The sequence below is a fragment of the Lygodium microphyllum genome, chromosome 16 (assembly GCF_053477565.2).
Source record: "Lygodium microphyllum isolate KBCC chromosome 16, Lygodium_microphyllum_v1.1.10, whole genome shotgun sequence".
NCBI lineage: Eukaryota > Viridiplantae > Streptophyta > Polypodiopsida > Schizaeales > Lygodiaceae > Lygodium > Lygodium microphyllum.
Window position 1 is genome coordinate 61,308,877 of NC_141150.1, and position 72,089 is coordinate 61,380,965.

The 72,089-nt window shown below is 43.6% G+C and overlaps 2 protein-coding genes across 2 annotated transcripts in view; both read left to right on the plus strand.

Moving 5' to 3' along the window:
* The window catches only part of LOC148022900 (uncharacterized), a 5,599-nt gene extending 4,073 nt beyond the window's left edge, over positions 1-1,526 (plus strand). The window contains exon 2 of the mRNA XM_087695149.1: positions 745-1,526. Coding sequence (XP_087551275.1) covers positions 745-975 — 231 coding nt within the window. The 3' untranslated portion in view covers positions 976-1,526. The remainder of the gene's footprint in view (positions 1-744) is intronic.
* Positions 1,527-4,021: 2,495 nt separating this feature from the next.
* LOC148022901 (uncharacterized) lies at positions 4,022-43,678 on the plus strand. Its single transcript, XM_087695271.1, has 6 exons — positions 4,022-4,106; positions 4,215-4,276; positions 4,819-5,513; positions 5,919-6,086; positions 6,756-6,840; positions 43,439-43,678. The coding sequence occupies exons 1-6, from the start codon at positions 4,022-4,024 to the stop codon at positions 43,676-43,678; spliced, it is 1,335 nt and encodes a 444-aa protein (XP_087551397.1).
* Positions 43,679-72,089: the final 28,411 nt, after the last annotated feature.

A 72,089-nucleotide genomic window follows, 5' to 3' on the forward strand; every position in this document is an offset into this window, starting at 1 on the left:
TCAAATGCTTTACTCTCCTCTACTCACAACCCCTCTATCTCTCATCCCATTTACACCTCCCCCCTTTGTATCCATTATTGACATTAAATATAGATATAGAATATTAGATTAGATAGATATAGGTACAGATATAGATATAGATATAGATATAGGTACAACTATCCTTCAGAACTCATTGTGATTTGTGGGGTTGGTATGGATGTAGTAACCCTTCATGGCATTAAAAATCCGTTATTGATGTTTTTAAACTTAGGAGATTGTTTAGTGTGTGAATTATAGTTTTATTGGTAGGGGTGGGGAATGTTGCATTGTCCTGGGGCATCATTTTCTAAGAAAGGATATTGTGTGGTGTGTACCATGCAATGTTAAGTGCACCACCTAAAATACCAATTCACTGGTCATTGTGGCATTGGCTTTGATCCTTGATTGGATACATCCATTGTGACAAAAAGCCTAATCTCTCAACTAGGAGCCATGAGAATTTGCTTCAAATAATCCAAATGCATCTTGAAGACCCACTTGAGTCTTATGTGTGGGATAAACAAATTGAAACCTCACTCTGGATGTTACTTACTATAGCAAATTCTATTATAGTCAATCATATGATTTAATGCACGTATGTTTAAATTTAATGCATTGGAAGTTAATCCAATGTCATCTAGGATTTTTCACTGTTTCTAATTTTTAATATAAGATAAAAATAGTTGATGTGCACCTTGATGTTGACGCATGTGTTTTGTGCAGCATGGAGGAAAAAATGTGTCTGTAGCAAATGTTGTGCAGTGCGCTCCCAGTGTGCAAACGAATGTGTGCAAAGGGAAAGACGTTATAAGGAAGAAGGTAGTTCGTCGTGCACTCAGGCATGCTGGAGGATATGAAAGTTCTGTTAGTTTTTTGAGAGTCATTCATCGATCCGAAGAAACACAAAGGCTGCTTCAAGTTCTTTGGAGTTTAAACGCCTCGAGACCAAGATGAATGAGTTGATGGAATTGCAGACAAGTTTATCCACACGTGTCGATCATGCACTTGCTATTTACTTTGCAGAGTTGCATGAACAAGCTAAGGGTTTGTATAGTGTTGTGTGCGAGACAAAGCAGACCCAGAGTGTTCTTCAACAAGTCTCGAGTGGTTTGGGTGGTGAAGTGAGAGAACTTTCAGCAATTGTCTTTGAGACAAGTAGGTTGATGAATTTGTTGTTGAATGATATGTGGGCATCGTTTTGGAGGCTTGGAGATGACCACGAGCCTGTGATTTGCCAGAGGGGTTGTCGACTACCGTTTTTGCAGTTCCAAATGAACATTAATAGGTTCAATGCCTTGCTACAACAATTGAGTCGTCAGATGAACGGTCCCAATTGAGGAGGATTTGCTTGGCTGAGGCTTATGATCTATTATCGTCTCGCTTATATCTTATTTGAAAGTGCTTGGACCAAAGTTTTTTTTTGTGATGATGTGTGCTTCCTTTTTGTGAAGCTTATATTGGTTTTAATGTAACGATGTGATACCTCTTTCTTGAGGTTTGATCTCTCTCTGTCTCTCTTTTCAACATTTGGATGAACGTTATGATCTATTGTTGTCTCGCTTATGAAGATATTGAAATGCTTGGGCCACTGCTTTTTTTGTGATTATGTGTGCTATCTTTTTTTGTAACGAGACTAAATTGAGTAAACTTTATTGGGTATCTACAGTGTGGTGTGATGTCTCTTTCTTGACACTTGATATCATATCAAACAATGTGGAACCCTAAACTTTATTCATTTTTATGGTGTAATGCATGTGAGTAATATTTTCTAATTGTCTAATTGTAATATTCTCTCTGTCCATCTCTCTCTTTCTCTCTCTCTCTCTCTCTCTCTCTCTCTCTTTCTCCAGTGTTTGGTTCAATTAATTGGGGGTGATGCATTCTTCTCTCTTTTAAAGGGTTTGTAAACATTGATCTATAGTTTATTTATAGATATAATTATTATTTCTTACAATGTAGTACATATCAAATAGTAATATTCTTTGTAAAATACGTTTCAATGTTTAGGTACTTGCTATGGATTGGAATAAGATTGTGTATTCTTTCTCTTTTTAAGAGTTTGTAAATATTAAATACATTTATATTTTTAAGTATATATATATTGCCTCTTTCTTGAGGTTTGATCTATAGAAATACTTATTATGACTTGCAATGTATAGAGAAAAGTTCATTGATTTAAGAATCCTAACGTTTTATAGTTTATTGCGCATTCATGTTGAAGAGTGATGTTTGGGTTTGAGTTATAGGGGTTGGGGGATCGCGCGCCGGTTGGATATAGTTTTTTTTTGAAATCTTTGGGTTAGATATATCTAATTGTATAGAATATATAAAAATATATGATGGTTCTAATTTTGACTGCTATTGTTCCTTGCACGTAGGAGGATTGTGCTGATTTAAATTGTCGTACTATTTTTCAATTATGTGATTTTAGATTGATTCTACTTCTAAGTCTTTTTAGAAATACTAATCCCAATCAAGTCTCTGCTTGAAAGAATGCATGTTTTCTCTTGATGTGTAGGCTTTGTGAGAATCCAAACAATATGGGATTAAATAATCAGAGAACTAGCAGGGATTATGTGTTGCGTATTCATAGGCATAGACTCAACTCTACACGATATAGACAATGACAGATTGCTAGGCTTAGGGCTCAAATGGCAAGACATGACCGGAGGGGGTATCAAGAGATGTGTTCTACTATAGTTGAGTGCCAGAACGTTTTGCAAGGAGGGGCTCTAAATCATGATAGCTTGATTCGTGAGGGACTTCACAGTTTGATTGAGCAGCAGTTTGCTAATTATTATAATTGTGATGCTGAAAATCACCAAAACCTAGGAGATGCTATGATTAATGAGTCACGTGTCAATAATGCTCCAACCTTTAGTGCTCGAAATGGGGTTTTTTGCTCCATTTTACATGCTTTGCCTGCAATGGATATTCATCCTGCAACTACAATATTGCTATTTCAAGACCCGATTATGCATTCCATGGGGAGTCTTTCTGAGATGTGTGAGCGATGTTCGGCTAAATTGTGGAGATGTGAGGCTCAAGTGCAGGGGTCAGTTTTGTTTGGTAAACATTGTTGTCAAAATGGAAAAGTAATGTTGCCACGGTTACAATATCCACCACAACTATTGCATGATTTGTTGCATGGTATGCATCCTCAAAGCATAGTATTTAAAAATAATATACGAGCATATAATAGTGCTCTTGCATTTGTGTCGCTTGGTGCTAATGTTGATGAGCTTTTGTCTGTTGTAGGAAATTCTTATACCTTTAGAGTGCATGGCTCCATTTATCATCGTATAGGCCCTTTGATTCCTAATGTGCAACGACAGGAAATGCCAAGATTTGCACAACTTTATGTTTATGATACTGAGCATGAGTTATCTAATCGCTTGGATGTTATGCCTAATTTATTGCCAAACTTGCTTGGGGAGCTTCAGTCTATGATGCATATGCACAAGCTTTTAGATCCGTGGGTATGCAATTGCAAAACAATCCCTTGCATGATTTGAGAATGACTATTTTTGGGGTTCAACATGCTAATAGACAATACTCAGCTCCAGTGGCAACTGAGGTTGCAGCTATCATGCCAAGACAAGGCGATGAGAATACTCTTGATCGTCGAGACATACATGTTTATAGTCGGGATGGACGATGTATTGCTATTTCAAACTTGCATAGGGCATATATGCCAATGCTATACGTTCTTCTTTTTCCTATGGGTGATGATGGTTAGCATGTAAAGGTACCTTATAGTGATGTTAATGTTCCAATTAATATACATGGATTGTCTAATAAGGATTGTGTTACTCAGATGCAATTTTATGCATTTCGACTACAAGTGCGTGAGGACACTGAGGTGTGCATGTTGCGCGGTGGCCGATTGTTGCAACAATTTATTATTGATGCTTATTGTAGTATAGAGCAATGTAGGTTAGCTTGATGTCATCAAAATCAATTAGTTTTACGCTCAAAAGTTTATAAGGGCTTAGCAGATATGGTGGGAGTGATGGATGATGGGCCCACAGGGATTGTTGGTGCCTCTATTGGAAAAAGGGTGGTTTTGCCATCTTCTTTTACTGGTGGGCCAAGACACATGTATCAGTTGTATCAGGATGCCATGGCTATAGTGCGAAGTAAGGGAAAACCTGATCTGTTTATAACGATGACATGCAATCCAAAGTGGTTAGAGATAACTCATGCTTTGTTGCCTGGACAGACTGCTTATAATCGTCCTGATTTGACTGCTCGGGTATTCCATAAAAAACATGCTGATATGATGCATACATTGTTGAAAAGGAATGTGTTTGGAAATGTTGCAGGCTATGTTAATGTGATTGAGTTTCAAAAGCGGGGGCTACCACATTCTCATACTTTGCTAATTTTGGAGCATCCTTTTAAACCCTATGAAGGATGCCATTATGATAGATTTATTTGTGCTGAGTTTTTTGATAGAGCAAGGTTTTCAGCTTTGTTTGAAACTATCTCAAAATGCAATGTCCATGGTCCTTGCGGTGTAATGAATCCCAAGAGCCCTTGCATGCGCAATGGTCAATGCACTAAAAAATTCCCTCGAAGGTTTGTGAATGTAAAAACTGTTGATAGCTCTGGCTATCCTGTTTATAGAAGACGAGATGATGGAAAGACAGTCACAATAAAGGGTAATACTATTGATAATCGATGGATTGTTCCATACAATCCGTACTTGAGTAAAAAATACAATGCACATATAAATGTTGAGGTGTGCTCAATAGTTTGGTAGCTGTTAAATATTTGTATAAGTATACATACAAGGGACATGATCGTGCAACGATCAAATTTTCTGTTGGAAACTCAGGGTTAAATGGTACGACCATTCGTGAAGTGGATGAGATCGAGAGTTATTTAGATGCATGGTATGTTTCTGCTTCGAAAGTGTGTTGGCGAATATATGACTATGCATTGCACAATGAGAAGCCTGATATACAGCGGTTGCAGGTGCACTTGCCTGATGAGAATTATATGGTGTTTCAAGATACAGACAATATATCAGATGTTATGCAGGATAAAGATATCAGGAAAACTACTTTTACGGAATGGTTTGTGTGCAATCCTATTCATCCAGAGGCTCGAGCTATTCGGTATCAAGACTTCCTAGTGTATTGGGTGTGGAATGCACAACGAAAGGTATGGATGAAGAGAAAGCATAGAAATATGTATGGTCGAATATACTTTGTGCCACCCACATCTGGTGAGCATTATTACTTGCGAATGCTCTTGACAGTGTCTCCAGGATGTATGTCTTTTGATGATTTGCGTACTGTTGGCAACGTGGTGTACAACGCCTTTAAGGAAGCCTACATTGCAAAGGGCATGTTAGAGGGTGATGATGAGTGTGTTGTGTGCTTGGAAGAGGCTGCATCTATACAGATTAGTGCCCAGTTGCATGCTTTGTTTGCTGCAATTTTGGTCTTCTATGAGCCTGCGCAGCCTGATCAGCTCTGGGATAGGTTTATGTCACCGATGGTGGAGGATATTTAATATAAGTTACAGCTAGAGCATGAGCATATATCTTTTGCAGTTCTACAACAAGAGGCATCAAAGAGGGCTTTATTGCATCTTCAGGATCTTTTGCAACAACATGGGCGAAGATTATTTGACTTTGATGGATTGCCAGAACCTCATCTAACAAATTCTCAGTTGTGTGCTAACCCTCTTTTAGAAGACGAATATGCATATGATATACTGGAGCAACGTAGAGTTTGTGTTTGTATGGAGGCATTGTTGAATGATGGACAGAGGGTTGCATATAATGCAGTTACAGGTGCCATTGGTGGAAACTTTGGGGATGTTTTTTTTTGGGATGGTCCTGGTGGGTCTGGAAAGACATTTCTTTACAAGTGTTTGCTTGCCAGGTTGTGCAGTGATGGTCATGTAGCATTGGCAACGGCATCATCTGGCATTGCTGCTTTGCTTCTGCAGGGCGGTCGTACTGCTAACTTGAGATTTAAAATTCCATTGGATCTATGTAATCAATCCACCTGTAATATTCTTGTTCAGAGCAATCTTGCTCAACTGTTCAGGCAATCGAGCCTTATTTTATGGGATGAGGCTCCCATGATGCACAGGTTTGCATTTGAAGCTATTGATAGAACTTTAAGAGATATTATGAGCTATAATAAACCATTTGGTGGAAAGGTTACTTTGCTTGGGGGTGATTTTAGGCAAATCCTGCCTGTCATGATGAAGGGCTCCCGTGAAAATATTGCTAATGCGGCACTATGTTGCTCTCCTTTATGGCAGTATGTTAAGGTGCTAAGGTTGTCTGGGAATATGAGGATGTCAACCGTTGGTGGTGTAATGGATAATGGATTTGTTGCTTGGATTCAAGGGATAGGGGATGGAGTGGGTATTACAGAGAATTGTGATAAGTTACATATTCCATCTAGCATGGTATTGAAAGGGTGCTCTATTGAAACCTTGGTTAATAGTGTATACGGTGAAGTGTCCGCGGTGATAGATGCTGAAATAATAACAGGGAAAAATGTAGGGGAACGAGTTTTTATTCCTAGGATTAGTTTTATTCCTAGCACCTTGCAATTTCCATTTGCTATGAGGCAGAGGCAATTTCCTATTCGATTGACGTTTGCTATGACGATCAATAAGTCGCAAGGCCAGACATTATCTGTTGTTGGTCTTTACTTAAAGACACCAGTATTTACACATGGACAGTTGTATGTTGCATTTTCAAGGGTGAAATCCTCATGTGGTGTGAGGGTGTTATTGGATGGGGATGAAAGCACTATGAATGTCACGACGAACATTGTGTACAAGGAGGTACTTCAGAAGATGCAATGAGGTGCATTGCTTTTTTGCAAAGATCCATACGGAGATGAATTTTTTTAGAGATGTATCTATTGAATTTTGATGGCTTTGTAGTCCTTGCTTCGTGTGTATGTGAGATAGTCTCAAAGCTGTATTCGGTTGGCATATACTCGATGGTAATTGAGTATATATTCCCTACACTGTATATAAGTGTTTGCTTAACTTTTGCATATGCCTACTCCAAGCTGGGGTTATTATCTAGCTTCTGAGTATCAGAAGGAACTGCAGTGTGACTTGCGCGCAGTGACAACAGATGATATTATAAGAAGAGCGCTTGCAAGGGTCATTGAGCGTTTGTATGATGATGTCAACATAGAGATTTTACTTCCAGTCTTTATTGAGGTGGTGCATTGTGGGTATACTCAGTGCTTTCGAGTGCATATGGGTGAAGTTGAGCAAGACAAGAGGTTTCGGCGATCTCACATGGTTCATGTTTACGTTGTGAGCTTTTAAAATTTTAGGTGCAAGAAAGAGAGGAAAGACTATCATGTCCCCTGTACCATCACTGGGACGAAGAGTGGCAATGGGACTTGCTTCTCCTGAGCATACTGTGTTGGAGAATGGGATTTTTCCCAGTGATTCCTCAAAGAAAAGAAAGCTTTATTTTGGTTAGGCCTGATGGAAAGTTTCAACATCTTTGTAGCGTTTGGATATAGATGTATCTATATCTATTTATCATAGGTATAATCAAGAAGTGGTACTTCGTGGTTTGTTGATACTTGGATTTATGGTACAAAGTTTTCGGCTCTGGAGCAAGATTTGGTTTTGGGCTTTGCTTCACCTATCTGTATTTGATGCTTGGATATGCTTACACTTTGTGGTTCATTTCAGCGTAGTAATGTTATTTCTGATTGTAACATCAAATGATCATGTAGAGCTACTTCTAGCTATTGCGCATAGCAGGTATTGTTGTTTTAATGTTAAGTCCCCTGTACCGTCAACAAGACGAAGAGTGGCGATCAGACTTGCTTCGCCCAGCCATGCTATATTGGAGAGTGGAAATACTATTATGTCCCCTGTACCATCAACAAGACGAAGAGTGGCAATCAGACTTGCTTCGCCTGGCCATGCTATATTGGAGAGTGGAAAATTTCCCAGTGATTTCTCAAAGAAAAGAAAGCTTGGTTTTGGTTAGACCCTACGAAAACTGTAATTTTTTTTGTGATATTTGGATGTAGATGCATAGGCACAATGAAGGAGTGACATTTTGTGGTTTGTTGATACTTGAAATTGTGGTGCAAGGTTATTGGTGAAGTCTCTAGAAGAAACTTTGGTTTCGGGCTTTGCTTCACCTATGTGGGTTATTAATTATTGAGAGTTTGCATGCAATGGTTGGACAAACTTAAATTTGTGGTGTGGCTCATATATCTTTTATTTGTGGTTCGTTTCACTGTAGGAATGTTATTTCTCATTGTAACATCCAAGGATACAAGTTGTTTCTAATTGTTTCTAATTGTTGTGGAGAGCAAGTATAGATACAAGTCTATAAGTTTGGTGCATGGTCATTGCATGTATATATGTGTCTATGTACTCTTTGATGCAAATGCATATATGGCCTTTTATACATGTGTAAGAGAGAGAGAGAGAGAGAGAGAGAGAGAGAGAGAGAGAGAGAGAGAAAGAGAGAGAGGTTGATATTCTGATCTATATGAGTGCTTTCATACAAATTACATGCAACACATCACAAGCATGAAGGTTGCATATAACTATACAAAAATCAAACAAAAAGAATTTGTTACTTTCTAGGGTGTTCATCTATACAGAGAGGCAACATAGATATACGAAGAGCTCGGCCGGAATCCCGAAAGGCAACATAGATATACAGTTAGCAAACAACTTGCACAAGCTAAATGACCTCTCTGCAAAGTCAAATCCGATAGAAGAGAACCTTCTTCTCGACAAGGACGTGGTAGAAAACTGTGCGTTGGCTTTAGGGATATGGTTATAATTATATGGTCGTGTGGTGATAAACGCAAGGCAAGTCGACTTACACCAGCGCTAATTAATGGTGGCTACATCGGTGATGACCAGGTCCCCTGCCGAGTTAGTGAAGGCTAATATTAGGCTCCGGCCCCGCTTACACCGTCACATCATCAGCACTGCCATAAGAAGTCTCGCCCTTCACGGGTGTTTGATACGACTCTGGGCTACATTATGATGCACACGCGCGCACAACCGACAAATGCGTCCTCATCGATCACGGTGACATTAAGAGCCGAGAGTCCTGCAGTATCTGGACTTAGGCAGGGTCGCAGAAGTCCGTGCCACCACGTGTGGTCACGGTGACATGACTGCAGCCCGGAGATTCTAGGACTTGGCACGGTCTTCCACGCCACTCCAAATATGTGGTGACCACTGAGAAATACATTTTTTACAGACAATACAAAAACCTTTGGATGTGTGGACTTGTAAATTTTTTCGATCCTTCAAGTTTATAAATTTATTGACTAAAATTTCAAGGTATTTTATATTAAGCTCATAATTTAATTGTCAAAAACCTTCTACCAAATAATTTTACATTTTGAAAATTTCGATGGGGGACAAAGGGCAACAGGTGTCGAAGGAAGATGGAGGAGGAGGAGGAGCCAAAGATGGAGATGGAGATGGAGTGGGAGGAGGAGGAGGAGCTGAAGAGGAAGTACCCCGCTGGAGTCGAAGATGAAGATGGAGGGTGAGGAGGATGAAGAGCTCAGCCATTAAGACACTGGGCCGTTGGAGGAGGATCGAGGAGGAGGAGCCGCAGATGAAGAAAGAGGGCGAGGAGGCTGCTAGGAGGGGCCAAAGATGAAGATGGAGGGCGAGGAGGCCGCTGGACACGACGAGCGACTAGAGGAGAATCGAGGAGGAGTAGCCGAAGACGAAGATGGAGGGCGAGTGAGGAGGTTGCTCGATGCTGGGCCGCTTGAGGTAGGGCAACAGGCAGTTGATGAAAAATGGAGGAGGAACCGAAGATGGATATGGAGGGGGAGGAGAAGCACATGAGGAGTTGAAGAAGAAGCAAGCCCGGTCACTGGAAGAGGAGCCAAAGATGAAGATGGAGGGTGATGAAGATGAGGGATAGGAGATGAAGATGGAGAGCCAAAGATGAAGATGGAGGGCGATGAAGATGAGAGAGAGTAGAGGAGAGGAGAGGAGATGAAGATGAAGATGAAGATAGAGAGTTGAAGATGAAGATGGAGGCGCCCGCAGCCATTGGAGGATCCAAAGATGAAGATGGAGGGCGATGAAGATGAGGGAGAGTAGAGGAGAGGAGATGAAGATGAACATGGAAATGGAGAGCCGAAGATGAAGATGGAGGGCGGTGAAGATGAAAATGCAAGCAACAGATGATAGAGGTGGAGAAGTTGGACTCAAGGAGTTGAATGAGCTAGAGCCTGGAAGATGAAAAATGCCAAGGACTCAAGGAGATGGGAGTGAAACAATAATTTAAAAAATTGGTCACAACTCACAACTCACTTTGGATGCTGCCCACCCTTCCCATTCTACTATCTAGAATCTACCTATTCTAATTTCCAATTTCCAAACTTCAATACACTGCCCAAACCACCCTAGACTATTAACGCCTAATAAATAATTTTTTGTTCATATTTTTAATAATTAATAATTAAACATGTCAAGTGTTAAGCCATGAGTTGTGCCTCATAACTCATGCATTCTTAATAATTTAAATTTATATATTTAATATTTAATAATTATATTTATCATACATACCATTTAAATATGTTTTATGAATATAATATCAATTCAAAAATCCATGTCCAATCAATATTTATATTTATTTACTGGTCTAGATATTATTTTACATGCAAATAATTTTTGTCTCCTTTTTTATAAAATTCACTAAACCTTTTATTTGTATTTTTAAAGGTGATTTTTGTAAAATTGAAATTCATTTTACTTTAAACCTCGTTTTTTGTGAACACTGGGGGTGACCTGGAATGCCTCGATTGCCACATGGTGGTTGAAAACACTGGTTTTTGGGGTCCCTTTTAGTGGCCCATTCCTTGTACTGTTGCTTGCAAGACGTATGAGAGAGAGAGAGAGAGAGAGAGAGAGAGAGAGAGAGAGAGAGAGAGAGAGAGAGAGAGAGAGAGATCTACCTTTCATGTTATAGAGTCTATGTGATGTTGGGTGATGCCGGTCGAGAGGTCCTATGAAGAGGGATACCACTCCACCTCTTGCATGATGCTTTCTTTCTCTTTGGATTAGAGTCGTCACCATGCATCCACCCACAAGAAACTCTAATCCACTTCCAATATAGCAAATCCATATCTTGGTCTGGCTTCCAGCATTTTGGGTGATCCCCAATCTAGCTAGCAACGAAGTTGCTAGAGCTGCTTTTGCTCTCCAGCACTATTATCTAGCAGTCACTTTGTGAGAAGCTTACTCAACATAAAATCAGCCTATAACGCTCTCTTCCTTTTGGCATTTCCAGGCTCAGTTCCTGCCTACGATGGCTAGAACTCATTAGACCTTGTTAAGCTCTATTTCTTAGTGTAGCCTCTGAGCACATTTCTCCTAGTTATATTTGGCTAAGCATTGCAGGGAAACTCTTCCTAGCCTCCTCTCCTCCTCGAGATTGGCTATGATTTCATTTGTGGATCTCTCATGGTGTGATATTTTTATTTGATAATTGTATCGATATGAGTTGCTATATGTGGACTTGAAAATCATGTAGGTCAAGATCTTGGCTGCCTGTCTCCATACTAGCAGCTGCCATGTTGGCAGTCTCTTGAACCACCAAGATGTCTATTACGGTAATTAGGTTAGCTAAGGGCACATCTTTAATCATGGTCTATTCCTTTCTTCACTCAGTTCTCAAGTGGTTTAAGGCTATTTACCTTTCATGTTGGGTTTCTTGGTTTGTCCTTGTGGTCCCAGGGATGTTGCAATTCCTACTAGTGGGTTTGTTTCTTAACTTAATTCCCCTTTAGTGTGTTCCTTGTTAATGAAATCACTTCGCTTGTTTATGCCACCTATTCATGCTCAGATGGTGCAATGCAAGGTGAGCTGTGCACAATCAGGCTTTTGACTTTTCTCATGCACCCAAGTGCCTACAATGCAATGTGCAATCTTCAATGAAATTATTCACTCACACACACACACACACACACACACACACACACACACACACACATACGATAGTCAATTAGTGTCTCTACTGGATAGTAAGCTGCAAGTGATCGACTGATTTTGTCAATTCTTAGTCATTTTGAATAAATTTTGATGTTGATCAATGTAGTGAGCTTAACTCAATGTCGAAATAAGTTGCCTTCTCCTTTACACATACCGGTAGCTCCACGATCCTAGTTGCTAGCTCAAGCATCCTCAAGCCTCCTCCATCAAGCTCCATCCACCATAGCTTTGTGCGTGCGAGAAAAGAGAAGAGAAGAGAAGAAGAGAAGGCGAGATGGTGAAGAGCTTTACCCTCTTGATCCCTCACTTCCACGCACTCACTCCCTCACACTCCCACTCTCCCTCTCTCAAGAGCACACACACAATCAAGGTGAACAGAAGAAGACAAGGAGAAAGGTCTCTTGTTAGCCACACATCAAAGAATGAGCTTCCATTCATTTTTTGAACTTTATATAAAAACCCCCAAAATCCCATGGGCACCCATCCCTTTTTACATGACCGACCGTTGTGGCAAGGTCCTTTTTCCTGTTTCCTTCTTCTTGCCTCATGCCTTAAGCCTACACTTGTCTATTCTTTTACAAATGTCACAGGAGGGAGCCTGACACTCTTTTACAAGAGTTTTTAGAGTTTTGTTGAGTCACCTTCCATTTAATATTGTGCTTTTTGCCTTAGCTTAGCTTTAGGGGCTGCCTATGTGCCTTTTCTCTTTTTTTGTCATTTTTCCGCTCCTTGTTTCATATTTTTGCCATTTCGAACTAAGGTTAACATTACCCCCCTCCGAGATGGGTGCCAGTCCCATGGCACTTTGAGCTCTTTGTTGTGGAAGGGTGGGGTCTAGGCAAGTGGTTGGTGGGGTGATGATAGGGCCACATGTGGACTCTTTTTGATTGGGAAGCTTTGGTAATGATTTGGATGGAGAACCCAAGGGGTGTCAAGTGGATGATGGGGGCCTCTGAAGTTGGTGGTTTGCAGCATCTTGTTGTACTTGAAAGGAGAAAGTGCTTGACCTAAGGGGAGTGTCTACCTCGTTGTGCAGTGCTCTATGCTCGTGCTAGTGGAATAGGGACTTGGGTCTAACCCTAGGTAAGCCTGGGTGATGTCCCACACTTGAGGACCCCGTTCGTGCAAAGGGAGATGCGGTGTGTATAGCTTAGGGTGACAGGTCTAACCATAGGTGAGTGTTATCTCCCTAGGTATGTCCTACCCTTGGGGTGCCCTAAGCATGAAGTGGGGAGGCAAAAAGGGTTAGGGGGTTAGGAACAGAGTCGGTCGACCGAGGCCACCAAACGTGCCTAACTTGAGGACCCCTAAGTACAGTGACTGTGAGCTATGTGCCGTGACTTGTGTTTGGACACGTCCCGTGCTCCTTTCATTATTATTTGTTTGCTCTTAAAAAAAAAACTTGCCGAGGTTTAATTCGGGCAGTAGCTAATTGCTGGTTATCATTATCAGAAGGTGGTGGTGAAGGGGATTTAATGGAGTAACTCAAAAATTTCCAACTCTGCATGAAACTTTTAAGGTTCAAGCGGAGATGAAGAGAGGTAGTGGAGAGGAATACGTGGTTACAGCGGGTGAATTGGCTATCACTCATATCCTCGAGAATAGCAAGGCAGAACGAAGGTAGAAGGCTGGCTCATATCATTAGGTGGGTCATCGTGCATCTATCTATGGCGTTAGGATAAAAAAAGGGTGGGGGGAGACCACGTTCTGTGGGGGTGGGATCTTGCCTAAGTAACATTTTTAATAGTCTAAGGTAGTTGCATGTGGTAATGAAGGCGTGATTGGGACAAGAGGAGAAGTTAGCAATAAAGCGAGTCATGGTAGCATCTAGGCTGTCCAAGGTGAAAGTGAGGGCTTGTGCTAAGGTGGTAGTACGGGGGTTATATATGATGGGGAAGTTGTAGCGGCCATGGATGTTTACATCAAAGTCTACTCCTACCCTATGAGGATACGCAATGAAGGTGGGGTTGTTTCTCTCTGAAGGGAGGGTATTACAAAAAGCCATCCATGAGAACACATTGTCATCGCAGATGTGTCTTTGCCATAGTGGCTGGCACTCGTATCCAGGCACAGATCGAGGCACTTCAAAAACCTTATTTTGCCAGTACTCTGCATCCTCGGTGCCCCAGAGGGTGGGATTCTTCTCTCTTTCTTCTAGCCATTATTGGCCCAGCCGGCTTCCGATGCCGATCACCTCGTCCACTATTTTAAGGGGAAGGACTCTACGCAGGCCATTGGGGAGAAGGAAGCTGAAGTTCAAAGGCTGTTTCTCTTTTTCTTTTCTCTCATAGACTAGGAGTTCTACATGGAAACTGGCCAGCAAGTCACTTGGGCATGGTGGAAGAGTTGCGGATGGATGTGCCATAGGGTCAGCATTTAATCTTTGTCTGGACTCTTCCACCATTTTCTTTCTCTTCTCCCTTAGGGCGGTTTTTCTTTCCATGGATGTGCTGTCGCTGTTCTTCAGAGTGGGGTGAAGGAGGTTGTGGGAACACTTCTTCTTCGAATTTGCCCATGTTAAATTGAAGCTCAGTTGCACTCCTTGGGAAATGTTTATGTTGTATCTCCTCTACAAACCCCAGGGCATCAATCTCCTGGGGGGTTAGGCCGGCCAACAACAAGTACTTGTGTTGTTCATCAAGGCTCAGCCCAACTGCAATGGGTTGTGGGGGTATGTGTAGCCTTGCTCGCAGAGCTTTGCATGCTATTCTCAGCTTCTTCTTTACCACCTCAAGGGACTCCCCTTCCTCCGCATGAGTGGCATCCATGAGAGTATTTAGGAAAACTTGTTGTTGAGTATTGAAGCCCACTTGGGCTGCCTCTGCTCTGCTTTCTACTAGGACTTTCTCTTTTTCCACAAGAGCCAGGCAACGCACCAAGGTCTTCACTCTTTGTTCATTTTGGCTTGCCCACTCTTCAGCTCTCTTTTTCATTTTCTCAATACTTTCTCCTTGTCTTTGTACTAGGGCCATGAGTCTCTACTCTTGGTCTTCCAATTCCCTGCTCATTTTCTCCTACTCCTCTCTTTCAAGACTCAATTTTTTAGTCATGGTTTCCATCTCTTTGTGGTGTTGCTCCTCTTCTTGCTTCCTTCCTTATTCCCTTGCGGAAAACTCTTTCATGCCCCATTCGATCTGACCTATTTTTGTTGCTAGATCCTCATGTTGCATGATTAAAAGCTTATATTCTCTCTGCATTTTCACTAGCTCTTGATTTTTATCTGCGAGCCATTGCCGCCAGCTTTCCTCCTTGTCATATTTGGCCTTTAGTTTTTGTTTTAGATCAAATATTTCCTTTTGTTGTGTAGCCATTTGCCTCATCTTTTCAAGCTGGAAGGCTGCCACTGGCTCCTTTTCTGCTTCCAACTTGGCCACTGCTATCTTTCTTTCCTCCTTTGCCTTCTCTAACTAAGAGAGCAATTGAGCAACATATTCATCATAGTTTGTTGGTGGCATCATAGTAGTAAGGATTGGGTGGTCGAAGCTTCCACCTTTTGGTATTTCAGATCCTGCCTAGACTCGGCATCTATGGCCTACCTTTTCTACCCAGTGGCCATAGTCTCCACACTCTTTTCCTTAGGCTAGTTCCTTATTGATGAAGTGCTGCATCCAAGCCACAAAACTGTTCACATCGGTGCTGGCCGAGATGCTTGGAGTGAAAGTGGTTGCTTCACTGGTGGGCACCGAGAGGGGCAGGATGGAATGGATGGGAGCCTTAACCTTGCCTTCGATGACCATAGGCGATATGACTTCGGGTACATGAGTGCTTGAGCCGGGTCTGTCATCCCTGGGCGGACTTAAAGCCCCTAGGTCATCAAGTCAACTTTGATGTTCTATGGACCGGCGAGTTGCTTCGGTCATGTCCTCATCCTTTTTTCTCAACTCTGCCTCCTTTTTCGTAGCTCTTCTCTCTTTGTTTTCCTTGATTCTTCTGCCAGCTTTTTAGCTTCTTCCTTCTCCTTCTTCTTCCTCTCTACGGCCTCTCTTAGGGATTCCCTTTTAGCTCTCTCTAGATCTTCTTTTTCCTTCTTCCTGTCCTCATTCTGTTTCTTCTTCTAAGCTGTCCTTTTAGTGGGCTTCTTTGTCTTTTTCCTTCCAGATTGAGTCTCCTGATCCTCCTTCTCTATCTCAATTTCTGTCATGTCACTCAATGGCTCTTTCCCCTAGTGGGTCAACGATCTATCTGGAGTCTCATCCGCTCCTTCATCTCCTTGTTGGGCTTCTTTTACAGCCCTCCAGTTCATGGCCGTCAACACACTTCCATACCTGATGAAGGAGGCTTTCGAGAGGAAGGTTTCTTCCTCTTGATGTTTTTAGAGGCTGGGGATTCACGTGGATTGCCACATTCTCTAGCATAGGCACACTGATTCAGTGCATGAGGAAGTTATAGCACTGGATGGAGAAGAGTGAGTTCACCAATTTTTCCTGCATGCGGGCCTTAGCATTGGGGATATCTTGTAGGTTGATGCCATCGCTTGTCAAAACATCCTCCCTCTTCATCTTTAGCATAGCATACACATCTCTCTTATGTTTCTTCCACCTTAGGTTCCAGCCCCAGTGCCTTCTCCACCAAGGCTTGGTTCAATGGCACCTACACATGTTTAGCATTCTCCCCTCTTTCCATAGTCATCGTTCTGCATTCTTGATTGGGGTTGTACATTCTCAGAAATTCCACACACTTTGTGTGGTCAAGCTCCTGCGAAAACTTCTCTAGGTACTTCAGAGGTTACACTGTTCTACTACTCTCCTTGTGGCCTCCTCCTTGGCTACCACCTTCTCGAGGTTGGGGATACTGCAGAATTTTAGCTGATTATAAGCACAGTTTTCTAAGCTGATGCCATATTGTGTCCTCTCCTCCTTTGTGAAAGGGAGTCGATGAGCGTGATCTTGCTGCGACATCTTTCGTTCCTGTCATGAACCATCATTCCCCCATTAGTGCTTTCGAAATAGTTATTTGCTAAAAAGAAAGGTTTTGTGTTTGTTGAATGAAAACATTTAAGCTCCAACATAAACTTTCCTTTCAGACTTTTCACCCTTTATTTCAAAAATTTTGTGACATTTTTCCTCGATCGCAAATTAACATGTTTCTTTCCTTTCTGCATTTAAGTGTCGACTGAGGTTTTCACAGCGGTGTGTTTTTTCTTATGTGTTTATGTGTTTGCTTGATTTTGTTTGGTTCTGACTTGACTCACCTTATCCCCTCTTGATTGGTTTTGATTTGACTCACCTTATCCTCTCCCCTTTCAGATTTGAGAAGAATCCTTCCTAGGATTGAAGGCTAGCGGCCCTAGGGCATTCAGCGTATGGGTTGAGTGTTTACTTTCGCACGAGCCAAGCATAGAAGTCTGGATTGTACTCCAACTGAGCTTCACGGTCCAGGTCGAAGGGTCGGCTACCTATATGTGTGATGTAAGTAAGGACATTTGTCAGGAAGTCACCGAAATCGATACGGCTAATAATATGTAACTCTTCCTCTGTCAGGAGAGGCGATTAAGATAAGGGTGTCCTTTGATGTGCTTTTCCATGGGTCGGCCACGAATAGTTGTTAACACCCTATATGAAGTTGTTGGAGCGACATAAGTCAGGTCATACTCCAATGTCTTGATTGCGCATCGCTGCTCAGCGTTGGTCATCATTTGGCATCCTTTGAGTTCCCATTGCAATCGAAGAGCGTACCAGTTCTGTAAGAACGGGGATTCGATTTCAGTAAGATGTTTCAACTTCTCAATTTCTTGGTCAGTGATAGCAGAAGTAACTCACTTATCGTATGATGTAATGAGATGTTGTTTGATGGATTGCTTTGTAGATATCTCAGTGGGGAGCAACTCTGCAGTTGAGTGGGGTGCTTTAACGAATGAAAATTCGAGTGTGTCCCATGAATAAGGCATTGTATGAACTTCTATCACAAAGGGCTCTTGCAATAGGTCCAAGTCCAAGCAGTCATAGCTCAGATCCCGCGACATAAATGTGGCATCTAAGCATCTGAGGCAAGCAATCATGTCATCCCTTGTGTCCTTTGGCTAGATTTGCGACCAGTGTCAAGAATGATTTTCGCTCATAGGAGGGTCTAAGGCCTGCGAATGGTTGAGGTTTGACAGAACTAGAGAGTTTGGCAACAGATGATTGCTAGCTCGGTTGTTCTTAAGATTGCGGTTGGGTTTCTTGCACAATGGACTGCTAATGGGACACCATTACTTGCGGATGCGGCTTCCTAAGTCTTGGTAGAGTTACGTGGTGATGGTTTGGGAGTAGCAGGCTGAGATTTGGGCTGGTAGACCTGGTCGGTCTTCATGGGCATAATCAGTTGTGAGTCGATGGGCTTGGTGTCTCGAGGTTTTTGCAGCTTTAGGCCTTGACATGTTGTATGGTTGGGTATGGTTACGTGTGAGGGTGGCATTTGATCAGTGCTCTTGGTTGTTTTAGCCTTACGGATCCATATCTAGGAATTACCCTCATAATAGCCTTGCACCTGCAATAGGGTCTTAGGAACCCATCGCGGCTTGACCATGTTAGCTACAACAATCAACGGCATGCTCTGATGTTTAGGTACCCACCATAACTGAGGTTCATGGGCATTGACTTTGACCTTAGCAGGTTGTTGGCATAGAGGCTTGGAGGGTTCTAACAAATCACAATCCCCCTCCTTGGACTTGGCTAAATGTGTTTCTACCGGTGGCATTGTGGGTCTCATAGGAGTCGCACAACCCTTGCTGAAAGTTGCCACTATGTGGACATTGCCAATGGCTAAGTGGATACGCTAAGACTCATAATCGACATTGCAATGAGCTTTCTTTTTAAAGGTTTGACCCAGTAGTGATTCTATGCCTGCATCTTTAGCGTTCGGCAACACATAAAATATCACTGGTATGCTTTCAGACTCGATAGAAACTACAGTCCTACATTTCCCTAGGAGTGCGTATGATCGGCCCCCATATGGGCTCAGTTTGGTAGTAGTGGGATGTACTTGTGGTTTTCCAATGATCATGAGTTAAGACATTGAAGTCTTCTCCCTCATCAATCAAGGCATAGGCAGTGCATGTCTGCTTGGCAGACTGTGATGCGGAGGTAAGTAGGTTCTACGGCTTTCTCATCTTCATCATCAATCTCCGTGATTGTGGCTACTCGTACTTTGACCGTGGGTTCTATCATTGGTGGTTCGTGCAAAGGATGTATGGCAGGGTAATACTTCTTGATGCAACTGTGTAACATTTTTCCCTCCCTCCTGCCGTATGATCTCCCCCCCTTTTTAATGAATTGAAAAAAAAAAGAATAATTCCCCCCACTCACGCCGCCAACTGGCAGACGGTGCCGAGGGGGGGCTGTCGTGATGTCAACGGGGGAGGGTGCCGCGTGGCGAAGAAGAGGCAAGGGGTTGGTACGTGCCTGGAGGGGGTAGGGAAGCTGCCACACTCCCTGGAGGTGGCAAGGGGGGCTGTCGCGTGTCGTGGGGGGAGGGCCTCCATACATTGCTAACCCCCCCCCAAAGACCCTATAAAAAGGGCTTAGGTGTGGAGAAGAAGGTTGGCGAGGATTAGAGTTGGTGGCCCTATGCGTTGGTTGTTGGCTGAAGGGAAAGGTGGTTCGTTGCTAGAGAGAGAGAGAGAGAGAGAGAGAGAGAGTAAGAGAGAAGAGAAAGAAAGAGAGAGAGAGAGAGAGAGGGAATTTCTCTCTCTTTGAAGAATTCTGAGCCTGCTGTCTTTGAAAAGATTCTCACGGACGAATTTCCACAACGTGGAGTCGTCTCTCTCATAACTTGTGTGTGTAGCCACGAAGGAAAAACCAAACTTATACGATGCCTCCCAAGCAAAATAAGGTCCAATCGAACATGAATCCTGCTTCAACCGATGGAGCTGGTCAAGGAACCGCATCACTTGGTAATCAGCTGTGTCCCATATGACCTACCCTGATGGGAGGCCTTAAGGACATAGGCCAACTTCATTTGGAAGAGAAAGGTATTCGACAAAAGTCTATAATAACTAACCACCATTTAGTTTACATCATTTTATCATATTGAAAATTGTGTTACTTGCACTTTGGCATGTTTTTGAATGTGTAAATTGCAAAAAGATTTTGCATTCATGCATGCAAAAAAAACAAAGCAAGGACCTTATTGATTGTGCTTGTAATGCTTTAGATTATGCACTAACATTAACATGCTTGAAGGTATTGAAAAATGGGTTGTTAGGACACTTATGTATATTCCTTGTTAAGCGGAAATCGTACTTTTTCTTTGCATCGTGAAATTTGTGAAATTGGAAAGGTAGAAGTAAAGGCTTGAATGAAGTACATGAAGTTCGTGAATTGCTACGATAACAGTTAAGTATATCTAGGCCCTTGCAATACTAAACTAGGTATTAGGCTCCTATAAACCTTCAAAGGGATGTGATTCACTTTTGCATTAGGCCTGATAACTTCACGTCCTCCACCCAAAAGAAAAATACAAGTCTCTATTTGTGTTTTGCATAAGCACCTCGAAATGAATTTCCAAAAGCAAAGGCCTGCATTGCAGCATTGTCTTAGGAAAGATATGCCTCTAGATTGCGTGGCATCATGATCAGTTTCAGTTGCGCTACTAGGGATTCATATTGAATATAACTATAAATCGCACATACAAAAAACTAATAATTTCTCAAGGGCCGTTCAATAAAAATGAACCCTATATACGCAAGGATAGGGCTCAACTCAGCTTATTTAGGTTTTAAAGAAATTAAGCCAATCTATTATTACTTCATAGGGGGACCATGAAACAAATAAAACACTCACTGGTCTCTATTCTAAATCTGGCCTCGATAAAGCTAAAACAACCTTGAAGATATAACCTTTAAGCATGACACAATCTGACGTTAATACAAGAGAGTTCGAGTGTCGTTTCTTCCAAGATAAGAACCTGGATTTAAAGGCTAGCAAGCTAAGACAGCTACCATCCGCAAACTATCAGATATAGATCCAATTGCATAATTGCTTGTTCCTTTCACATAGAGGGGATGGAATGAAGGTATTCCCTATCCCTTGAAGGATATTGGAAATTACCGCCAAGGCAAGAAGGACAAACGCTACGATCAAGAGAGGGACCCCCACCTTAGCATATGTCTCGAGCACTCACCTGCACCTTTGTTTGTGCTTGTAAATTTAGGAACACTACTTCTATAAATAATAAAGAGATTGTGTAAACCCAAACTCATAAATGAGAATAGTGAATCAGGTTGAACTTTAGGAGGACGCCCCAAACCACCCCCAGCTGGCCGCCAAACCTAACCAAGGGGGTTCTAAATAGCTATGATGGAAACGTGGGCCGAATCCGCCACGAGAGGTCTCTCTGTAGATTGGTTTGAACGTAGAAGGACGCTTGGATGCTAGAGGGGGCTCTGGCCATAAATTCCATGCCTTTGGGTCCTACTCAAATGATCGGCGTGACTCGAGATAGATTCTCGAGGGGCCCTTGTTACTAATGCAAGGCGGAAACTTGGTGGAAATAAAGTGCATTCGTACGGATTGTGGATATTGTCTCTTTTGAAAAAGATTTGTATCTCTGATAAATTGCTAATATTAGGTACTTCCAAGGAACTTATTTGAAATTGTTTTCATGTCAGTGCCATAAGATTACGTGAACGAACCGTGTCCTTTTAAAAGGCTAATTAAGGAAGCTGTTTTTACATTTGCACCTAAAAGTGATAGGGCTAATTAGACAACTAAAGTAAGCCAAGTGAGGGAAGTGGGAGGACGGAACCCTCGATGGGTCTGTCCTACGGGAGGGTGGTCCCAAAGAATTAGGAGGCTTCTCACAAGGTTCTACTAACAACCTATGCTTAGAAATTGTTAGGTTAGAATCCCGATTCATGCCGTTTTAGGGGATTGAAATGGGATTATGCCCTATGGGCATAGAGGTGGAGCATCTATCCCTCTCGTTTCCCATTCTCTTTGAATCAAGTACATCATGGGTCTACTTCGGCTTGGGTATCTCTACGTAAAGTAGGATGTCCAAAACGCGACACTAAAATGCTATCAGGAGACCTTGACCACTAGGGACTCAAGTTTTAGATCGATCCTAGTGAGTTTGGCCGTAAACACTCCGTTGCAAGCCGGACACAAAAAACCCTAGGTGATAAACCCCGTGACATTCCATGGGAGTGTCGGGCGTCGTCGCTTAGACTCCTCTCTTGATGGACCGCTAAAAACGTGCTTGGACAGCCAATAGGCGGTCATGTTATAGGTGGTATCAGAGCCAACCTATGACTAAAACAATTAGGGAGAAAAATCGGGAAGAGTGAGGCAATGTGTTTATTAGAAAATGTTTTCATTTTTTACTCACTTGTGGATTGCTACCGCTTCCAGACTTACGAGGCATGGAGCAAGTTCCTCGTATTTCATATCATGTTCAGGACAGCTATGAAATCTACAAGCTATTGCAGACGGTTCGACATGATGGGGATCCTAGATCGGCTCTACAACCCCTCACTGATGTATGTGGAAAGGCATTGGACTTGGAGTGTAGGTTACTGCTACATAGATGCCAATCGACTCACCTATCTTCAAAACAATCTGAAGAGGTTAAAGTCATTGGAAGACTTGAAGATTATCAAGTTATTCATCTTCCATGAGGATCATGTGAACTCAACCCTACACATCAGACGCCGACAAGTAGATCAAAACTGCTACATCTACGAGGAGGTGGTTAAAATTTTACCAGGCAATAGAATTAAAGTAATGGGGCAAAATGAACGTCATGGCTATCAGAAACAGGGATTTCCTGAACTTCCCATGACTTATCGCTTCCTAAGAATCCATTCCCCCAATCCATACTACTATTCTGTCCCTGTAGCTGATTCCAATAGCAAATTATTAGCCTGGCGTTAATGTAACTCCTGAGAAGAAAAATCATCTCAGCCAAATCCTATCTATTCTCGAATAATTGTACTTGAGGCTTACGCTTCCCTATGATTAAATAAGAAATTTATGTTCATTTGAATGGTTGCATAGTTGCAATGGAAATTATGTGCGCATTGATTTAAGTTGTATATAGGGGTGTGTAAATGCAATCCTAACACAGGAAAGTTTAAATGGTAATCAAATACAACCCCAAGCGCAGATCCAGAATCCTATTTCCACACTAAGCCCAGTAGAGGTACAAGAGAAGAAGTTTCTTCTCAAACAAATTAAACCACCGGAATTTGATGGAAAAGGGAAGACTGTTGAAGTTGATGCTGAAATATGGATTGAATCCATGGAGGACTATTTTAATGCAGCCGGAACAACACCTATGAATCAAGCCATGATTGCTAAGCTCAAGCTCACCAGCAAGGCTAGGCTGTGGTGGAAGCAATGGTGTAAAGGCCAAGCAGTCACTAAAGCACAATAACTTGGGAAAACTAAAGGAAGCAGTGCAGGGAAGGTATATGCCACCTGTGTATAGAACTCAGAAGATGAATGAGTTCTTTAAGTTGAGGCACTTGAGCCTATCTCTAGAAGCATACTACTCAAAATTTGTTTCCTTGCTAAAATACGCCCCGACAATGAGCATCCCCCAACAGGTCTTGAAGTTTTGTGATGGGCTGAATCCGCCAATAAACACTCAGTTGGAATCAATGCGTCCTTCAGATTTGCAAGATGCATTGATAAGAGCAGGACCTATTGCCCAAGAAGTCCAGCCAAAGTCCAGACCTTGGGCTTAGAAAAACCAGAATTCGGGGCTGTCAAGAGCTCAAATTAAAAGGGTGCAAGGATAGGCTCAAGGCCAACGGAAGAAGCCAAGAGAAAATGCAATGAATGACTTTGTCCCCACTCAAATAAGTGATCAAATCTTGTGTTGTTTCCATTGCAATGAACATGGGCACTTCAAAAGAGAAAGTCCCAAGCTTGGCGGGAACCGCAGTCAAGGGAAACTCGAAGGTCAAGCCAGGGCTACCCATGGCCGCAGTCGTGTAGCATTGGAAAGGGCAAAAACTTCCAATATTACCACTAAAGGATTAGTTGAAGAAGAAGATCCATGTATGGAAACCGGGATTGAGAGGGCGACCGTTCATGCCGCTCTCCATAAGAAAGGTCTGAACCACCAATTCTTGGTGATTCAAACACCATCAGACTTCTAGGGTAAGAAATTCAAAACCTTGATTGACTATGGCAACAATCATTCTTTCATTTCCCCATCTTATGCAAGAACGTTAGGGATAGCAACTATGGATCCACCCACTTTGCTGGTCGAACTAGAAAATGGGCGAGAAATCACTTGCACCACACAAACTGCTAAGGTGGAATTCCTACTCAAATACGAGCCCACAACTGTTAAGTTCAGAGTAATGAATCTAGGTGTCCATGAATGTCTACTTGGGATGGATTGGCTAATCTCCAATGATGCTCACATTCATTGTGGAAAGGGTCAAGTCTCCTTTCGGAATCCTAAGGGTGAGCTAGTTACAACACAAGGTGAAGCATGTAAACCAAAGATCCAGCTAGCTACGGCAACACGAACAGTTCAAGGAATAAGAAAGGGATTACCCGTCTACGTGATAAAGCTAAACAAACCCAATCAGGCAGAGGACACTAATAAAGAACCATCATGGCTAAAGGAATATGTGGATGTGTTCCTAGAGGAATTGACTGAATTACCACCACCTAGGGAAATGGATCATGAGATGAAGCTAATCCCAAGAGCTGCTCCAGTTGCAAAAAGGCCCTACAAGATTTCCATTCCTGAGGCCATTGAGTTAAAGGAACAACTCAATGGACCAAGGGTACATATGCCCTAGCAGTTCTCCTTGGGGAGTTCCAGTCTTGTTTCAAAAGAAGAAGGATGGAACACTTCGAATCTGCATTGGTTATAGAGGCCTGAACCAAGTAACCATCAATAATAAATACCCCATTACAAAGATAGATGAGTTACTCAATCGACTGCAGGGAGCAAAAATCTTCTTTAAGATTGATTTAAGGTTAGGGTATTATTAGATCTGTGTCAAGGATGAGAATATTCCAAAGACGGCATTCAATACCAGATATGATCATTTTGAATTCATAGTAATGTCTTTTGGATTGACTAATGCCCCCACCACCTTTAACAGGCTAATGCAGGACATTTTTAGACCATACCTCGATGATTACGCACTCGTCTTCTTTGATGACACCTTGGTTTATTCCAAGGAGGATGCGAATCATGAGTCCCAAGTTCGCATCATCCTTGAGACCATGAGGACTCATAAGCTTTATGCTAAGAAGAAAAAGTATACCTTCTTAAACAGGTAGATTGAATATCTCAGATTTATTATGTCAAATGAAGGGATCTCTGTAGACCCTACCAAGGTTAAGGATATTGAAGAGTGGTCTCCCCTAGCTACTATTAAAGAAGTGCATAACTTTCTTGGATTAATAGTTTGGTACATGATCTTCATTAAGGACTATGCTTTAATCGCAGCACCCCTTACAAATTTGCTGAAAAAGCAAGCTACCATAGTGTGGATGCCCTCTGAACAAGTAAGTTTTGATCAACTCAAGCATAACTTGGTGAAAACACCAATAAGCAAGGAATTTGAAGTTGTCACGGATGCTAGTACACTTGCACTAGGCTGTCTACTAATGCAAGAAGGTCATCCCATAGCTTATTCCTTGCGGAAGCTAAAAACCCATGAGAAGAATTATGCCACCCATGACCTGGAAGTGCTAGTAGTGATCCATGCCCTCAAACTTTGGTGACATTACTTGCTTGGTAACAAGTTTTCTTTGATCATGGACCATAAGAGCCTTCAATGGATATTCACCCAGACTGACCTCAACACGAGGCAATGTCGTTAGATAGAACTTCTACAGGAGTATGATTTTGAGATCAGGTATCGAACTGGCAAAGAGAATGTGGTCGCGCTGATGCTCTAAGTTGCAAGGTGTTCCTCAACTCTCTTATCATGGAGAATGATTTTGAGATTAGGTATCAAACCGGCAAAGAGAATGTGGTCGCTGACGCTCTAAGTTGCAAGGTGTTCCTCAACTCTCTTATCATGGAGGAATCCTCAATGAAACTTGGTGTCAATTCCCAACAACCCTATCCTTGAGCTAGCCAAGGAAGAAGCTAACCATGATCCAGAATACTTGAAGATGATAAAGGAAATTTTGGAAAAAGACCAAAACCCAGGACTTAAGGTCAAATATCAAGAATTCTCCGTCAATGAGGGACTTGTCTTATTTAGGACAAGATTATGCATACCCTCGAGCAAGAAACTCAAACAGAGAATGCTTTGGGAAGGACATGACTCCCCCTTTTCAGGCCATCCCGGATATGTCAAGACCCTCAACACAGTCAGAAAGAGCTACCATTGGGGAAGGCTTAAGGGAGACGTGCTTAAATATATCACGGAATGTTTGTCTTGCCAGCGAATCAAGGTGGAACATGTCAAGATGGTTGGGAAGCTGCAACCTCTTGACATCCCCCAAATGAAGTGGGAATTTATCAGCATGGATTTTGTTGTTGGGTTACCCTCAGTGCAAGGGGGCTACAACTCAATTATGGTTATAGTAGATATGCTCACCAAGATTGCACATCTCATTCCAGTCAAGACAAATTATAAAGCTTCAGATATTGCCAGACTGTTCTCATCAAGGAGATATTCAGGCTCCATGAGTTGCCTAGAAGGATTGTTAGTGACCATGACTCCCTCTTCACATCTCACTTCTAAAGAGGGATATTCGGGGCCATTGGGACTCAACTTTGTTTTAGCATAGCCTATCACCCTCAAACTAACAGCCAAACAGAGAGGGTCAATCAAGTCATTGAAGATATCCTTAGAGCTTATTACTGTCGTGAACCCAAGAAATGGATTCAATATCTACCATTAGTAGAGTTCGCCTATAATGCTTCCTACCAACAAAGTATCCAAATGATACATTTTCAAGCATTATATGGGCATGATTGCCGTTCCCCATTGAAATTTTTGGATCCTACTTTAAGAGTAGAGGCTTCTAGGGAAATGCTTAAGGAAATGGACGAGCAGGTTAAGACCATAAGACAAGACATTAGAGCCGCCAAGGATAGGCAGAAAGCCTATGCAGATTTAAATAAACAAGAGCGACTCTTCAATGAGGGAGACATGGTTTTTATTCGTGGACGGTCCAAGAGGAGTTCCCTGTCATTGGGGGAATTTAAAAAATTGAGTCTGAGGTATTGCAGACCCTACAGGATCCTCAAATGCCTAGGGCTCAATTCCTACAAACTCCAACTCCCTAAGAACGTAAAGGTTCACAATGTATTTCATGTTAGCCTACTAAAGAAACATGTATCCAATCCTAGCCATGTACTCGATGATCAACAAGTTGTTATGCCAAGCCAAGGAGTCCTTGAGCTCTCGCCAGTTAGAATCCTAAACATTCGAGAAAAGAGATTGAGGAATTGAATCCTCAGGGAGTACCTCATCCAATGGAGGGACTTTCCAGTAGAAGATGCCACATGGATTGACGAGAATACTCTCAACCAACAATATCTCCAATTCCTTTCGAGCTGAGGACATCTCGATTCCTTAAGGGGGAGAGAATGTAACATTTTTCCCTCCCTCCCACTGTATGATCTCCCCCTCCTTTTCAATGACTTAAAAAAAAAGGAATAATCCCCCCCTACTCCCATCGCGCGGATGGAGATGGGGGGGCTGTCGTGATGTCATCGGGGGAGGGTGCCGTGTGGCAAAGAAGAGGCGGGGGGCTGCCACGTGCCTGGAGGGGGCAGAGAAGCTGCCGCATGCCCTGGAGGTGGTAGGGGGGGCTACCATATGCCGTGAAAGGAGGGGGGAGGGCCTCCATAAGTTACCAATCCCCCCCCCCAAAGACCCTATAAAAAGGGATTAGGTGTGGAGAAGGAGGTCGGCGAGGACTGGAGTTGGTGGCCCTATACGCTGGTTGTTGGCTGAAGGGAAATGAGGTTTGTTGCTAGAGAGAGAGAGAGAGAGAGAGAGAGAGAGAGAGATAGAGAGAGAGGAAGGGAGAGTAAGAGAGAAGAGAAAGAAAGAGAAGAGAGCTAGAGAGAGAGAGAAATGGAGAGTAAGAGAGAAGAGAAAGAAAGAGAGAGAGAGAGAGAGAGGGAAATTCTCTCTCTTTGAAGACTTCCGAGCTTTCCATCTTTGAAAAGATTCTCACGGAAAAATTCCCACCACATGGAGTTTTCTCTCTCATAACTTGGGCATGTAGCCACGAAGGAAAAACCAAACTTATACGATGCCTCCCAAGTGAAGTAAGGTCCAATCGAACACGAATCCCTCTTCAACCCACCGATGGAGCTACAGATCAAGGAGCCGCGTCACTTGGTAATCAGGTACATCCCATACACTCTACCCTGATGGGAGGCCTTAAGGACATAGGCCAACTTCATTGGGAAGGGAAAGGTATTCGGCGAAAGTCTATCATAACTAACCACCATTTAGTTTACTTCATTGGGAAGGGAAAGCTATTCGGCGAAAGTCTATCATAACTAACCACCATTTAGTTTACATCATTTTATCATATTGAAAATTATGTTACTTGCACTTTGGCATGTTTTTGAACGAGCAAATTGCACAAAAGATTTTGCATTCATGCACACAAAAAGAAGAAGAAGCAAGGACCTTATTGATTGTGCTCGTAATGCTTTAGATTATGCACCAACATTAGCATGCTTGAAGGTACTGAAAAATGGGTTGTTAGGACGCTTATGCATATTCCTCGTTAAGAAGAAATCTTACTTTTTCTTTGCATCACAAAATTTGTGAAATTGGAAAGGTAGAAGTAAAGGCTTGAATCAAGTACATGAAGTTCATGAATTGCTACGATAACAATTAAGTATATGTAGGCCCTTGCAATACTAAACCAGGTATATTAGGCTCCTACAAACCTTCAGAGGGATGTGGTTCGCTTTTGCATTAGGCCTAATAACTTTACGTTCTCCACCCAAAAGAAAAATACAAGTCTCTATTTGTGTTTTTCATAAGCGCATTGAAATGAATTCCCAAAACCAAAGGCCCGCTTTGTAGCATTGTCTTAGGAAAGATACACCTCTAGATTGCGTAGCATCATGATCAGTTTTAATTGTGTTGCTAGGGATTCATCTTGAAGATAACTGTAAACCACGCATACAAAATACTAATAATTGATCAAGATCCATTCAATAAAAATGAACGCTATATATGCAAGGATAGGGCTCAACTCAACTTATTTAGGGCTTTAAAGAAATTAAGCCAATATATTGTTACTTCGTAGGGGGACCATGAGACAAATAAAACACACTAGTCTCTATTCTAAATCTGGACTCGATAAAGCTGAAACGATCTTGAAGATATCACCTTTAACCATGACACAATCTGACGTTAATACAAGAGAGTTCGAGTGTCGTTTCTTCCAAGATAAGAACCTAAATTTAAAGGCTAGCAAGCTAAGACATCTACCATCTGTGAACTATCAGATATAGATCCAATTGCATAATTGGTCATTCCTTTCACACAGCGGGGACGGAATGAAGATATTCTCTATCCTTCGGAGGATATTGGAAATTACCGCCAAGGCAAGAAGGACAAACTCTACGTTCAAGAGAGGGACCACCACCTTAGCAGATATCTCGAGCACTGACCTGCACCTTTGTTTATGCTTGTAAATTTAGAAACACTGCTTCTATAAAAAATAAAGAGATTGTGTAAACCCAAACTCATAAATGAGCATAGTGAATCAGGTTGAACTTTTGGAGGGCGCGCCGAACCACCCCCAACTAGTCGCCAACCCTAGCCAAGGGGGTTCTAAATAGTCGTGGCAGGAATGTGTGCCAAACCCGCCGCGAGAGGTCTCTTCGTAGATTGGTTTAAACGTAGAAGGATGCTTGGTTGCTAGGGGCGGATCTGGCCGTAAATTCCCTACCTCCTGATCCTACTCAAATGATTGCCGTGACTCGGGATAGATTCTTGAGGGGCCCTTGTTACTAGTGCAAGGCGAAAACTTGGTGGAAATAAAGCTCATCCTTACAAATTGCAGATATTGTCCCTTTTGAACAAGATTTGTATCTATGATAAATTGCTAATATTAGGTACTTCCAGGGAACCTGCTTGAAGTTGTTTTCGTGTCAGTGCCATAAGATTACTCAAACAAACCTTGTCCTTTTAAAAGGCTAATTAAGGAAGCTGATTTTACATGTTGCACCTAAAAGTGATAGGGCTAATTAGACAACTAAAGTACATCAAGCGAGGGAAGTGGGAGGACGGAACCCTTGATGGGTCTGTCCTACGACAGGGTGGTCCCAGAGAATTGGGAGGCTTCTTACAAGGTTTTATTGACGATTGATGCTTAGAAATTGTTAGATTAGAACCCCGATTCATCTCGTTTTAGGGGACCGGAATGGGATTATGCCCTATGGGCATAGAGGTGGAGCACCGCATCCCTCTCGTTTCTCATTCTCTTTGAACCAAGTGCGGCATGGGGCCTGCTTTGGGTTGGGTATCTCTGTGTAAAGTAGAATGTCCAAAACACGATGCTAGAATGTTGTTAGGAGACCTTGACCACTAGGGACTCAAGTTTTAGGTCGATCCTAGTGGGTTCGGCCGCAAACATTTCGTTGCAAGGCAGACTCGAAAAACCCTAGGCGACAAACCCCGTGACATTCCATGGGAGTGCCAGGCGGCGTCCCTTAGACTCATCTCTCGATGGACCGCTAAAAATGTGCTTGGACAGCCAATAGGTAGTCACGATACAAACTGCCATTGAAGAAGCCTACGCCCTCGCCTTCCAGAGTCTCGATTTCGACATTATTGGTTCGACTGATGGCACAAACCTTGAAAGGCCCAAGACCTTTAAAATTTATTTTCTATTTATGACCCTTAATGGAGTACAGGAGCACTAAGTCACCCTTTTCAAAGTCTCACTGCTTTACATGCTTATCAAACCAGCTTTTGCATCGTGCTTTCTTGCATATGAGTGCATGGGTAGCTAGAAGGCAAGTTTCCGAGAGAGGTGTTCGAGTTCAATTAGACATTTCATCCATGCTTTCTTCCCTTCCCATCGTTCGTGAAGTGTGATCCTCAAGCTAGAAAGATCAAAGAACTCTACATATAGAATTGCTTCAGTTCCACATCTGGCCTACAACCATTTTGTAGGTTGTGTGGTAAGCCCAGAAGGTTGCCATCAACTTGTTATCCCAGTCACTGCACAAAACATAGAATACCTTGGTCAGGATGTTTACTAGAATTTTATTTGTGGATTCTGCCTAGTCATTTTCTTGAGGGTAGTATGGAGAGGATTTTCGATGGATAATTAGAAAGGTGGATAGAAGATGCGCAATTACTTCATTAATGAAGTGTGTGCCCTAGTCACTAACCATTTCGATGGGGTAGCTGAAATGTGAGATCACATGCTCCCATAGGAACTTGGCAGTCGTTCTTGTGTCATTATTTCTCATAGCCCTTGCTTCTGCCCATTTCATTAGATAGTCAGTGGCTACAATGATATACTTGGCTTGAGAGTATTGTGCCGCAGGACTAATAGGTCCTATGAAGTCAATTTTCCACTTTTTGAAGGGTTGCTGTGCAATTATTGAGGTTAGCTCCATCTGATCCTTGTGAGTCGAGACCTTTGTCTGTTGACACTCGTCATAGTGCTTAACGAATCGTGTCGCATGGAGAAAAAGCATGGTCCACCACAATTTAGATTGCAACACCTTGTAGACTATCGTTTCTCCGCTAAAGTGTCCTCCTGTGATTCCGCTATGTGCTTTTGAGAGTACTTCATGCATCTCGTACTCGCATATGCATCTACATAACAATCTGTCTTGCCCTAGCCTATACAACTGCCTGCTATCAACTGATAGGGTTGGAGCTTGAGGATGAGTCATCTAAGTCAGGCTTTCTCCATTGGCCGTTCAGGTAGTCCATGCTCAAGCACTTGGAGTATATCGTCTGCCCAATATGGCGTCAAGTTGGCTCGAAATAAATCTCTCTCGCTGGACAAGAGAAATAAGTGCGCATCTTGCAAATCATCTACGATGCCTTGTCCAGCGGCCTCTCCTTTGGGGATGCATGACATGTGGTCGGCTATGTAGTGATGCTTTCCTTTTCGTACAACCACGGAGAAGTTGAATTCTAAAAGTAAAAGGAACCATCGAGCTATGTGGCCTGTAGCACAAGGTTTATTTATTAAATATAGCAAGGCTTGATGATCCACAAAGGTGTGAAAGGCGTGGCTAACAAATAATGCCAAAATTTCTTCATGGCAAATACCATGGCTAGACCTTCTCTTTCTCTCGTCAAGTAGTTCATCTTGGTCTCAATGAGTTTTCTGCTAGCAAAGCTCACTGGATAATCGAGATTGTGTTCACTAGGTTGGCACAACACTACCCCCATAGTGAGTTTCGAAGCATCAATATGCACGTGGAAGATAATGATCCAATCTAGGGCTCGTAGAATCGGTGTTGTGGTCAGAGCCTTTTTTAATTCCTCATATGCGCGCTGGCATTCTTCATTCCATTCAAATATAATCAACATTTTGTATAGAGGTCTAGCAATCAATACATAACTCAGCACAAACCACCGATAATACCTCATATGGCCTAAGAAGCATTGAACTCCCTTATAGTTGGTTGAAGGTGGAAGATCAACAATGAACCTAACTTTTGAAACGTCCGGTGGCAATGCCGTTCTTGGACACCATGTGCCCTAGGCTGCATCCATGCTTTACCCAAAACTGGCCCTCTTAGGGATTCAGAGAGAGATGATATATGCGACACCTTTCAAAGACAGCTCGGAGCCTATCTAAGTGTTCTCTCCAGGTCGAGTGAACACACAAGTCGTCTACAAAGATTTCTAACTCTTTCTTGAGTATGTCTTCAAATATAATGCACATAAGATATTGGAAGGTGGCTGTGGCATTAGTCAACCTAAAGGGCATGACTATGTAGGCAAAGACACCCGGTCAATGGCAAATGTAGTCTTATGCCTATTGTTAGGATGCTCCTGCACCTGATTGTATCCAGAGAAGCCGTCTAGAAAATTGTAGGCCTCTTTGCCCACCACTCTCTTGAGCATGTGCTCGGTGTACGGCAATGGGTAGTTGTCCATCTTAGTGGTAGTGTTTACCTTCTTGTAATTGACGCACACCCTAATCTTTCTGTTTTTCTTCATTACAATGACTATGGTGATACCCATTCTGTGTGCTCAATTTCGTAGATGAATCCCACTCTCATCAACTTGTCGATCTCTTCCTTGACAGCCTGAGCGTGTTTTGGATTCATAGGGTATGGTCGCTACTTGGCGAGTGTTGCGTCTGGCATCATGGGTATATTATGAGTCACTAAACTTGGATCTACCCCCTTGAGTTCTTCTAAGGACCAAGTGAACATGTCTATATACTCTTGTAAGAGGGCAATGAGACTTGCCTCCTCTTCCTCCATGAGGTCATTGGCAATAAAGACAGGTCGGGATGTCTCCCTTTCCTAGGCTAGATTCCCCTCCTTGACTTTGGTAGTTCCCTCGATGCGTTCACTTGCTTGCCCTTGACGTTTGGCACCTAGCATAATCACTACTCTATCACCCTTTTTAAACTTTGTAAATCTCTTAGGGAGGTCCTATGGTTTTTATTGTTCGTCTGCTTGTGTGTCCTTAGAATCTTCTGCCCTTTCTTCTTTCAACCATCTGTGCCTCAAGTGAATGGATAGGTCCCCCTTGGTATGTCTAGTCCTGGGAGGCCTCGGTATTTTTGGGTCGCTCTCTCAACTCACTTTTGACCCAAAATCAAACTCCTTGTCTTCGCTAGACGAGGTAGTCTCCCCCGATGGTCACAACTCAGAGGAGGGTGACTCTGTTCTAAGCACTGACGTGGTACCTCATTGGGTAGGCTTGCTTGTTCAAGATCTATGGCTCTTATATGTTCCAACCAAGCATGGTCACAATCCACATGCATGACCCATTGCTCCATCTTGAAGACGTTCTTTCTCTGTGGCCTGGAGTCTAACCATATATGTTCTATCTCTCATCCTTTGGTGCCATATACTATGATATCTATCTCACCCTCACTCTCGTCACTGAAGAAGCGGAAATCCTTGTATTCATCATCGGAAGCATTTTCGTTTGACCGCTCGTCATCTCCTAGGTCTTTGTATGTCTCGTGTCTTTGATTGGGGACTAGGACCCAATTGTACCTGAGGTTTAGATCATACATCCTGGTCCATTGATACTTTTGTTCATTTAAGAGATCTTGAAGTGGCTTGAAATTTACTACTGGATTGCCAGCTAGCTTCCCAGTCAAATACTCTAAAATCTCATGGAGCTCCCTCTTGTTGATTGGCACTTGGAAAGGGACAGCAGGGTTGGGTCCTCTACGAAGGTTTCCAGCCATCATGCAAACCAGTACCAAGGGTGTACCCTTGGGCTCGCCAATCATTTTAATGGCATGTTTGTACTCCTCATTGTCCAAGAACATCATATCGATGGTAGCAAGGACATGCATCCAGTCTCACTCGTCTTAAGGTCATGGGATATACTTAGTCAAGGACCCATAGGATTTCTTGATCTCGGTATCACCCTTAAGCATCGCAAAGATGGCGTCGAGGTTGACTGGTGTAGTTTTCTAGGAGTCCGTTTCTACCCTTATGGCTTTTGTTCTATTGCCTAGGAAGATGAGACCATTCCTCCAATCTTCGATCACTCTGGCATTGTGCATCTAGGGTCGGCCCAATAGGATATTGTAGTCCACTCCCTTCATGACTATAAAGTCAATTGAGAATTGGACTTCGGCAATTTTCATTGGCCTATTTTTTTAGCACCCCAAATGGCTTCACTTTCATCCCATTATCTAATGTGACATTGAACCTAGTAGTCTGACAGGTGGGTTTTCCCAAGTCTGGAGCATCGCGTGGCTCTAGTACACTAACTCCCGCCCTTGTGTCTACAATCCCTTTCCTTGTTGTGTCGCCTAGGGCTGAGACTAGTAAGACCGTGTGCATCTCGGTGCCTTCCCAAAAAGCATTAACGTGCAAGGATTTAGGCATCGAGTGCAATGTCAAACTCGGTATCTGTGTCTGTACATCATGTTCTTGTAGGTCTGCAGTAGCTTGCTCTTGTGACCCTTCAACCCATTGCTTCAAGTCTTGCCATAGGGTCGGATGCTGCCTAAGTAGATCTCCCAAGCTTAGCGTCACTAGGGTGGTTACTAGAGTGGTAAGGAGTTTGTTGGCTGCTCGTCTTTCTCCTACTCCGGGTTGTCCTGGCCAATAGCCATGACTAGGTTGCTGGCTTGTAGCATTAAGGCTTTGCCTAAGCGGTACTGCTTGTGGCACAGTCGCATCTCTTGGTTTTGGTGGAGGGGGTGAGACTGGCATACTGATACTAGAGAGATCCTTGATCTTGTCCTCCAAGATGGGCTCAACATCTTTCAGGTTTTCCTAGGCCTCCTTCACCCACTCCTTTACCTTCTCGATGGCCTCTAGTTGGCGCTTCGGGTTGGGGTACTCCCCTACCTTAGCGCTTCCCTTTTCAGCCATCTTTGGGGCTAATGTCTCTGCCTCAGCATCAATGACTTTATTTCCGGCAGGTAGTGTTGTAGCACTCTCAGTTTTGAGAGTGACTTTAGCTTCAGGTCTCTTGTTCCTTCGCCTATGGCTCTTTTTCCCTATCGAGGCTACGTCAGATTGCTAGGACCTGGGACTAATGTGTTGGTCTGCGTCGTTTGTGCATGGGTTATGACATGCAATGGGATAGGTGTAGCCTCCCTGTCAAGATTCTCGACATCGAACAACTCCAATGGGACGGATGGCACGTTAGCTGAACTCGAGGATGGTTTTCGCTTTGGATAGTTAGTGAAGAGATGAGTGATTCCACACTCAGGATACCTTAGGTCAGTCGTGTCTCTATTTTGTTGCTCCCTTTCAGGGCAGCGTGATGAGATGTGTCCCGAGTGACTGCAAGTCCAACACATGATTGGATCTTGGGTCTGCCCTCCTAGGCCCCTACCTCATCCCCTACCTAGTGCCATCACCGGTATTGGTCGATAGTCCATAAGGACTACATTGCCCTCATCATCATGCAAGACGTAAGGGTATACGTAAGTCTCTTCCTCATTTGGCTCTTCCACGTAGTGGATTGGGCTTGCTGGATGTGTCACATAGGGACCATGTGGTCTGAGTATTCCAATAGGATTTATATCCATTCTAGGAATAGCCAACTTAATATTGTTTGGTGCAGGAAGGGCCAATGGGGCTCCCCTTCTCCAAAGAATCATTGTAGCCTATTTGCTAGGTAAGGTTGACCGTACGGTTGTGAGTACAAAAGTCTTCTAGGCAATCTACAATGCACAACATCATGACTAAACCTACCACAATTAGCACAAGGTCATGACTTGGGATCTTGACACTCGGCTAGCAAGTGGTTCCCGCTACCACAGTACACGCATTGGACGTGTGGTCATGTTAGTCGTCTTAGCATCTCCTACATCTTGGCTATTTCCATTTTCATGTCAGCCAATTCCTAGTTGGTGTCCGTGGCCTTTCCCTTATCTTGGGTACTTGTGTCTGATCCCTCGATGGATGCTAAAGCTCTCTTCGAACTCCTAGAGTTGGTCTTGTCTTGGTTTGAGTTCCTAGAGCTCCTCTCCTTCAACTAGTCGTCTACTCGAATGGCCTCTTCAAATGCCCTAGCTAGCGCGTCTCGCTGCTGCAAGCTCAAGTTTCTTGCCAAGTCTTTATAAAGCTCCTCATTTCGTATTCTACTAATGAATACTGTCGACATTGCTCTTTTAGTCGACATCGGGATTCTCTTGAAGAGACTCCTTATGTGGGTCACATAGTCGCGGATATCCTCTTTTTCTTTCTGCTTGATGTTCATAAGTTGTACTAGCAAGTTGTTAGAGTATCCAAGCTCAGAAAATCTCTTAATGAAGAGGTTTTTGAGGCCACTGAGGTTCGCTCACTTTGTGGCATCTAGAGTTTTGTACCAAGTCCAACCCTTGTTGCCTAAGCAAAACCCAAATGCTTGAGAGAGTTGAGTCAAGTCAGTGAGACTGTTGGGCTCGCAGACTTGCTTGAACTGCTCTATAAAGCTGTATGGATTGTCTTGGGATAGGTACTTATCGAGCTGCTTAGTGAAAACTGGTATCTTAGGCTGGCTCTTGGAGCCTTGGTTCACCCCTAACCCTACTAGTGATGTAGCTAATGCTATAGTACTCTGCTCTGCTGCTGTGTTGTCTAGCAATCCCTTCATGAGATGCTCACTTAGCATCAAGTCTCCTTCTAGTGCTCTCTCATGGTCAATTTTATTCTTGCCTACTAGGTTTCGCACTCGCTGTATCTCTCGCATCTCTGTGTTCTGACTTAGGCCCCAGTCTTCTGGTCTCAGTTGTATTCCACTGTGCCTTGCAGTGCTTTGTGGGCTAGTCTCGTTTTCTCCTCTAAGTAAGCTATGATGGCTTCTGCCATTCTATCGCAGTGCTCATACCGAGCGTAAGAATCGTAGCTATTCACCAACTGTTGGATCACTTCTGGGAAAACTACTAAGTCAAGTTCCTTGTTCTACCTAGGATCTGAGCTTTCTTCTGACATGATTGTGTTCCCGTGCTCCACCAAGCTGCATCGATAAGGTTAAGCAGGTCGGGTAGATCGATGTCTTTGTCGCTGTTTGCTTGGTCCTATACTGGGATCTGATTGCTTGTCTATGTCTTGAGATCTTCTCCTATTGGTGGATTCCTTCACATTCTTTTATCTGAGTGAGTTTCTTAATTATTACATACAATCCTCAAATGATCTCCACTCAACGAGTGTGTTCTTTTCCGTGCACTTGTGCTCAATTAGGCTTTCGACTGTTCTTAGGTGTACTTCAAGTGCTGGAAGTCAAGGTGAGTGCGAAGAGCAAGTGTCTAAGCGGCTTGCGCACTCTCATCTTGTCCTAGGCCACTTGTTCGATCAATTTTTGGCCGTCTTGATAGATTTTAGGATTTCTTGCTGCGTCATCTTACTTGGTTTAGGTTCACATTTGGGGTCTATGCCTCCACTAGCTACCATTAAGGCACTGACTCTCTCGACAACCTACTCCAGCTAGCTAAGTCTATTTGTACCATAATCTAGTTATGGGCGTCGGGATGGCTCACAAGGGTTTGTGCTGTCGAGATCTAGCTGGGTTTGGTGCAAATATCCACAAAATTTGCAAAAATTTGAATTTTCCCAACTCGTTCGAATTGCAGGGGCCGAGTGATGGACTCAGACGCCGAAGGCCGAATAGAAACAGTGGCCAAATTTGAGGCTTGAATGGCCGAATGGATGTGGCCGAGGGCCGAATTAGGTTAGTGGGCCAAGTTGTCCATTCAGACGGGTCGAGTTGGGTTGGTGGACCGAATCGAGTTGGCCAAATGGTTGACTTGGATGGGCCGAGTGATGAATGTTTGAATCAAGAGGGCCGAGTGGAGCGTTCGAGTCAGGTGGGCCGAGATGTCTGTTCAGACGGGCCAAATCAGCCAAATGCACGATGACTGAGGGCCGATCTGGGACTCAGCCCTAGTCACTTGGACGGGTTGAGTCGCACATGACGACGGCAGCACCAAGGATGATCTCGTTGAATCCAATGATCCAACTAATCACCAGACACACCGACTTCCAAATCACAACAAATACATAGTAGGAAGGGTTTGATATACCTGAAGCATGCAAAGAACTCCAAATGGCAAGATCGAATCGAATCACCAATGGAAACTCTCTCTCTCTCTCTCTCTCTCTGCTAGGGTGAAAGATGAGCTCTTTTATGGTCTCCTGGCCCTTAAATCCCCTTCCCAGGCAAGGTCTTGCTATCCCCAATCACTCCCTTGCCAACATTAATAATTCCAAACACTCTTTTTTTCCTGTTTACCCCGATTTGTGCCTTATTTTGCCCTGTTTTACAATAGTACACCCTACGCCTCTCCAATCGGATTTCTTAATCCTAACCTACGCTAAATGCAACAAAAATCAAAATTAAATAAGTGAAATGATTTCCCCTTCTTTTCCAATTATCGAACAACCAAAATAACCAAAATACTTACTTGTATCGAAGATCAAAAAGCCCAAACTTCCTACCTATCTCAAGGTCCGTTTTGAGGATGAATTCCTTACTTCGATGCTCAATATGAGGCACGTAAGTGCTCAAGCTTGAATTTGTTAGTCCCGGCAATGGAGCCAAAATGTAGAGGAAGCTCAAGCTCAACCACCAAGACCCACGGACCACTTATGGTTCAAGCATTCCAAGCGAGCTCTAATGGCTATCTCCCACCTAGCCGACGCGCCTTCGATCCTACGAATGTAGTGAGCTTTCCTCCATGCCGAAATGAGTTGCCTCCTCCTCCACACACACCGGTAGCTCCACAATCCTAGTTACTAGCTCAAGTATCCTCAAGCGTCCTCCATCAAGCTCCATCCACCATAGCCCTGTGTGCGTGAGAAAAGAGAAGAGAAGGCGAGATGGTGAAGAGCTTCACCCTATTGATCTCTCACTCCCACGCACTCACTCCCTCACACTCTCACTCTTTCTCTCTCAAGAGCACACACACAAGCAAGGTGAAGAGAAAAAGAGAAAGAGAGAGGTCTCTTGTTAGCCACACACCAAAGAATGAGCTTCCATTCACTTTTTGAACTTTATATACAAACCCCCAATATCCAATGGGCACCCATCCCTTTTTACATGACCGACCGTTGTGGCAAGGTCCTTTTTTCTATTTCCCTCTTCTTGCCTCATGCCTTAAGCCTACACCCATCTATTCTTTTACAAATGGCATAGGAGGGGGCCTGGCACTCTTTCACAATAGTTTTTAGAGTTTTTTTGAGGTGCCTTCCATTGAAAATGGTGCTTTTTGCCTCAGCTTAGCTTTAGGGGCTGCCTCTGCGCCTTTACTCTTTTTCTGTCCTTTTTATGCTCCTTGCTTCATATTTCAACAACCACAACACATATAAATCAAAACTACCTATACAAATCAACTCAATCTAGTTTACCCCATGGAGTCTTCCTGATGTTTTGACTTCACAATAGGTGGTTGAAATATCTTCCCTTGAAATAATACTAATGGCATCCTCTCACATTTGCACTGCATGGGATCCAATTGACCTAGAAAACTTGCACTTAGGCATAGGCCAAGTTGTTCATCCCAAGAGATGTGCAATTCAATCAACTTACCTAGAGCAAGACTCAACTTTCATTTGTTAGATTCTTTGACAAAATAACATATCCTTACAAATTACCCATGCCACCAAAATTATTTATGTTATAATCAAGCCATTTTATATAATAACAATGATTTCTAAAAACACCTTTTAATGTTGAATTTGGCAACATCATGAGCTTAAAAGTTACCAACTCAAAGGGGCTACGATGTACTAGGGTAGATATCATGCATTCCATGCCTAGAAACATCATCCAATATTTCTTCAAAATCTTTAAATAAAAAGATAGTAAATATTATAAGATATGAAGAATAAGTTGTATAGTTTTTTAATAAAGGACCATACTTGCAACATGTTCAAGAGGGGAAGAATCTACTCCCATGGACTCTTCCTTTCTTACTCTCCATGAAAGAAGAAAGCAACGTATCATTTCTATGCACTCCTTTGACCAGCCTCTGTCATGAATCTAATGATAAAATCCATGAGAAATATCAACTAGAAGTATCCCCAAGTGATAAAACTCCCTATGAAAGTTGTGGGAGCTTTCGCTCAACTGCCAAGACCCTCGGACCACTTATTGCTCAAGTGTTTCGAACTGAGCAGCCATGGCTACCTCTCACATAGCCGTCGCGCTACACCTACCTTGTGGGTGTAGTGAGCTTACCTTGATGCTCGATCGAGTACCCTCCTCTTTCTTGCACCCCTGCAGCTCCACGATTCTTGAGGCAAACTCAAGCAACCTCAATCCCTCTCCCATGAGCTTCATCCCCCATAGCCACGTTCAAGACCAGAGGAGAGAAGAGGGAAGGAGAAGATGAAGAGGGAGAATGGGGAGCTTCTTCTCCAGGTTCCCTTGCCCTCCCACGATCACTCCCTCACACACTCTCACGCTCTCAGTCCCTCTCACAAGCACAAGCAAGGAGGCATGAAGGTGAGAAACAGGAGGAGAAGAAGGAGGCGCTGTTTGCCACACATGAGGATGCTCTTCTCATTTACCTTTTAACTCTATATACATGCCCTTAATTTCCATGGGCGGTTGTCCCCCTTTTTTACATGGCCGGCCATTAGCCTAGGCCCTTTTTCCCATTGTCCCTCTATCTTCCTAGATTCCTTTCTACCGCCCGTCTACATTTACAAATTGCACGGGTGAGAGCTTGGCGCTCTTTTACAAGATTTTAGGGTGCACCTTTATATTTAAAAATGCGCCCTCCTATTCCTACTTCAATCGGGCTACTTCTTTTTGTTTTTTCCACCTTTGCCCTGCGTCTTTCCCGCTTTCTTTTGCTTTCTTCGTGTTGGGGTTAACATTACCCCCCTCCTAGATGAGTGCCAGTCCCATGGCACTGCGGCGGGAAGTAGTGGGATAAAGGATGCTATTGGTTGGTGTGACTGGCGGTTGGAGGATATTGAGGCTTGTGAATGAGGGGTGATGGGGTGTGATGACGATGCCCAAGAGAGATTCCAGCGTGCTTTAGGCTTGCTGACAATTGCGGCATCAGTCTCACTGTTCTGGCGCCCCTCTGGAACTGGTCGTCATTTTGAGTATCCGAAACGCTTGAAACAAGAAGCAGTCCCTTAGGAAGATGGTATTGGGGGGATTTAGTCTGGAGAAACCCTCCGGTGTTTGTCGTGAAAAGCCGTGGCATGGGCTGAAAAACCCTTGTCTGGGAGGAGAGGATCTTCGGTTTTGAGGTGAAAGTCTTCAGGATTGTGGTGCTAATAAGCAATCCGTAGATCTTGATGTAGTGGGCATGGATCATCGGACGGTGAGGTTCCAAGATCTATGCCAATGGCAGCCCATCAGTGGTTGGGCGGATGGTTGTCAGCATGAAATCTGTGGAGCTACTGAAACCTTCGCAGCGAAGCTCCTGAAGTTGCAGTAACGGGACTTCTGGAAAAATTCCTCGTCATTGGAGGATGGAGTAGACGATCACCTTCAGCCAAGCAGCCCGTTTTGGAAACATGGAGATAACCTGCAAGAAAAGTGGTGCACTTCCTAGGGGGTGTGTCTGTCTCACTGTGCAGTGCATGATGCCCATGCGAGTGGAACTGGGAGATAGGTCTAACCTTGGGCAAGCCCTTGGTAATATCCCACACTTGAGGACCTAGTTTGTGCGGCTTCTGAGGTGCGATATGAAGTTCAGGGTGACAGGTCCGAAAGTCCTGCCCTTGATGAGCCCTGAGCGTGAAGTGGGGGAGGGGCTAGAGAGGATTCTAGATGCAGTGAGTATGGTGCACCACGATAGTGAACGAAGGCAGCAAGCACTTTTCTTTTTCTCTCTCTTTTTTTTTTGTTTTTTTGGTAAATGAGAGAGAGGGCATTGGGCGATGCATGGGGCACCCCTTTAATCATGGGGTGGTCGCAAGAATTGTGATAAAAATGTGCGACTTTGTAGGTATTCCTTAATACCGGCTCTAGCTCTTAGAGGAGTGGTGGACAAAAAGGGGTGATTACACCTTGCAAAATGGGTGTCACTCATATTTTCTAATAGTTCTAAGCAGAAGGCGGGGAGGAGAGTAGCGCGCATCATCAACCTCACCATCGCTCTACTATCTATTCCTAGGTTAAGATCAAAAAAGAGTGGAGGGAGATGGGCTTCCTCCGTGGCAGGTTTCTGGAGTAGCAAGAATTTGAGAAGTCGAAGGTAATTACAAGTGGTTAAGAATGCTGGATTGGGGTAGGAGGAGAAATCTACAAGGAAACGATTTATGGAGGGAAGTATATCTTCTGCCCTGAATGCTAAGCATTCCTCTGGGCTTCTAGCATTCACATTATAGATTCTCGGGAAGTCAAAATCCCCATGCAAATCTCTGTTGTAATCCACTCCATGCCTACGGGGGTAGGGCATGTAGATAGGATCATTGAGCTCTTCGGGGAGGGAGCTACAAAATGCGGTAGAGGCATCAAAATTGGTGTCCCAAATCCTCCTCCGCCATTTTGGCAGTGCCTGGTAGCCTTGGACAGATTTGGGAACCAGACCGACCTTGTCTTCCCAGTATTCTCGTGGCTCTTGCCTCCAGCTGGTTACTATTATGCTTCTCTCTTCCATCCATTTGTTTGCGAGTTCATTAGCTAGATCTTTGATCTTGGCTACGACTCCTAGTGATAGGGCCCGGTCCAGGGATCGTGGAAAAGCAAATGAGAGCTCGAATGGCCTCTTTTGTAGCTCTCTCTAGCGCCATATGACCAATTCCTGGGGCCAATCTACCGGATGTGTATCATTTCGCAGTGGCATGGGCTCCTCAGGAAGTTGTCGTGGAAGTATGCGCGCTCGGCGTTGGGCCTCTTCTGCTAACTCCTGCCTCCTTCGCCTTGCTGCAATTATGCATTCAGGTAGCTCGGCGTCGGCAGGTTCCTCCTGTAGGATCTCTGGTTGAGGCGGACTCGGCATCCTTTGCGGCTCGTCTTCCTCATCTTGCTCGAAGTCCGGCCCCTCTTCGGCATTTCGCGCTACCACAGGAGGAACGACTGGTGGTGGTGGTGGTGGCTGCTCTTGTTCCTGAAAACCTAACTCTTCGAGCTCCGCAGTGGAAAGGCCTGTACAGCGCAGGTAGTGGAACTGTTGCTCTTTAGTCATTCCTGTACTTGTTGGAAGCTCCCGCTCTTGAAGGCCGTATCGTAGCGCCCGGGTGAATAGTTCCAACTTTCTTTTTACCTGTTCCACTGTATCATCGCCCTCGGCTTGCGTCACGTGGAGCACCGTGTTGAGAAAGGCCTGTCGCTGGGTCTTAGTCGTTATCTCTGCAGCCTCGGCTAGCATTCTTTCACACTCTGCCAAGCCGTTCTGTTAAATCCCTCACCCTGTCAAAGTTCTTTCTTTCCGACTCCATGGCTCTCTCCTCCATTTTTTGCCTTTGTTCCTCTAACTGGCCTGCCAGGGTGGTTATTACCTGTTGTGCTGCTCATTTGAATAGAACCATAACTGGTTTCTTTCGTTTAGTTTCTGAGCTAGTTGCTCTTCAGCGATCCCTCTTGCTTGATCAACAATGCTGAGCCTGTGGTGCGCTTCGGTCAGGATTTTCGAGTTCTCTTGGACCAATTGTTCTAGGCTCTAGATTTCAACGTGGAGCAGCCTCTTCTGATTAAAGATCATGGCCATGAGGGCTTCCACGTCCTCCTGGGAGGTCTCCAGCGCGTCTTCAGTCTCTGCACTTCATCCTGTAGTCGTTTGGCTTTAGCTGTTGAGACCCCTGGCCCTTCATTTTTTAGGAATTCGATTTCCCTGATTAGCCTGTCCTGTTCCTCTTGCTCGTGCCATGACTGGGGCTCCACTGCATATTCTTATGGAACAATGGCTTCACCTTCCTGAACCTCCCGGTAGAGCTGTTCCACTCGGGCCACCCTTTGCTGGAGATCACTGTATTGCTGCATCAGAAGTTTTATGTTCCTCTGTTCCGCTACCAGGCTCTGCTCCTCATCCTCCAGCCTTTGCCTAAGGCAGCTTTCATTGGTTTGGGCTTGCTTCGTTTTCTCTTCTAGCTGGTCTCGCAAGGCCTTCATCTCTCTCCATCTGTCAGTTTCGTGCCTTGAAACCTCTAGCCTGAGGGCTGCTGACGTCTCCTTTTCTTTCTCAAGTTCCAACAGCGCCACCTTCTTTTCTTCTTTTGCCTTGTCCAATTGCGTTAGCAACTCGGCCACATATGCATCATAGTTTGCGGTAGGTATGGGAGTATTGGGCGTGGTGGTCGATGCCTCTAGCCTCTGTCGTTTGGGATCTTGCCGAGACTCTGCATCAGTGGCGGGCCTTTTCGCTCGAGTTTCAAGGGCAATTTCGGCCACCCTGCTCTTACAAGCATCTGCATCATGGTCATGAGCTATGCCGCATCGAGAGGAGGCGTGGGGTGTGCAGCGGCGTTGGTCGTGATTTCAGCTATTGTTGGCACAAAGGAGGGAGGGAGTGGATGTAGGAGGGACTTGCCCTTGCCTACGACCACTAGTGCTGCCTCCACACTTGCACTGGCTTTGGTTTTATGGCCGGGGCTTGCGGGTTCGAGTTCTCTGTCCCCATGGGTCTCTTCCACCGACCTTTGGGTGGCTTCTGCCAGTTCGGCCAGTTCCTGGAGTCGTTGCTTCTCAGCCTCTTCCTCTGCTCTTTTTTTCTTGTCCGCTTCCGCCTTCTTCGACTCCTCTCCTATTCTGGCGAACTCCTCCTCCTCTTTCCTCCTCCTTTCTACCTCAGCCCTTTGAGACTCTTTCTTAGCCTGTTTGATGTCAGCCCATTCTTCCTTACTTAATTTCTCTTTTTTCTCCTTCTAATTCTTATCACTTTTGATTTGTTCTGCGGGTTTGGTTGCTCGCGGAGGTGGCACTTCCTGCTCTCCCTCGTCGCTCACTGTTCTCTCGCTTGATCTCCCTCTGCCATGGTGAGCTGAGCTTTGATGCGCCGCTTCCCCCTCCATGATGCCCTCATTCTTTATTGCTTCGTCTATGATGGCTGTCAGAATTCCCCCATATCTGATTGTAGCCGCTTTCGACGCCGGTTTCTTCCTTGTGGAACGCGCTGTTGAGGTAGGGGACTCTCCTTCTGCTGGTGCTTCCACCGGAGTGAGGAGGGCAGCTGAACTCTGAATGGTCTTCTGCACGAATCCATTCCAGTCTATTTCTTCATAGGTTCCTGTTGCTATGCTTTTCAACAGTGGGACCCCGATCCTGTTCATCAGCGCATTGTAACGCTGGCCTGAGAAGAGGGTATGGATCATCTTTGCTTGTAGTTTCACCACTGGGTCCGGGATGTCAACCAAGCTGATGCCATCCACAGTATGCACCGCTTCCTTCTTGACTTCCAGCATGGTGTAAACGTCTCGCCTCGGCCTTCTCTCTTTCTTTGGCACCAGCCCCAAGGCCTTTTCTACAATCGTTACATTGAGGGGCACTTCGATTCTCCTTTCTTGCTCCCCTGTCCTTACTGTGACAGTGCCACAGTTCCTGCTTTTGTCGAAATTCCTCAGGAAATCCGCGCACATGCTGTAGTCCACCGCCTGTCCACTAAATCCTTGATAGCGGGTTCCTCCATGATGGCTTCATCTAGATTCAGTGTGTGCTTGAAAGTAAAGTGACTGAATCCGCGCGTCTCGATGGCGATGCCAAATTTGGTCATTTCCTCTTCTGAGAATGGTAGTTTGCCTCCTTTGTCTTGTCCTGCCATGGCGATGACCTGTCAACACACCATGCCAACGTTTAATGCCTAACAATCGGCACATTTCTTATTAGAAATAAGTTTAAGAGAAGAATAGATGGGCTTAAAGGGGGCACACTTGCTTAGAGGTTTGACCATTGCTATTGTTTTATTCTGCAACATTCCTCCATAGAAACTTTTTTAATTAACTATCTACTAGCTAGATAACATAACTTTTCATCCTTGCTCTGCTCTTGGTCGTGCTCCCCCCCTCTGTCAGGAATCTTGCAAAGAATCCTACCTAGGATTAGCACAGGAAGGATGAGGGGAGCACTTGTTCGCGTGGGTTGACTATCTAACTAATAGCCAATCGTAGAAGTTTGGATTGTATTCGAGTTGGGCATGACAATCTAGAGTGGATGGTTGGATGGAGACTTGGGAAATGTAGGTCAAAACATCGTGGAAAAGATCTCCGGTACTGAGGCGACTAGCAACATGTAATTCTTCTTGGGTGAGGAATTGGTCAATGTAGGGGTGGGCGAGCACATGGTCATCCAGATGCTGATTACGGGTGATGGCCAAGACCCTAAACGAGATAGGTGCCACGTACGTGGGGTCATATTCGATAGTTTTGATTGCCCTGCGTTGCTCAGCATTGGTCATTATGCGACGACCTTTTTTCTCCCATTGGACCCTTAGCGTAAACCACTGCTGCAAGAATGTGGAAGGTGAGCTTGCCATCTGCGTGAGCTCTTGCAACTCTTGTTCAGGAGCAGAATGCGGAGGCTTGCGATAAGAGGTAATAAGCCTTCTGAGTGCAGCCTGATCCGTCGAGATTTCATCATTTGCTATCAATTCGGCAGCAATTTTGGGATCTTTAATGGTCATAAGTTCGTATTCCTCCCAAGTGCATGGTAGTGCACGAACCGCCGAAGCAAGCATTTCCTCAAGAAGACCTAGGTCTAGCCTCTCGTAGCTTCTAGCCAATGTAGTAAAAGTTTCATCTAACATTTTAATGCAAGCTATTAGATCGTCCCCAGAAGTTGCGATAAGGTCCTTAGCCAAAGAGAGGAAAGGTCGTATTGTGTATGAAGGTTTAAGACCCTCTGGTGGGGCGGGTGCACGTGGACTAGATAATTGTGACTTCCTCATTGGTGTCATGGGCCAGGCCTCGCACTGGGAAGCCCTTTGAGATGCTGTGGGAAGCTCTAGAGGCACGGTGGTTGTACTTGGTTCTGAGTTAGCAGTAATCGTTGTTTGTAAGTTCTCAGGATTAGGTAGGTTTAGGACCTGGGGCATTTGCTTTGGTCGATAGATGAGCTGAGGCTTGTTAGCCACCATTGGCCCTGGCCTGTTAATTGTGTTCTGGGCACCACTGGTGTAACCCTCTCTTGTTAGGAATAGATTGATTGTAGATGAGCTTCTTAGCTTGCCATTTTTAGGCACCCAAATCCAGGGATTGCCCTCGTAGTATCCTTGTGCCCGCAAGAGGTCTTTGGGAATCTAGAGCGGTGTGGTTGTGCGTCTACAGCGGTAGTGCCTAGACTGCCTCTTGGGTCGGGACGGTTGATACTTTAGACGTTTAGGGTCACACCTGGGTGGTTTACCCTGATGTGGTTTTTGCCGTTTCGGCACCCATAGAAACTTGGACTCTTTGGCCTTGTGAGCGCTCCTGGTGGCCATGGGTCTGGGGTTGAGAACTTGGCATGAGGCCGTGGTTTCCGTTTGTTTAGATGCGGGTTGAAGCTTGGTCGTGGGGGTTTCTATCGGCTGCTTCGTAAAAGTGGGGGAGTTAGGGCAGCCCTTGCTGAAAGTCGTCACTATGCGCGCATTACCAATGGCAAGATGTATGTGATTTAGGTTGTAATCCACAATGCAGTTGGTTTGTTTCTTGAAAGTGCGACCTAACAGCGATACATTACCAGCGTCTGTGGTACCAGGCAACACATGGAAGAAGGCTGGTAAACTTTCAGATTCGATGGAAACGACCACCTTGCATTTCCCTAGGAGTTGGTAAGCGGTGCCCCCAAGTGAGGTGAGTTGAGCGTTAGTGGGCTGTAGTTGCGGTTGACCAATGCGTGTCCAATGGTCATGTGTTAGGATATTGTAGTCAGCACCTTCATCAATCAAGGCATCAAAAGAATACACCGCTCCTGCTGCAACTGTAATCCGCAGGTATGCCAGTGCCACTACTTCTTCATCCTAATCTGTCAGGTCAGTTACAGTAGCCATGCGGACATTCAGTGGGGGTTCTAACATGGGCAGCTCATGTAATGGATGTGAAGGAGGATAGTACTTCTTAATGCGGCTGCCATTAAAAAAGCCTATTTTCTCACCGTCAAGTGTCTCCAACTCGACATTTCCAGTCCTACCGATTACGCGTACCCTGAAAGGCCCTAGCCCCCGAAACTTCATCTTCTGTTTATGTCCTTTTACCGAATACAGCAGAACAAGGTCCCCTTCTTCGAAGTCTCTCTGCATGACATGCTTGTCAAACCACATCTTTCGTCGAGCCTTTTCGCAAATTAGAGAGTGAGTGGCGAGGAGTCGGGTCTCCGTTAAGCGCTCAAGTTCTACTAAGCGGTTGGTCCAAGCCTCTCTGCCCTCCCAACGTTCCTGGACTGCTAGCCTCAAACTAGGGATGAAGAATTCTACGGGCAGAATGGCTTCAGTTCCGTAAGTCAGCCTAAAGGGCGTCTGTCCTGTAGCCATTTTATAAGCAGTGCGATAGGCCCACAAAGCCGCCATTAGCTTGTTATCCCAGTCACTTCTTGAAGTAGACACAACTTTTGTAAGCACATTGACTAGAATTTTGTTTGTGGACTCGGCTTGGCCATTAGCCTGAGGGTAATAGGGAGAGGACTTCTGGTGAATTATTAGGAAGGTAGAGAGCAAGTGGGCAATTACTTCATTAATGAAGTGTGCGCCTTGGTCGCTTACAAGTTCGATTGGACAACCGAACTGTGAAATGACCTGCTCCCATAGGAACTTAGCAGTGGTCTGAGCATCATTCTTCCTCGTGGCCCATGCCTCTGCCCATTTCGTTAAATAGTTGGTTGCCACAATGATGTATCGAGCTTGGGAATATTGTGCTGCGGGACTGATAGGCCCAATAAAATTGAGGCCCCATTTTTCAAAGGGTTGTCGGGCTATGACAGGGATCAGCTCCATCTTGTTCTTTCGCACATGCACTCTTGTCCTTTGGCACTCATCGCAGTGCTTTACAAATTTAGCTGCATCGCGGAATAGGGTGGGCCACCATAGCTGGGATTGTAGCACCTTTCGGGCTGTTGTGTCCCACTAAAGTGTCCCCCAGCGATTCCGTCATGTGCTTCGTTTAATGCGTCGTGCATCTCGTGCTCACACACGCATCTGCGCAATAAACCGTCTTGTCCCAACCTGTAGAGTTGGCCAGCTATATTAGCTGATAGGGCTGAATTTTCAGGATAAGTCTCTTCAGCCTGGCCTTCTCAATGGGCCGCTCCGGTAGTCCATTTTCTAGCACTTGCACTATGTCATCGGCCTAATAAGGCGTCAGATCAGCTCTAAACAATTCTTGTTCACTAGACAAATTAACAAGATGGCCATCCGGTAAATCATCAGGTACGCCTTGTCCAGCGGCTTCTCCTGTGGGTATGCGGGACATGTGGTCGGCCATGTAGTGCTGCTTTCCTTTGCGTACAACCACAGAGAAGTCAAACTCCAGTAAAAGGAGTAACCATCTGGCTATGCGCCCCATAGCGCAAGGCTTGTTCACAAGATACAATAGGGCTTGATGGTCAATGAAGAAGTCAAAGGGAGTGGCCAACAGGTAATGCCTAAATTTCTTTACCGCAAATACCATGGCCAACCCCTCCCTTTCTGTCGTGGAATAGTTCATCTCGATTTCTATGAGCTGCCTGCTGGCAAAACTCACCGGATAATCCAAATTATGCTCACCAGGCTGGCATAGCACGGCTCCAATAGCGAACTTAGAGGCGTCTATGTGCAGATGGAACGTTACATTCCAGTCTGCGGCTCACAAGATTGGTGCAGTCGTAAGAGCCTTTTTCAATTCTTCATATGCGCACTGGCAGTCCTCTGTCCACTCAAACACTATCAACAGCTTGTACAAAGGTCTAGCTAATAATGCATAATTTAGCACAAATCGTCGATAATATCCAGTGTGTCCCAAGTAGCACTGAACTCCCTTGTAGTTGTCGGGTGGCGGTAGGTCAACAATGACTCTGACTTTGGAGAAGTCAGTGGCAATGCCGTTCCTTGACACTACGTGCCCCAAGACGCATCCGTGTTTTACCCAGAATTGGCACTTTAAGGGGTTTAGCGAGAGGTGGTATAGTCTACACCTTTCAAAGACAGCTCGCAATTTCTTCAAGTGTTCGTGCCAACTAGAGTGTAAACATAGGTCATCTACGAACACTTCTAGTTCGTGCCTGAGCATGTCCTTAAAGATGGTGCACATTAGGCGCTAGAAAGTTGCGGGTGCATTCATTAGCCCAAAAGGCATGACAATGTAGGCAAATACGCCCCATTCTGTGGCAAAGGCAGTCTTGTGCTTGTCGTCGGGGTGCACTTGTACCTAATTGTAGCCCGAGAAGCCATCCAGAAAACTGTAGGCTTCCTTCCCTGCTACCCTCTCCAGCATGTGCTCGGTATAAGGTAAAGGATAATTATCCCTTTTCGTAGCGGCATTCACTTTCTTGTAGTTGACACACACTCGGATTTTTCCATTTTTCTTCATGACAATCACGATAGGTGACACCCAGTCCGTGTGCTCGATCTCATATATGAAACTTGCCCTCAGGAGTTTGTCAATCTCCTCCTTCACTGCATGGGCGTGTTTAGGATTCATGGGGTAAGGTCGTTGTTTGGTTGGCACTGCATTTGGAATCATTGGGATGTTATGGGTCACAACCCTAGGGTCGACTCCCTTACGTCCAGTGTCCAGGCAAACACGTCGATGTACTCTTGTAGGAGCACAACAAGTTTGATTTCTTCCTCTTCTGCCAAGTCACCTGCGACGAATACCGGTCTTGGTTTTTCGCCTTTTCCAGCCAAGTTAACCTCCTTGACTTTGGCGGGTCCCTCTATCGGTTCACTAGTCTGACCTTCTCTCTTTGCACCTAGCAGGACCACCACTCTGTCACCCTTTTTAAATTTTGTAAACCGTTTGGGCAGATCCTGTCGTTTCCTCTGCCTTTCCGCTTCTGAGCCCATTGCTTGCTTCCTGGCCTCCTCTTTTATCCTCCTGCGCCTCAGGTGGACTGGCAAGTCTCCCTTGGTGTGTTTGACCTCAGATGGTTGCGGTATCTCGGGATCACTCTCAGTACTGACTTCCGACTCTGAGTTGAACTCGCATCCTTCACTTAAGGAAGGTGTTTCCCCAGGGGGTCTTAGTTTGGTTGGGGAATCTGTCTTGAGCACTGGGATTACCCACCGTTGTGCCACTCCAGCTTGCCCGTAATCTACGGCTTCTATTTGTTCCAGCCAGGATCTATCGCACTCCATTAGTATGACTCCTTTTTCGTTTCGACTGAGCCCTTCCTTCCTAGGCCTTAAGTCTACCCTGATTTGCTCTATCACCTTTCCCTCCGTGTCGTACTCTATCGTGTCTACCTCTTCTTCACTCTCTTCTCCCGCAGAGCGACAGTCCTCATACTCCTCATCGTCTAGGTCCTGTTCTTCTGACTGCTCATCATCCCCTAAGCTTCCCTGTTCACGCTCCTTGTCATCAGTGACTAAAGCCCAGTTGTATAACAAGTTTAGGTCATGGACTTTGTTCCATTTCCATTCTGGTTTAGCTAGAAGGTCACGTAGAGGCTTTATGTTAGCGGCCAAATTGCCATTCAATTTATCGGACAGATACTCTACGATCTCCTGAAGCTCTAGCTTGTTGTTGGGGGTGCGAGACGAGGCCAGTTTGCCTCGGTTGAGCGAGCTTCCTGCCATCATGCAAAGCGGCACAACTGGCTCTTCAGTTGGTACTGTGGCGGTTTTAGCAGCCTGCTGAGGTGGTCCTTCCTCATTCGAGAATGGTAGGTCAATGGTTGCCAGCACGTGCATCCAATCCCTCTCATCCTCAGGGTAGGGAATATATTTAGCCAGCGATCCATAGGGCTTGGTCAGTTGAGTATTTCCTTTTAGCATGGTTGAGATGGCAGCCAAGTCAACGGACGTCGTCATCCAAGTGTCCATCTCTACCCTCACTGCACTAGTTCTGTTCCCTAGGAAAATCAATCCATTGCTCCAATCCTCTATGATTCGTGCATTCCTCATCCAAGGTCGGCCTAATAGTATGTCCTAATCCACTCCCTTCATGACAATAAAGTTTACCGAGAATTGCACACCGGCAATCTTTACCGGCCAATTCTTTAAGACCCCAAATGGTCTTACCATCATGCTGTTTGCTAGCGTGACGTTGAATCTAGCGGTCTCTACAGGAGGGTTTCCCCATGCCTCTAGGACCGCATGGTTTAGCATACTAACACCGGCACCTGTGTCTACAATTCCCTTCCGAGTCATGTCCCCTAAGGCTAGGACGAGCAAAACTGCGTGCATTTCAGTGCCCTCCCAAAAAGCATTGATGTGCAAAGACTTAGGATCTGTGCGTAGAGTTAGACTTGGGATCTGTGCAACTGCGTCGTGATCTTGCGGATCAGTGCCCACCAGTTCCGCGTGTCCCTCGATTGAGTCTTTTAACTCCTGCCACAAGGAGTGATTTTGCCTAAGTAGATCCTCCAGGTTTAGAGTTACTGGGACGGAAAACAGAGTTGTGAGGAGGCTATTGGACCCTTGTCTTCCTTTGAGGCTGGCAGTTCTAGGCCATGCATCCTGTCTGCCCTGGTAAGCTTCCCCCCGGCCTTGCTGCTGAGCCGCCTTTAGGGGTGCAGGCATGTTCCCAGCCGGTGGTTTTGAGGGTGAGACTGGTGTGTTGACACTGGAGAAGTCGTCCATAGGGTCTTCCAATATGGGTTCAGCATCTTCAAGGTGCTTTTGGGCGTCCTTGACCCACTCCTTGACCTTGGCTATAGCTTCGAGTTATCATTTGGGATGGGGATATTCTCCTACCTTGGCACTCCCTAGCTCTGCTGTCTTAGGGGCCGAGGTCTCTGCTTCTGCGTCTGTGACCCTCTTTCCCGTCACCAGCGTAGTCGTTTCCTTGGTTTTAAGGGTTATCTTCGCATCAGCACCTTTTTCCCGTCTCCTCTGGCTTTTCTTCCCTATAGAGGTTGCATCAAGGTTGCTTGGGCCTGGTAAGGAGATGCCTACTTGTTTCGTTTGAGCTCGCGTCATAGCATGTAGTGGGATGGGCATGTCCTCACTACCGAAAGTTTCAACTCCGAAGAGCCCTAAGGGCACCGATGGCATGTTGGCCGCGCCCGTTAATGGCTTCCGCCTAGGACAGTCAGGAAACATGTGTGTGATTCTACACTCTGTGCATCGGAGATCTGCTTTGTCCTTGTTAGCTTGTTCTCGCTCTAGGCAGCGTTATGAAATGTGGCCTGGGTGGCCACAAGTCCAGCATGTGACCGGATCCTGGCTTGGCCCTCCAAATCCTCTGCCTCGTCCTCTTCCTAAGGCCATCATCGGTACTGGCCGGTAGTCCATCAGGACTGGGTTTCCCTCCTTGTCGTAGGATACATAAGGATTGACATATGCCTCTTCCTCGTTGGGCTCCTCCACAAAGTGGACAGGAGCGTCACTAGGTGGGTGAGTCACAAAAGGCCCTGGTGGCCTAGGTATGCCAGTCGGGTTCATCTCCAGCCTAGGCACAACAGGTCTTGGGTCAGTTGGTGCTGGAAGAGCTAGCTGGGTTCCCCTGCCCAAGAAATTAGGTGGCCTACTGCCTAAGTATGGAGGGTTGTACTGCTGTGTATACGGGAGTCTCCTCGGCATTCTACAATGCGCTGTATCATGACCGAATCTACCGCAATTTGAGCATGGTCGAGATCGAGGATCTTGGCACTCCACTGGGAGGTGATTGCCACCGCAGTACACACATTGTATATGGGATCTCACTGGCTTTCTAACGAGCTCTTGTAACCACACAATCTCCATCCTCATCTCTTCCATCCCTTGGTCATGGTCTGCACTCTTTCCCTTGTCCTGCGCGCTAGCAGTTGCTTTTTCCCCTAAGGGGGTTGATCTCTCAGGGTCCCTCTGGTTTTCATTATCCCGGGTGGTAGCCCTCATGCTTCGCTCTCTAAGTTGATCATCTACACGTATTGCCTCCTCGAAGACTCGAGCTAGCATGTCCCATTGTAAGGTGGAGTTACTGGCCAGAGCCTTGTAGAGCTCCTCACTCTGAACCCCGTTCATGAACACTGTAGACACTGCCCTTTCAGTACGTCGCTCGTTGGCAGGGATTCTCTTATAGAGGCTATGCACCTGAGTAACGTAATCCCTAATGTCCTCCTTCTCCCTTTGACTAATATTCATTAATCTAACAATGAGGTTGTCCGAATACCCTGCCTCTGAGAACCTTTTGATAAAGAGGCCCTTAAGGCGAGCGAAGTTTGTACGTTCTGCGTCATCCAGAATAGAGTACCAGGTCCTCCCCTTGTCGCCTAAACACAGGCCAAAGGCTTGGGCTCTCTGCGCAAGGTCAGTAAGACCGTTTGCCTCACATACTTGCTCAAACTGCTCCATGAAGCTATACAGGTCACTGCTAGGTTCGTATCGAGCTAGTTGTTTCGCTATTATAGGGATTCTAGCCTGCCCTTTAGCCCCTTGCGTGACTCCCAATCCTGACAGTAGCGCGGTGGCTAGGGCAGTAGCACTTTGCTCCACGGATGTATTGTCCATGAGTCGCTTTGCCACCAGTTTGCTCAACGTCATGCCAGCCTCTGCTGCCCGTTCCCTCTCTACATTCGGTCCGGACTTGGCTGCCCCTGCTAAGTCTAGCACTCTTCTAGCCTCGTACATATCCACATCCTGCTGCAGCCTTCTAGCCCTTTGCTCATGGTTGTAGGCAATTATGACTTCCAACGCTCTCTTGATAGCTCTTCTCTCTTCTTCCAGGTTAGCCACCACTTCTTCTACAGGTCTACCTTGGATCTCAGTTCTGGTGAGTAGATCGTAGTCGTGAACCAATTCTTGGACCGAAGTTGGAAATTCTCCTAGGTCTAATTGGTCTTCCCCTTGATTGCCTCTTGATCCTGACATTGTTTCTGTTTCCGGCTCCACGAGGTCGTCGATGAATCCAATCAGCTTTGGTGGCTTCCACTCCTCTATCTTATTGCTTCCCGTGTCCTTATGTTTCCTCCAGGCACTACTAGTGGGGTGCTTAGGCACCTGTCTAAGTCTTGGGGTCTCCTCCTACTAGTGGGTTCCTTAATGTTATTAGGTATCCAAATGTGTTCCTTGTTATTTGAAAGCAGCGTCGATCCTTACTCGCACGTTGTGCTTAGTGTTTTCGTGGTGCTTGGTGCGAAAACAAGCTTTTCTCTTTTCTTGCTGTGCAGGTTTAGTGGAGCACAAAAGTGAAATGTCGATGTAAAAGAGTTTAACGCAGAATCCCCCCCCTTACTTCTACCCACATTCTTAGTCTAATTTGAGTTTCCCACTCGGTTCCTGGCTATTCTATGGTCTTTCCGCACCCTGAGTTCGATTAATCTCCGAGGTTCTAATGACCAACTTGGGTTCCGGGGGTGTTCAAGGTTGCATCCTGGGGTCAGGTCTGTGGTCAAGTCAGCAGAGATCCTTATCTTTGTGTTCTGGCAAGATGGTCCGATTCTGGGAATCGGACCGGGGTGGTCCGACTCTGAGAGTCGGATGGTCCGACTCTGGCAATCAGACCGCTGCGGTCTGACTCTAACAGTCAAACGATGTTGGTCCGATTCTGGACTGGTCCGAGTCGGACAGGGGTGGGTCCAATTCCTTCAATTGGGCGAGGTGTCTGATCGGACAGGCTGGTCCGAGCGGACAGTTGGGTGTCCGGTTATAAGGGGCAGTCCGAGTGCCATGTGGCACGTCCGATCGGGCTGGTCCGATCCTGGCAATCAGACTAGACTGGTCCGACTCACTCGTAATCGGATGGTCCGATTTTGGGAGTCGGACGGTCCGACTCCAAAACTCGGGTGGTCCGATTCTAGGAATCGGACCACTGCGAGTTGGTCCGACTGCGTCCGCGGCGGGCGCGATTCCGGCGCGTTTGAATCCTCCCTATTGTCTTCTGCACTCAATCATCACAAGCATCCCATCACCGATCAGAGCGCTACTGGAACTCACTGGACTCACCTGAAGTGGCACGAATCGAATGCACCTAGAATCGGGGTTGCGTTTCCTCGTCTTGTGAACCATAAGCTCTCTCTCTCTCTCTCTCTCTCTCTCTCTCTCTCACAACAAGGCCAACTAAGAAAATGAGGTGTGTCCTGGCCTCCCAGGCCTCTTAAAGTTCTTTCCCAGCACTGCAAAACCCTATAGCTAGTTCCCTGTCCCTGGTTCACCCAAAAGCTTGAGTCTGGTCCCGTGTTTTCCTGTTTCCAGCAGTAGCCAAAACCTTTGTTTCATCTAGTTTTACCCTAATCTAACCTCCATCTAGTGCAGCCAATATGAAAAACAGAAATGCAGAACAGTAGTCCTAATCTAATGCTTCCAACAAATCCAAATACTTACCTATTCCTCAGATTAAAACCTCCTAAGTCTCCTAGTTATCTCGAGCACTGGTTCAAGCTGCAAACCCTACTTCCATGCTCGATCTGCTGCGTGCGGCGCTCAAAGCTCAAATCCGTAGTCCCGGCAATGGAACCAAAATGTGGGAGCTTTCGCTCAACCGCCAAGACCCTCGGACCACTTATTGCTCAAGTGTTTCGAACTGAGCAGTCATGGCTACCTCTCACATAGTCGTCGCGCTACGCCTACCTTGTGGGTGTAGTGAGCTTACCTTGATGCTCGATCGAGTACCCTCCTCTTTCTTGCACCCCTGTAGCTCCACGATCCTTGAGGCGAACTCAAGCAACCTCAATCCCTCTCCCATGAGCTTCATCCCCCATAGCCACATTCAAGACCAGAGGAGAGAAGAGGGGAGGAGAAGATGAAGAGGGAGAATGGGGAGCTTCTTCTCCAGGTTCCCTTGCCCTCCCACGATCACTCCCTCACACACTCTCATGCTCTCAGTCCCTCTCACAAGCACAAGCAAGGAGGCACGAAAGTAAGAAACAGGAGGAGAAGAAGGAGGTGCTGTTTGCCACACACGAGGATGCTGTTCTCATTTACCTTTTAACTTTATATACATGCCCTTAATTTTCATGGGCGGTTGTCCCCCTTTTTTACATGGCCGGCCATTAGCCTAGGCCCTTTTTCCCATTGTCCCTCTATCTTCCTAGATTCCTTTCCACCGCCCGTCTACATTTACAAATTGCACGGGTGAGAGCTCGGCGCTCTTTTACAAGATTTTAGGGTGCGCCTTTATATTTAAAAATGCGCCCTCCTATTCCTACTTCAGTCGGGCTACTTCTTTTTGTTTTTTCTGCCTTTGCCCTGCATCTTTCCCGCTTTCTTTTGCTTTCTTCGTGTTGGGGTTAACAAAAGTTAGGGATTCTCAATAAGATATACGGTAAACAACATTGGATAAACTTTTGATTCTCCTCTGCCTTTAAAATATCATGATATTTGCTTGGAGAGTGGATGGCCAATGGCTGTATTGAATGGATTGTGGAGCAAGTGTAGATATTTATTTAGCACAATCATCTATATCTCTCTTTGTCTCATTGGATACACCTTGCATAAGAGCACTTATGTGTTTTTTGAACATATTCAATGCAAAAATGTGCATTAAATCATAGACCAAATCCAAAGATAAATTGAAGCCATACAAATCATACAAATCTCCACAATATAGACTCTCTTGATAATCCTCCTTCCTTGAGTATATCTTCTCACTTAGCTTGTGTGAATGCTTTCTTAGATTGTAAAAGCGCTACTTTCATTTCTATTATGCTATGTTTTTCTCGAGGATATCGGGCTTGATATCTATTTCCATAAAAAACATAGTGACCTTGAAATGATGAGTTATTATTATCTAGGATAGCTTGAGCTTTGTTCCTTTGACACAAAGACTATCCTCCATCTTTAAACATTTCAAGTGTGCATTGAGCTAGATGGTCAGTCATGGCCATTATTAATATAGCAAGTTCTCACAGCATGTAGGGTTTAAGGTCACCATAAGGGTTTGACAAGAAGACCGGTCAAGATAGATGGAGATGTGTCTTCAAGGGATAAGTAGATTCAAGTGAATGTTTATAGGTTCAAGTGGAACTTCACAACCTTCAGTTCACCATATACTTTGACTTAACTTGGAAATATAGTTTTTAACATAAGATGGTTGATCAAATGGGTTAAGAGCTTGAAACTTATGGTCAAACAGATGGATGAATTGTAAATAGGAGTACAACTTCAATTGATACAAGAAGAGTCTTGCCCTTCCTTGCCTATGAATATAGCTGCCTATTTCAGCCTAGGCATGAAGAAGATCTTCAAGACACTTTCTCTTTTCAACTAATTAGTACAATGAAGATAGAGGTTCAAGATGAAGACCCCTTGTATCAGCCTTTGAATGATTCAAGGTTATGGAACTAGCTTCACAATTGCTAGTTTTTCATAAAAAGGTAATGAGATTCATGACTTAGATCAACATGACTTCAATTAAGCAGCTGCATAAAATCTTTAGCTTATGGATTGATTCTTATGGATAGCCAAGATTAATTGCAAAGTATGGCAAGAAATCACCAAAATACTTCTTTAAAACCTCCCTTGAATGAAGAGGAAGCAAGATACTATCTAGAGAGAATTACAGGTCTAGTTTGTACTTGCAATGATTGGAGATGAAGTAGAATCTGTGTTTTCAGGTTTCAGCCCATGAATACCCTATTTTAGGCTGATAAGAAGAGACCAAAAGTATCTCTTAATAGTGTCAAAAGATTTCCTTGAAACTTACTTACAAAGAGTAAAGCTTGTAGTCACTCATATGAACCAAGAACAGCCCATGTTCTACCAAGATTAAAGAATAGGATCACAAATAAAGCTTCAGCCCATAAATACCCTATTTTAGGCCTACCAAGATTAATCCAAGATGACACAAATAATCTCCCAAAGAGTATCTACAATGCCCTTTCAAGGCAAGAGTGTTTAGATGCATCAATTACAAAAGGGAAAGTAGAGTATGTCCTTTTCATAAACCATGAGAATAGAAATGGAGCATTAGTGTGACAAGAGTCAGTCCACAAAGAGAGTCATATTGGGCTGCATATAACAGTCCAAAATTAGAGCTTTATGTTTCCCAAGATCTCTTATTGATAGAGAAGAGAGTCTACATCAAGAGGTGGGTACATAAGACATTGCCCTTCTCTTTTTCTTCACAAATGCATGTACCTCTTGAACCATGCAAGAGATGCTTTGTAACATAGAAATTCAGTCCATTAAAGAGCATTCTTGGGCCTTTTAGTTTAGCCCACAAGTCTTGATAATAAAGATCAAGAAGTGGAACAAGAGGCTCACTTGATAGGAGAGAGTTGCTACTCCATAGACATAGACACAAACAATGTTCAAAGCTTCCTTCTTTCTTCTTCCATGAGCATGAATGAATCCCTGAATGGGCTGCTACCCTCCTTTTTATACATATTTACCATGTTTAACATAGCCAAGAGTGGCCTTCCATTTTTGTCAATGCATGGAAAGAGAGGTACTTACAGTTCAAGTAGAGTCTTCTTGAGCTGCTTGTGGTTGCATGGCTTCATCTCCTTTGTGTGGTAGTGTATGAGCATCATTCTCCCCCATCCAGGATGCGCCTTGTTCTTAGCCTCAGGAAGCCCAAAAAATGCGGCGCAAAAAATGGAAGGTTCGTGTAGTTCAAATGAACCACGATAAGTCCACATAAGCAAGGCTAATGCATACACAATGTCCCACACTTAGTCAACTTAGACAACTCCATCTTCTTTGTGACTTTGCTTGTGAATACACTTAAAACTCTTGAATATCACAAGTACACAACCACATCATTGGCTTTTGGAAAATATAACCCAAGGGAACCTACCAAGTCATCTGCTCATGACCATATTTCTCTTGTTTATTGTTCCATGACTTACAAAACTTGTAGCAACTTCATGTACTAAATGTAAGAAAGGATTAGAGTAAGTAACCAAAATCAATCATCTTGTCAAGGACCCATGAAAAAATTTATTGTATTTTAAGGTAGAGAGCTCCATCTTTATTACACCATGCCATATGCTGGTGGACTTAGGTGTTTAAGATTTATTGCACTAGGCAAGTCTCTATGTAGCATGTCTAAAATACAAGGGACTAAGTAATACATGTAAAGGATAAAAGTTTTTAAAAAAAATCATGGGCAAGGAATCCCATGACATTCACCCCCTCCTAACCTGCACATCCTTCGGCATGTGCCACTTCATGAATCAGGAGCTTTCTTCTTGTGTCATGTCCTCTTCTTCCGCTTTGAAGTCATCTTCCTCTTCCGTGCTTCAAGTCCTTGTCCTACTTCTAAGTCTTGTAGTTTATAGGTAGATGCTTCTCTTTGTTTGAAGAGCTTGATCCGTTTTCCAACTATTGGTATTTTCATACTTGTTCCATCTAGTTCAGCCAATGAGGAGGTAGCATTATCATGTACTACCTTTACCACATATGACCAAACCAACGCTTGTTTGTCTAGCCTGATGTCATAGGCAAGAACCTAGTCATTTTCTTGGATAGATCTTGGCTAAAGTCGATTTTTCCTATCAATCTTCTTTTGTTCTTTACTCTTGCTGTTTTTAGATTCTCAATAGCTATTTGAACATCTTCAGACATTCTTTCTAGCTACCATATGCGCAAAGTCAGCAACTCTTCTCTACCGATGCCTTCCTCCCAAGGTAGAAGACTGCATGTGAGAATAGATTCTTCAATTGGCATAATTGGTTGTTGTCCATGCATAAGTTCAGCTGGCATATAGCCAGTCACTGAACTGTGAGTAGTCTGGTATAGCCAGTCACTGAATTGTGAGTAGTCCGGTCAGCCCATGATGCAAAAGGTAGCATTTTAGACCATTCTTTGATCTTTCCTCTACAAGACTTTGCTAGAGCTTTGAGAATAGGCTGATGCCCTCTCTCACTTTCCCTATTGCCTTCAGGATTGTAGGCTGATGTCAAAGACAACTTAATACCTGATTAAGAAAAGAAGTTGCATGCCTCATTGGCATCTAAATCTCCTCTATCTGCAGTTACTTTGCCAACACAACCACATTTGCAAAATACTTCTTCAAGCAAGAAGCGGCAAACAACTTGAGTGGTCTTGGTTGTTAAAGCTTTACCTTCAACTTGATTGGTTAGATCTTCTCTTGCAAGCACTAAATACTGCATATTCCATATCCCTATAGGCATGGTTACAAGATCAATAACTCATCTATAATGTATAGACAAGGGATAAGTCAGTTGTTTGTAACCCATCTCGATGCTTAACCATAGAGTACATCTGACACACATAACAGTTTTCAACAAAATGGTCTATGGCTCGATACATGTTTTGCCACCACTATTTTTCTTTGACTTTAATAAAGGTTCCCCATATGCTTCTATGGCCAGCCCCCAAACTTTCATGAAATTCCTTCATTACTTGTTGTTGCAATCTTTTGTTTCCTAAAACTCAGACATGGGCTCCTTTCTTCTTCTTTGTGTGCTTCCATATATGCCCAGTTTTAAGAAAAAAGCCATAAGCTTTCCTCTTAATATGCTTGAACTCCTCATCAGTCCAAGTCTCCTTCTTCTTCATTGTGCTCAAATATTGGCCGACAATCTTCTTCAAGGAAATAAGCTAGAGCTTGAGTAATGCAATGAGCATGCTGCATTTTAGCTGACCACCATTCTTTCATAGGAAAATCTTTAATCTTTGTTGTTGTTTTCTAATTTACAGCAGTACCTTTTTTTATTCTTGTTGTCCTTAATGCTATACCATTAAAAAGATAATCTATTCTTTCTATTTTCAGCTTTGGTTCTGCATATGCAACAACTGAAAAGGTATTATCAATAATCATGGAATGAGATTCAACAAGTATAGACTCTTCAACTTCAACTTCTTCCATCAGTTCCTCTTCATTGTCATACCTTGCGTGTGACAACATGTCAGCGACTGGATTCTCCTTTCCTGCAATATGCTTTAATTCGGGGTTGAGAGATTTAATATATGTAATCCATCTTAGCATAGAAATGTCGGATGTTGAGCAGTTGAAAACCATGCCCAAGAGTGGAAGACAATGAGTTTCTACCACTATGGGAGCACCTATAAAGTATTCACGATCACACTTTAATGCTGTTACATCTCCCCACAATTTCCTTTTTACTTGTGCATACCTTCTTTGACGTTCATTGAGAACCTTTGCTCCAAAACGAATTGCATTCCTATTACCTTCAAGATCTTCTTGGCCAACAGCCCATCCTATCCCAATCGGACTTGTATCCACAGTAAGGATGATGGGATGTCCATTTGAATAATCACCCCTTTTGAGAGTGGGGGCGGAAATTAACAGCTTCTTTAATTTGCATATAGTGAGAGTATGCTCTTTACCCCAAAATAATCTCTGGCCTTTTCTTTATAATTGATAAATATTTTTGGCTACATGAGTAAAATGTGGTATCCATATGTGATAGAATACACATGCACCAATTAATCTTCTCACCTATGAAATATTCATACATTTTTCTTGCATTCTGTTGATGGCATCTATCTTGATTGGTGAAGGTTTACATCCGTAGGGGCCACATAGATGTCTAATCACACTAGGACTTCTTCAACTCCAAAAGTTGATTTAGCTCCAGAAAGGGTAAGATGAACCTCTTCTAGCCTTGTCAAAATCCTGTCACAATCATGAATATGGTTAACTACAAATGTCCTCCAGCCATGTTCGTCAAGCTCCTCATTCCTTTCATAGACTTCACATCCCTTGATAGATACATCATCAAGAAAAGGAAGACTAAGCTGTGGAATAAAGTCCCTTAAGACTTTGTGCATATGGGGTTCATCATATGGGCTACAGAATTTGTTGCACCTTGCGGTAGAGTACACATGCAAACCAATCCAAGAGGTGTCTTCATTGTGGTAATGTCTCAGCTTTCTAATGAAAGCTGAAATTGGTCATACCCTGAATATAGGTTGCCCATGGAATAAATTGCTCTACTTGCAAAAGCTTCAGCAAACTCGTTAACAATTGGACCCAAACCAACATTTTGGATTGTCACTCACCACAGGCTATAGATCTTGAATGAATCATAGAGATCCATTTTTCTTGGGCACAGTAAACCATCGATTTGAGTAAGGTGTTGAAGAAGGTTCTAATATTTTCATTCAGAAGCTCCAATAATTTGGGAAAATGCACCCTTGGAACAGGAATAGGCTTTAGGTTCCAAGGCACATGTGGAACCGTAAAAATGACCATAGGAGCCACAATATTTGGATCCACACAGCCTATTTCACTTGGCTGAAATGCAAAAGCTTTACTATGTTTCATTAGCATTTGCATAAAAGAGTGTTTTTCAGCTAATAAAAGAAAAGAACTATCACAAATTTTGAGCTCTTTTATACTTTCCGATGTAAACTTGTGACCAATATTGGTAGGTTCACGAAGACTTGGTTGATTTGTTGCCCTATTAGCCAGCCCTTCACTTTCAGGAGGCAGTGGAACTGCCATAGGCTTGACTTTCTTAGCTACTATTTTTGTATTTTGTCTCCACTTGTGCTTCGGCCTTGTTGAGAAAACCAAGATCTTCTTGTTCAAAAAATTCTTGAATTTTTTGATAAAAATCCAATGTACATACTTCTAGGGACTGATTTTCAGTCTGATTTTCTACATGAGCAACTATATATATTTAAGCCAATGTGTCAGTAGTAATCAACCCAAAAAAATGTTTGAAATATCTTCATTTTTTAGCCATCATGTCATAAGTTTTCAGCTCCTTTTTTACATGACATAAATATTTTCTTTCAGCTTTAGTTATGGCTGGAAGAGACTTATACAACCCATACTATTGGCTGTACATACATGTAGATTTGCTAGAGACATAGCTTCTGTAACATGAGGAGGCTCAATCTTTTTACATGAAGCATTGCCATAGTCTCCTTTTACAACAAAGCAGCCCGAAAACCCTTGAATTCTTGGGCATTAGGAGACACATGATAATCTTGCAATTGATCTCTGTTTCAATGATGATTAACACACAGTAAGAAAGTTGACATATCGCTCATTATCCTTGCTTTGGATTCGAGCATAGAAAGAATCATCATCAAGAGCTTTTGTTTCCAAGCAGGCTTCAGAAATGTAAGGTTGCCCAAGAATGATAGGGTAACTACAAGAGTCTTGCACAAAGAAGTGAAAATCTTGCAATTGATCTCTGTTTCAATGATGATTAACACATAGTAAGAAATTTGACATATTGCTCATTATCCTTGCTTCGGATTCGAGCATAGAAAGAATCACATCAAGAGCTTTTGTTTCCAAGCAGGCTTTAGAAATGTAAGGTTGCCCAAGAATGATAGGGTAACTACAAGAGTCTTGCACAAAGAAGTGAAAATGATCTTTTATGTCTCCAATAGTTACTACACATTAGGACATGCAGCATAGAACTCTCGAGAAGAATTGTTTACAGCTCTCATTCGCTAGCCGAGATCAACATCTATGGGCCATCTGCCACTTTCATAGAGACTTCTAGCCATGTCGTTTATCTCAAAACAATGGTCTAAGAGTGCAATACATGGTGTTTCTTTTTCTCCAATTTTGATGGCTGTCTCCGTTGTTGCTCTTGCCCAATGCGTACGGGAGTAATGACTGCTAGAATGAATCGAGCTTCTTCCTCGTTATGCATGTGCTGCAGACATCCTTCTTTTTGAGAGGCACGTTGTCCAATTGGTTTAGACTAGTTGACCATTACATTTTCAGTCTTTACTTCTTCAATTTCTACTTCCATGATTTCTTTATCTTCAACTTCAATTGCTGCAATTAATTTTTTAACTGCTTCAAGCTGAATTCCTTGTGCATTCAGCTTCTCTTCATCCTGCACAAATACTTGAAGAGCTTGCTAAAAAGCATGTAATGTTTCTTTAGCGTCATCACCAACATATTGTCTTTTCCTTTTGATTACCTTAATAATTACATCATGAAATTCACATTTGGCAATTCCAAGATTTTCTCCTAAGGTAAACTCAATTTTATTTCCTAGAATTCGTTCTTCGAGGACTCGTTTGAGATCGGTTTGCAAATTCTATGTCAGACTGTAATTTGTAGCTTGGCTGCTTACCTTTCTTCTTTCCTTCGGCCTTCTTTGTTTGTGGCGCATCTTCCATCTCTTGATTTGGGGTTATATTTTCAGCAGGCTTTTATTATTTAGGTATTCTTCTAGTTACTCATTTCGGGGGGCCATAAGGGGAAGGGCTAGGTTAATCTTCTCTTCTTCTCTTTTCTTTAACCAAGACTTCTTTAGGATTGACTTCAGCCAAATGTGCAAAGGCAGAGAAAGAATCTACTGGTTCTTCCCAACCAATTATTCCTCGAATGCATTGACTAGCATTAGTTGAATGACAATGTATACAACTTAGTTTTCTTCAAATTGCATCAAGCATTATAAAATTACAAGCAAGATTAACCATATCTTTGGCTGCTTTGCCACGTTCCATTTGATCTAATGCCTGCATCCATACTTTAGATTGCACATTAGCTTTACATGCTTTCAAATTAGATTTAGTTGGCTCAATTTGCAGCCATAGGTAGCCGCATCAATTGTTGCAAATGAATTCTTTACATATAAATCTTCTAATCTTTTCTTCATTCCACTAGCAAGTTTTCTAAAAATCTTTTCTCATGAAGCTGCAGTGAGATGCTCTCATCATGGCATCATTTGTGAGAAGTATCATGTTGCTCATAAAGATGCACATGCTGCTCATAGTAATGATCAAGTGGATGATGATATCGAGCACTCCATTGGCATGATGTTTCCCATGTACATAAGGCTGTCTAGATGGTTGTCCATGTATGTGACTAGAATGTAGCTCATAAGAACATATATATTCATCGATGCATACTGCTACTCAAAATATGCACAATCCTCATATGCATGATGCTAACTATAAGTAGGCACATGTTGCTACCTTTCTCCATCAAACCCATGGATAGTGGTCATGGTACTCATAATTTTGATGAGAATTCCCATGTCGATGCTCATAATCATGTTGAGCTGTCCTTTGAATTGTAGCTATTTGAGCACCTTGAGTCGTAAGGGCTACAATTTTGTCATTGATTGACTTGGCTTCCGTGTTGGTGATTGAGATGGTTGAGATCACTCGGTCCATCTTCTAATGTAGATTTATATAAAGAGCATCTCACTGCAGAAAACTTGCAAATAGCACACTATTTTAGAATAGTTTTTACCCTGCATTAATAACAATAAAGTGTCACTTATATAGGCTGAAAATATGCTTCATGAGATTTTTTTTGACATGTCACACACCTCAATTGGAGCTGCCTATAGGAAGTTATGACCAGTTTTCTCCAGCAAGCCAATTCTAGACAACATGTTGTCCATTGTTTGTTAGCCCCTAATTGTCAAGAATTGGTGGCCAAACTCATATGCTATCAACTTGCACATGTTGTATGCATCATTTACACATTTGTATGCCCCAATTCCACATGAGATTGTACTTCCCCATACTTATATTCTCCTTTGTAATGCTGAATAGAGTAGTACTCAGCAATCCCCCTTCCCCTGTGAGCCACGTGAATAAGTTCTCTTTTTTTTTTTTGAGGGAAAAAACCCTTGGGGTCAAGATGGAATGTAAAATATTGGGGATAGATTGCTAGGACATACTATCACATGGAATTTGCGCGGGGGTTCATGAAAGTCACTCGTTGCAGCGACGCTTTGTGATGGGAGAATTCAATGAAATAAAACTTATCTAAAAGAATTTTTGAATGGGAAAACAAATTCTTGATTAACAATATAGGTAAGTTATAGGTTCATAAGACTTTCGGATTAGATCAAAAGAGTTATGGAAAAGACAAGGATGAATTCTCAATCTGAAAGAGAAAGAGAAGAAGGTGGGATATCAAATTTTACAGGAAAATTTTCAAGGAAGGTGAGGAGCATCAAGCTCAAACTCAAGCAACTCTCGTAGAATTGATAATGAGAATTTCAAAGAGGGCAAGAAGCTCATAGCTTGACTTGAAAGCAACTCTATGGATCTTGATGATGACCTTCAAAAGTAGGCAAGAAGCTTAAAGCTGAACTCAAACCACATTCATAAAAAACTCACAACGGAAACTTGAATGTAGGTGAGGGGCTTAAAGCTCGAACTCAAGCCTTATCTCTCGAATTTTATGGTAAGATCTTGAAGAGGGTGAGGGATACAAGCTCCACCTCTAGCCTCTCTCACTTGATTTGATGGCCCTTCAATGAAGCAAGGAGCTCAAGCCAATCTTCATATACACGACTTGCGACGGAAACTTCAATGTAGGCAAGGGGCTTATAGCTGGGCCTCAAGCCATCTCTCCCGAATTTGATGACAATATTCAAAGAAGGCGAGGGATACAAGCTCCACCTCTAGCCTCTCTCACTTGATTTGATAGCCTCCCAAGCTCTCCTAGTCCTCGTTTTATAGTTTTTCCTCCTCTTCCTCTCACATTGTGCTTTTAGCTTTTTTATAAAAGCTTAAGTCTTTTAAAGCCTTAGCTTTTCCTTAAGGTTAAAACTCAAGTGTAAAAGGCCATAATCAAATAGATTTTCCACCCGATTTATGTCGCCGGCTCTTATCATCCCATCCCCTAATCAATGCAATGTTAGAATGGTCATTGGTTGAATTGCTTGGTTTTGCAATTCGGTCAATTGCAATAGGCCATAATTCACCAAGTACACGAAACAAAGAGCTTTTGCCAGCCCCATTACTTGTAAGCATTGCCGCAACAGCTGCTACCCGACAATACCTTACTGCCCAACAACTTGCCATGCCAGCATCCCACGGCATAGTGCTGCGGCCCCCAGTTGTGACCACCACATCCCTACTATCACATCTCAACCCAATGCCACATTGTATCATGATAACAACTCCTTTTTTCCACCATCACTTGGCCTGCCACCACACATGTGTGCCATCCTTCTTCTCATCAGGTCGAACTGCATGTGCACCATCACCAGACAGTTGATGTGCTACGAGATCACCACCAATTGAATAGGCATTGATGTCTTCTTTCTTAACAACATCATCATCTTCCCAAAGCGCGTCCTCACTATCTAAAAATGCATCCAAAGGAGGTGCCAACATATCATACTGAAACTGATGCTAGGAGGCATATTCCACGGTGGATTCCGTGAGGTTTTGTGGTGGATTCCGTAAAATTATATTTATTTGCCGAGGCTCGTACACAAGGTGGATTCCTTGTGTGAAAAGTTGATGGGGACGCCTATCGTTTTTGGGCATCACGTTAATTTAATGTGCAAGTGGGTGATTCCATAGCGGGTGATCCCGCAAAATACATATTTAAATTAATGGATGTTTATGAGTTTGGAGTGCACACTCATATTAAGTTAAGGTTAGGACAGAGTTCCAACCTATTTATTTATTTTTGATGCCAGGAGGCATATTACACGGTGGATTCCGTGAGGTTTTACGGTGGATTTCGTAAACTTTTATTACCGAGGCTCATACACAAAGTGGATTCTTTGTGCGAGAAGTCGATGGGGACGCCTATCCTTTTCGGGTATTTTGTTAATTTTATGTGTACATGGGTGATTCCATAGCGGGTGATTCCACAAAATACATATTTAATTAATAAACGTTTATGAGTTTAGAGTGTACACTCGTGATAAATTAAGGTTAGGATTGATTTCTAACCAATTTATTTATGTAGCTGAAGACTGCTAGGTATTCACTTTTGTCGGTTTAATTGTATTATTTTACTAACGATTGTGAATGCTTCAGTTGATGTGTAGAGATAGCAGCGGTGGCAGTGAAAAGCATTGGAGGATAGCGTGTATTCAAGTTATCGTCAATATTTTGATAGGCGCGTGTCTTAGGCATGGCGCCTATATTTTGTCACGCTTATTTATCAAGGCGCTTGATATCTATTTATTATTTTTGAATGCGCATGGGCGCACGATTTAGATATTTGTATTTGGACATTGTGTTTGGGTATGCTTGACGTTTTGGGGACCCATTAGCTTTAATTCTCTATTAGCACAAAAGCAAACTCAAAAGCTAAAGCGTGCTATTTTGTAATTTGGGCTATTATTTGAGCTTGAAGATGATTAATATATGAAATACACACTTTGTGGAGTGCTCACACAAGGCATGGGGGGAGATTGCACCCAATTGGTCTCTTGTTCATGTCGTGCAAGCTTTCTACATTGATTTGTGTGCAAAAAGTAGAGTTTTTTTGTTCTTGGGGACCTTCTGACGCTCACTACGCGCGCTTACGGCATCCGATCTGTGCACCAGTGGTATCAGAGCAAAGCTGAGATCGAGAGCTTCCAATCGCTTACCATCTTGTGTGAAGGCGGAGCTCCTGGAACGATCGAGCTCTACAGTCAGTTTCATCGTGAACGATTGATACGGGTGTGTTCTTGGTGGTCAAGAACCCCCTTCTGCACTCTCTGATCGTGAAGGACCGGCCTGAGGAGACGGAGGACCACGCAGACATCTCCTTCTACAAGTCGTTTTTTTTTCAACCAGACTGATAGTAAGCTCCATATCTCAAAATTTCAAAAGTTTTATCTTAAAGCTTAATAAGCTTATTAAAAAGCTTAAGGGCCCAATTTTTTTTCGACTGGTAACGCGGCATCTTCACATCTGAATCGACGGCAAAAAACGGCCCCCTCCTAAAATCAAATTCATTGACAGTCAGGTTTCTTAAGCTTAATCACATAAGCTTTAAAACTCCTAAGTCTACCAAGTCCTCCAAGCTTACTTACTTCTCCAAGTTCTGCAAGTCACAGAAGTCACTACAGATTTACTCAATAACTCCCATAAAGGCTGTTCACACGACGCAGAAGCACAGAAACCATTTATTGCTCTTTGGAAGACCCTGTTCCTATTTGCAGACTTGCTGAACCAGTTTCAGCAAACGCAGAAGGTCATACGCAGTTCATACACAGTTTCTACGAAGACAACGAATACCGCATACCTAAAGGACAAAGATCATAAAAGCCAAACAAAATTTATAAGCCTTGTATACCCGCCTTTGAGCTACGCTCATCCGGCTAATCAGATTTCAAGAGTGTGAGGTCTTTTGGATTTTATAGGATGATGAAACAAAACATGGACGATTTTATGTGGCTGAAGGTGATTTACCCGAACCAACGATGGAACAAAAATTGGATTTAATTATGATGCAGCCTGATGAAGAATAAAGAGCTCAACAAGCTTTTCAAGTTCAATTGGCCAATTTGCAACGACCTACCACCGACAAAGATGGACCGCAACCCGAAGATCTTATATGACGTACCATCGATGCGACACTTGAAGCCCAATCCATCCGCAAAGAAACAAAGATAAGTAAAAGAAACTTCAAATTTCGTACTTTCAATGGATCTCGAGATGGAAAGACTATACTTGCATTTATCATTCAGTTTGATGATTACTTTCATGAAGAGACATATGCTGAGAAAGACAAAATTAAATGTGTCACTAATCATTTAGTCGATCGATCATCTAGCATTGATTGTCCCACTACTTGGGAGAGTTTCCAAAAGAAGTTTTTGCAGAATTTCCTTCCTCCTCAATTCCATGAAAAAACCATAAAGCAATGGGATCTTCTACAGCAAAGAGATCGTGAACCTATTTTCCAATACATTGAACATTTTGGGAATGCCCTACTGCAACTCCGAATGCTTGAAGATGTACCTGAAGCGACTCACAAACGCAAGTTTATGTCCGGCCTACTTGGACATTATTATGCTGAAGTCAATATGTTCAAGCCAACAACTCTTGAAGATGCAATTTCCTTGGCTCATGACACTGAAGACAAGATTCGAGGAAGAGACAAGCGTCCACAACAATTTCAAACTAATGGTAACTATGGTTCCAAACAATTCAATTCAAATTTTCGAAGATTCAATCAAAGTCGTTTTCTTCCATCTTCATTCCATAAGTCTTGGACACGACCACCTGCTTTGCCATCAAATACCAATCCAAACCCTAAGCCATCCTCACAGCCAAATCCCAATATTCCTAAACTTCCTGCCATTACCAACAATGTATCTAAAGTCAACCCCATATTTTGTTACAAATGCCATCAACTGGACATCTAGCAGCCAATTGCCAAACCAAAAAGCCACCTGTCCATATCAATTATCTTGACACAATGGAAGAAGAAGAACGTGAGGAAATGCCTGACTTTACGGAAGATGATGATGACATTGGTACTACTTCGGATACTTTGCCAGGTATGCCAACTCCACATTCTTTGTTAACAATGAAATGTTTAGTGCATGGTAAAGAAAAGATTATTTTACATGATGATGGTAGCACGCATGATTTTATTTCTGCAAAGTTAGTAAAAGAATTGAATTTACAAATTGTTTCTACACATTATCGTATTAAAGTTGCATTCCTAGGCACGAGATATAATGGGACACAAGAGGTGCATAATTTAGAAATTAAAATTGGTGAATATACTGAATGAAGAAATTTCCTAGTTGTACCTTTGCAATCTAGTGACATTATCTTAGGTATGCCTTGGCGTCATCAGTATAATCCTGACATAGATTATTCTACGCATTCAATTAAAATTTATTTTCAAGGAAAACAAATTACATTGCATGGTATGCATGCTTCTAATAATTGTCCACTGCTTACTCATACTCAGGCTAAACATGCATTACATAAAAGTAGTAAATCTTATTTAAT

Coding starts and splice junctions, on each gene's coding strand:
- LOC148022901 (XM_087695271.1), top strand. CDS start 4,022: ATGGTGGGAGTGATGGATGATGGGCCCACAGGGATTGTTGGTGCCTCT. Junction 4,107..4,214: donor TTTGCCATCTTCTTTTACTG/GTGGGCCAAGAC, acceptor CAAAGTGGTTAG/AGATAACTCATGCTTTGTTG. Junction 6,841..43,438: donor CGAACATTGTGTACAAGGAG/GTACTTCAGAAG, acceptor TTATGCATTCAG/GTAGCTCGGCGTCGGCAGGT.